This window comes from Colias croceus, chromosome 13 (assembly GCF_905220415.1).
Source record: "Colias croceus chromosome 13, ilColCroc2.1".
Taxonomy (NCBI): Eukaryota; Metazoa; Arthropoda; class Insecta; order Lepidoptera; family Pieridae; genus Colias; species Colias croceus.
The window spans coordinates 3654959-3727047 of record NC_059549.1 but is presented as its reverse complement, the minus strand read 5'-3'; the positions used below and the strand labels follow the sequence as shown (position 1 = coordinate 3727047).

The window sequence follows — 72089 nt, the reverse complement described above, 5'->3', positions numbered from 1 at the left end:
TACCTGCCGCCACATTAACTCCCGTCACTTTAACTTCCGTCACTTTACCTTCCGTCACTCTTGTCATTCATTATTTTAAACTACATTTAAAGTTTCCCTTTATTATCTCTAAGTAAATTTTCCCGAAATCGGAATAATTTATGTGCCAACATGGATGAGTAGTCTTCACTTTATCTCCTGTCACTTTAACTCCGGCCACTTTAACTCGCGTCACTATAACTCCCGTCACTTTAACTCACGTCACTTTACATCCCGTCACTTTAGCTCCCGTCACTTTACCTTCCGTCACTTTACCTCCCGCCACATTAACTTCCGTCACTTTAACTTCCGTCACTTTACCTCCCGTGACTCTTGTCATTCGTTATTTTAAACTACATTTAAAGTTTCCCTTTATTATCTATAAATAAATTTTCCCAAAATCGAAATAATTTTGACCAACTAGGGTTATTTAAAGCTTAGGGTGCCAACATGGAAGAGTCATCGGAGGCCGTCGCTTTAACTTGCTTCATTTTACCTCCCGTCACTTTACCTGCCGCCACATTAACTCTCTTGTCATTCGTTATTTTAAACTACATTTAAAGTTTTCCTTTATTATCTATCTCCTGTCACTTTAACTGCGGTCACTTTAACTCGCGTCACTATAAACATCCCGTCACTTTACCTCCCGTCACTTTACCTCGTTTCACTTTACCTCGCGTCACTTTACCTCGCGTCACTTTACCTCCCGTCACTTTAACTTCTGTCACTTTACCTTCCGTCACTTTTCCTCCCGTCACTTTACCTCACGTCACTTTACCTCGCGTCAATTTACCCTGCGTCACTTTACCTCCCGCCACATTAACTCCCGTCACTTTAAATTCCGTCACTTTACCTCCCGTCACTCTTGTCATTCGTTATTTTAAACTACATTTTAAGTTTTCCTTTATTATCTATAAGTAAATTTTCTCGAAATCGAAATAATTTACCTCTATAGATTAGGGTGCCAACATGGATGAGTCGTCGTCATTTTATCTCCTGTCACTTTAACTCCGGCCACTTTAACTCGCGTCACTATATCTCCCGTCACTTTAACTCACGTCACTTTACATCCCGTCACTTTACCTCCCGTCACTTTACCTCGCGTCACTTTAACTCCCGCCGTCACTTTACCTCCCGTCACTTTACCTCCCGTCACTTTACCTCCAGTCACTTAACCTCCCGTCACTTTACCTCCGGTCACTTAACCTCCCTTCACTTTAACTCGCGTCACTTTACCTCACGCCACTACCTCCCGTCACTTTACCTCCCGTCACTTTAACTCGCGTCACTTTACCTCCCGTCACTTTAAGTCACGTCACTATAACTCCCGCCACTTTAACTCGCGTCACTTTACCTCCCGTCACTTTACCTCCCGTCACTTTAACTTTACCCCCCGTCATCCAGGTGCATTTCAGCATGGAACGACAATGACAAGAAGGAACTGATAGATCTCTCTCGACCCGAACTATTGCAACTCGGAAGTTACACTTTGTGGTTTTGCTGTTCTCGGTTGTACGTTCCAAGATTCCCATCTATCTGTATGATAAACTTTCTTGGTTAGGTTACTCAGATTCAATTTATAGGACCAAAAACACATATTTTGTCAAATTATCTGTACCAAAACATCATACCACAGCTTTTAGAGGCAGTTTTCGTTACAGCGCAACGAAATGTTGGAACAATTTGCCACCTCCTCTGCGGGAAACAAAAACCGTCACTACTTTCCGTTTAAATTATAGGCAATTTGTTTTGAAACAACAAGTTCCACAGCTTTCGATGTGTCTGTAACGAATTAACTAGTAGTGAGTATCCATTTTGATTGTATTAATTCATATTATATATTATGTAAGTATAATATTAGAGTTATATAGTCGAAAAAAATGGATACTTATTTAAGAGGATGCTCCCTTTCTCATTTCTGGCACTGAGAGACCGGTAACGGTACTAGACGCTAATACAGCCGTAATAAAGTTGAATGTCGCGTGCGCTCTTTGATCGCGTTCGAGCTCGAAAAGTAAGTCTCGATTCTTATTTCGTCCAAGTAAATCTTTAAAAAAATATAATAATCCTTAAAAAAGGCATAATTTTTGAATAAAAAATGAATCGAGCGAAAATGTTACAATTACGTAACTGTTTTGTACATCGAAAGAAAAAGACCCAATAAATCATACATTAAAGTTCCATTTTGATTGTATGTGTGCCTGTTTCAGAATATTAATGCAAATTCACATAAAATTTTGGGAGCTTCCCCTTAATATAAATTCATATAATATAGGTATATTAAATCATGTCTTTTATTACATATTATTTCTTCATGTAAGTTTATTTATTAAAATATTAGCGTATTCATTGAAGTATTATGGTATCTTATTTGTATACTCCACGAATTATACTTTATTTATTTATTACTTTGTCCTTATTTATTATTATTATCCAGTAAAGCAGCTGACAATAAGTAAGGGGGTCACTGAAAATCAGTGCTGAGGTATTAGGTATGCCTCAGGTATCCTGAGTGGCTTCCTTTTTTAGCGCACGCAACCACACATAATATAATTATTTAAGTTTTTATAGTTCCCATTATTTATAATTTACAATGCTATTTTATATGTGTGTTGTGTGTGTTGGAATAAATGGTTTCTTTCTTTCTTTCTTAACATGCCATCTGCGGTCATTTCGTATGTAACATGTAATTTTTAACTGACACCACGAAATAGCGGAAGTTCTTTAATTGAATAACAGTTTAACCCTTTCGTTTGTAGGGTAGATCCGATATAATCGAGTAAAAAGTATTGAATAAGATATAAAATGTTTAGCACTCTAAAGTTGTATGCTTTTATCAAGATCTATAAAAAAAAAACCAAATGTTATAAATGTGAGAAATATAATGATAAATAGTTAAATTTGAAACTTGTAGAGACGTAATTTCTTTGAACATGTAGAGCTTTCTACCTGTCGTCATTATTAAACAAAAAATATGTACTTATTACGTTAAAATTAATGAATTAGGTATAAAATGGTCGCAATATACTCTATTTAGAACAAAAAATAGAATGACACTGAATAGCTCAATAAGAATGTTCGTTAGTTCTAATAATTATCACGGTGTCTCATACAACAAACTACATTCAAATTCCGCATTGTTTATTCAACTTAGTTTCAGTGAGGGAGCCTCGCCTGGAAACTTTAATTAATCAAGATTAATAGCTGACAATTTAGCACCGCCCCAAAGAATAAGGTCGCAGACTCGGCAATCACGTGTATTTTTTCACAAAAACAGCCGTTAGGGAAACATAAAGAGGGTAAACAAAGAAACTCGATTTTCTACCCTTCGAGAGCTTTAGGGGTCGTATTAAATTTGCATTAGGTGAAATTGAAATACGCCTTCCAATGAGTTCTTACAAGGGAAGAGTAATAATGTCGTCAATTCGTGAAAATCTTCAGCGTCATGCCGTGTCTGTTTGATTAATTGAATCATTTTTTATAAACCTCCTTAGTGGGATGGAATTTGTCAATGCTAATATGCCGGGGTGCATAGTTAAGTCGTGTTATAAATTTGCAAAATATGAAATTGCAATTCTTATGAAGCGTAAAGCATTATGGCTTATGAGATTATCGTTAGAGTTGAAACTTTGTTATTAAATTTAGAACAAAATTTAAAAGTTTCAATCGAAAAAGTCTACGCAATCAAACTATGAAGAGGTGATTCACATCTGTTATTTTTTGATTGAAAATAGAAATGGGTGAAAGCTTAGGTAAGGTATTTAAAGAGATTTAGTAAAATAATAGTTTTTTCGTCTCTGCCAAATATCACGGGGATATTTTTATTCTTAAACTTTACATGTTCGACTTCACGTGAACTATTTACGGAAATAATAAACATAACAATATTTTGAGCGATATTAGCTGTAATATCACGGAATTAATGATTACCTACTTATCTATTAGAAACAGCATTCATTTATTCATTCATACACCTATTTTACTATTGATTGCATTATTCGCCAGAATGAGTACGATATGCAAGCGCTATACATTTTAATCGTCTCCATATATCAGCCTAATAGAACCTAAATTCAAAGCTACTTATACGTAAGGCTACTTAACTCTCACATCATCCCATATTATGCCCATAAGCATCATCTCTAAATGTTGCTTATGGGCATAATACGGCATTCGGCTTCATATTCCTTTATCTGATTGTCTTGCTTGGTACGCATGTCACGAGGACCACGTTTTAGGCACGCGCCTGAATCGAGTTGGTTACGTCATAGAAAATTCTGGAATAAAAGCTCTGTTACACGTTATCCAGCAGACACGTGCGAGTGTTGTGTGGATTTAATACTTCTATTCATACATGTTAAATGCTTGGTTATTTATGTAGGTATGTATATCACTGTTATTTATTGGTAAAATAAATGTGATCAATATTGTATTCAACAAAGGGTAGGTAGGTATAATTAGCTATAGTACTCATACATATTTTTATTTTACGTCATTGTCGTGTTGATGAGTCATTTAAGTATATGTCGGTAAACATAAAAGAAAACTAACATACATAATATACAGAATATACTCTAATCAATTGTAGGTATATTTTTACACCTGTGTGAAAAAGCACATTAACATGGGTCAGTAAGATTGCGCAAACTACAAACCTAAAGAAAGATCGTGTGGCACAAACACAAAGTCTAGAAGAAATAAACTAGAAAAATTCGTGTCAATTTATCCAATTATAATCAAGATTAGGCAAGGTTCTCGTTACGAAGTTCTTTTTATTCTTTTAGACTAATTAAAAGTCTTTTATATCCGAATATTGCAAAGACTAAGCTCTAATTTAAATAAAGTAGAATTTCCTAATTAATTTGTAATCCCCAACTCTTTAAAATAATTAGCGATAATTGTTTCCCTTCTTGGTTTCAAATATTTTGAGCTTTAGGATTATTCGACGCTTGACAATTTTTATAAAATTGAATGAAAAATTACCTTCACAATATATCTTCTTGTATTCAACAATGCAAGTCATTCAAAAGATCATTTTATCATGACAATATTACCAACATAATAATAATAAATTATTTAAATATTGAACCAAGAACTTAATATAGAAGGGGATAACCCTTGATTCAATGGAGCTAAAAAGAGCGTCATCACATTAGTGGATGCTAATGAACTTTTGCTTTTTTTGTCCTTTCCAAAGAAGCGATGAATGAAGGCGGGCGTTTGAGTGACAAACATCGCTGTAGGTAAGGTAGGATTGCTTAAATGACGCGTTACGCGTGTAAATAACACAGCCAGCGTCTAATCTATGAAACTCTCGTACGAAGTTGTACTTCAGCAGTAGGAAGATAGGCTAATAACAATGAGATATTTTGTACTTCCATCTTTTTGTTCTGGTGGTAAGCTATTTGATCCATCGTTTTGGACACGGTTTAAAATTTTATTATTAAAATTTATTCAAGATATTTGCGCGTTATAAATTATAAAAGCTTATAAATATAATTTTACATATACACAATAGCAAATCAAACTCGATTATAAGCAACATCTATCTCAAAACAAACATTTTTATATATCTATTTCAACATGAAAACTAAATCAAAACGCCGCCCGTGTGACGTGCCATTACACGGCTGTGACATGTTGAAGCATCCCGGGATCCGACTAATGATTTATATCTTCCGGTTCCATTTCATCATATCGCTGCGATTCGCACGCGTGTGATATGATTAGCAATTACAATATCTAAACTAAAATTGATGAACTTGGGTGTTCTATGTTTTACTTACAGTAAGTAGGTATCTGTAATAGTTCAAATATGTATATAATTTAATCAAAAAGTTACAGGCGCAGTATGTATACTTTGTATTTTAATCGTATTGAACAGGTTTTCATTCATTGGTCATGAAATTTAAACAGTAACAATACAATTTTAGAGAATTATTATCGTTTGATATTAGTGTTAAAAAACACAAAATACCGTATTCAGTATTTCGGGTAAGAGTTCAGCTAATCTCATATTGTCACATTGAAATAAATGTTTTGGACAAAATTGTTTGTTAATAGAGCCTCTATCAGAATATTCCTATATTCATTGTATTTTAAAAATTTACATTCACTCGTACTAATTTATCGTAAGAAACAATAACGATAACCTCGTTGTTTTAAATACCAACCAAAACTATGCCTGGACATTCCAATACAAATACAAAGCGGACCGCACTTACAGTTACATAAATACCATATAAAAAGATAATCATAAAGCATTCATAAAGTAACTAATTTTCCGCCTATAATATTTCATTTATATGCGTTTCAACTTTTTACAACTATTTCTCAACGCCAATTAGAGAAGAATCCGATCGCTATAAAGACGTTTTGATGCTGTCTAATGGCCTATTTTTTGTTTAATTTAACAACCATCTTTTATAGTTCTACGTTATGTTTAATATTAGTGTTAATATAAAAGGATGTATTCGTCGTACCTAATTAAAGTATAATAAAACTGATATAAACTTGTTTTTTCTTTCAATATTATTGACTTAGTATTTTTATGGATTTATAAGACTCTCAATATTATTGCTCTTATCTCGTCCATTCCGTTAATTCGATAAAATATGAAATATTTAATAAGTCATTGTAAAAAATTTGTAAAAATACCAGATTACTTTTAGATCTTTGCCGCCGAAATATTTTTATTTTTCACTAATGTGCTAATATGTTATCTCTCTAAATTTAAATAAACTCGAGAAAACAAATAAAAAATAGTGATTCGTATTATATTGCCAAAAGAGAAATAGCATTGTTTACTATTATTAACTCTTTTGTTGGTAAGAAGTCTACTGGACAGTTATACGTACTAAGGAGCGGATTAAGAAAAAAAACATCATATCCAAATGCTAATTCTAATTACAAAGAAATTAAAACTAAGGACTAAGGAAGTCTCATAAGAAAAGCTGCAAAGACGTACTACTACTACTACTACTGGAGTGGCGCAGGGACCCAAAGTGAGTCTTGGCCTCCGACAATAAGAGCCTCCATTTTACTCTATCCTGCGCCATCTCTTGCCAGTTTTCGATTTGGAGGGTGCGCAGGTCTTTGGCGATTTCGTCTTTCCAGCGGTACCTAGGACGCCCAACCGGACGGCGTCCTGATGGCCGTCCCAGGTACGCTCGTTTCGCTGCTCGATCTTCCCCCATTCTTTCTACATGGCCGAGCCATCGGAGTCTTTGCGATTTAATCTCACCGATGATATTTGGCTCAGCCATTAGGTCTTCAAGTTCCAAGTTTTTCCTCCTCCTCCAAATTCCTTCTTCAGTTAGCACTGGCCCAAACATCTTTCTCAAGATCTTCCTCTCAGTGACTAGGAGCTTGCCTTCTTCCTTTTGTGTTAGTGTCCATGTCTCACAGCCGTACATTAATATAGGTCTTAATATGGTTTTATAGATTAAGATTTTTGTTCGTCTGCTGAGGATCTTCGACACCAGTATTTTATGTAAGGCTGCACTGCAGCGGAGGGTATTTTGTATTCTTATATCAATTTCCTCTTCCCTCGTGTACGTATCGGTCACAGTGCATCCCAGGTATTTAAATTTGTCCACACCTTTATAGACAGTGTCTCCTACTAACAGGTCGATCCTAGGTATCCTGCTGTTTTTGTATCGGCGCATATGCATGTATTCGCTTTTGCCGTGGTTGATTCGCAAGCCTATTTTCTTTGCTTCCCTTTCCAGGGTGAGTGCGGAACACACTATCTCTTCCTTCCTACCTCCTAGTAAAGCAAGATCATCGGCATACCCTATCACCTTATGCTGTCCATTTAATTGCACTCCGCCATCGAGTGTGAGAATGTGTCGGATGATGTGTTCAAGTGCTAAGTTGAACAGCATGGGTGACAGCGCATCTCCTTGCTTAAGTCCTGTGAGCACCTCAAATGAGTCGGTAACCTCCGAGCCTACCTTTATCACAGCCCTGCTTTCTTTGGTGGCGACCTGTATCATCTTGATTAATTTTGTAGGGATTTTAAAATTATGTAAGATTGTAATAACTGAGCTGCGGTCCACGCTGTCATACGCTTTAGCGAAATCCACAAACAGCATATGGATATCCTGCGCATACTCCCACCTTTTCTCCATGAGTTGAGTTCGGAAAGACGTAACCAAAGAAATTGATGGTGCAATTTACTGTGCCGTAATCGACCGTTGAACAGAGCAAGCGGCATGAAATTAGATCGTTACATTTTATATTTTGGACTAGTTATGCATTCGACTCCGTTTGTGTTACCTTTAGGTAAGTAAAAATGTTGGACGATATATTTTATTTGCAATAATTAATATTGCACATAAAATATTGTCAAACCTGAATATAAAAATAAATCAACTAAATTTAGAATATCCAACCCAACCCAATTATCCAAACATCAATAATAAACTTTTAGTCGATATAGAAAGTAGTTGGTATTATGTTGATTAATATAATATTATAGACTTTAATAACTAAAACTACTTACTGCCATAAAATTTCATAGACACACTACATAATTAGATTTTAATTCTAGCTTCCTAAACGTATCATTAAGGATGGCACACACACACACACACACACACACACACACACACACACTAGTAATTTTCCGTATAAATATAGCTCAAAAGATAATGTTACGAAATAGTCCTATAAAATTAACACCAATTAAAAATTAACGGGCAAAATGCAGTAAAACTATAGATTGATATAGATAAATAAAACGTGTATTTTAAGAACACAAAAAAAAAAACAAAAATAATCGAACATCAATAATGCAGATACACTAATAATGGACTAAGATTTATAATTGGAACGGACATAACGAAATAATTGATGAATTTTAAAGTTCGTGACCCCACATAAATAAGGAACAATCTGGTTGCCATCGCAACAGGAGCAAAACCATGGCCCAATTAAACTTGACACGGGAGTCTCCCCGAAGGTGTCTGAATCACTCACGCGATCTTAGCAGCTTCTTAATCGATACTATTCATTTTATTCCTTGAAATGTTTTTTTAAACTTACAGAATAAGTCGTTAGAGAAAGATCTTCCTGTTACGGTCGAATTGTTTTACTCGATCTGTTTATAAAATCAACACTGAACGATTTTTATCGTTATAATAGTGCTGAAATAATTAGGTAATATTTTTGTAAGTTTAATTTAGTAGTTGATTTCAGGTAAAAATGAGTATTAATACTGGACTATAACAATACCTAGTATATTATGAACAATCTTTTAAATATTTAAAATACCATTCCTTCGTAATTTCTACTCAATATCTTGAACCTTAAATTTTTCGGCAGTTTGAATCGTGGCAATAAAATTTAATTATAAAGAAATGAAAGGTAAACATTTTCTTATTTTAATTAAAAGAACGACTTCTAATAATTCCCCTTAATTTTTCCTTGAAACGAGAAATTATTTTTAATTCAAATTTTAACAGTTTCATCCTTTGTCCTCATAATTTGATTTTATGACAATCGTTCAGTTTAATCAAAAATTGTCTTATGACGACAAAGAAATGTAATTACTTTTTAAATAATTCGAATTTGAAGGGGTAGATTAGTTGACGAGGTGTAGGGTGCGTAATTAAAAGAGACGCCTCTGTCGTGAGGCTCAGTGTCTTATCGGCTGAGTTTTAATTTGAGGCCAGCACACGCGAGCGGCTCACGCGAACGCATGGACCCACTTCGAAAAATATACCTTTTTAATATCACTATCAGGACATCGTGCCAGCATTTTAAGCAGCGTAAATTAAACATTCCTATTTTGAATAAAGTATTGTTTCATTTCTTAAAATGCATTCATTGTATTTTTAAAATACATTGTTTCTTTCTGAACGATTATAATTAGTAGGTACTTTTATTTGATTATTACCAAAGTTAAGTCAAATTTGAGTAGCATTTTCATACTTTAAATTTTATTAACAAAGTTAAACAAAAAAAGTATACAATTGTCGTAGAATGTTTGCGCTCTACAATGAATCACCTAAATTATATCTATATATTATAAGTTTGGTTTATTATATGCTATCAATAACTAATGAACACTCTGATCAACAAATTACCGCCCGGGAGCCATTTTGTTTACTTTCTATGGACAAAGGTAAAGGAAATGAGATTTCACGTCATAGTTTTTTGTAAAACCCCTGATCGCGTGTCGGATTGTAAATAATTACAGCTCCCGTGCCTCCTGGCCCGTAAACTATTGTTTGTTTAAAAGAAATTGTTAAAATGATGTCTTCCTTCGTTATAAAATCGTTCTGTGTTTGTTGTACACAATGCAAGACTAAAACAGCTCTTTGTGTATTCAATTAGTTATGAGAACGTAAAAGAAGTAGCAAAGGACTGGTATTAGTTCACTGTGTTATTACAATATGCTCTTTTGTTTACAACGCTTGCGCAAATTTGTATTATCATCCTTAAAATTTGGTATTGTACCTTGATCGTTATGAATAAAATAAATGCACTGTGTCATTAGAAAATATACTCTTTATACCTTTGGACACAGTAGAATATTAGAATTTAAATGACATTGAATGAACAAATGTTAGATATTCCCATGCTCTGGCAAAAATACAAAGCACACGTAAAAGGAGAATATAAATAGAAAATATAGTACACAAACAAACACATCATATCAATCCCATTCTTATTATTTTAATACAGCCAATATGGGGTGAGGTTATTAGTTTACAAGTGTATCAAATACCCCCGTTTATTGACTCAACCCAATATTACTTTCCAACTCTTTCGGAAGTTTGCCGTCTTTGTTGACATCTGCCGTTCGATTATTGGAAATTCTTGATACTTTTGGTAACGATAATTTATCGTATTTTCACCCTAGTTGGATGATAACTACGGGAGTTATATATTATGGTTTGCTGCAAGGGCGAATATACCCTGTGATTTTTAGTTTATTTCAATATCGAGGTCGTTTTTACACACATTTTATTTTATTTTAACTCTTGCTGTAGGAAGCTAGAGTTTTCTCTACTATTATAATATATTTCTCATTTCTAATTGACATACATCATTTCATTTCTTACTTGAAAACGAATATACATTTTGTAGAGGTTTTCGTGTATTTAATAATGCCATTATTGTCTTAAATTTTGTCAATAAATCAGTTCAAAGAACAAGCGAATCCTAACTTGCCGCATACAAATCCAGAATACATAAGCAATAAATATAATTCTGCTACAATAAAGTACCAGCTTACATATTTATACCGACCCGGACGCTGGCCGTTCCCTCATATGATGTATGACGTCACTCGCTAACGACTATATCCACTAATCTTCTCTATTGGCTTGTTAGCGCTACAACGTTCTTTATAGAAATCATACCCCTTACTTTATACGCTTTTACAAGTAATAAAGTCGAAGAGAATATACGACCATAATCCGTCCACTAATTATAGATTGTAAACATACAATGTTATTTTACAATCTTGAATCACGTAGCGCGTAATATTTTTTACGTTCAATCAGCACCTCCATGGTAAAGTGATTAAATTGTTTTATGTTTGTTTGAGAATGTAAAATATCGGCACATAAAAGTTCAAATTAATTGCGTGCAAACAGTAGATACTCTTTTATTTTGGGATTTTCACTTTGTTTAATGTTTTATGCTTGTTGTTTGCAATATATACGTATAATTCATGATATGAGTTGAACGTTTATAGAGCATTTTTCAAAGAATTCATTCCACCTCTAGCTGTTGGCTGATCAAAATTAAAATCAAACAAATATTCCTGTAACGAATATCGTGCTATTTGCACGTTTTATAGTTACTTGAAATTATAATATGGTGCTTCTCAGAAATACATACACATAGGTTATACGAGTGGCCGAGTTGGTCTTTATAAATTTATATTTAAAAAGCATTTGAATGCCATAAAACCCTACTCTACTACCTTTCTGGAAGTAAATAATAACCAATAAATAATACCAACTACTGCACAAAATGATTCTCAGTTATAAGGTTGACACTCACTAAACACTGTACAGAGAGAGTTCTAGTATATATTTGTAACATACTTTTAGAACGCTAATGCCCTTATCATCTTTATAAAATTAAAATTAACCCATTGAGCCCCAAGCGGCCCGGTCGGTCCCAGACACAATAGATTTTCTATTGTGTCTGTGGTTCCGGGGCCTGAGTTATTTATTAAATTGATCAAAATTAAAATTAATGAAAAAAGAGTATCAATCATACACAAAGCATATGAAAACGTTGAAGGAAAGTTCAACCTGACTTCCAAAAGTAGGTTAAATCTACCAGCTACAGTCACATACGTGTATTATAGTAAGTATTACGTGACCAGGCATTACCAACGTGACCACGCATTGTAATTTACTGCCTATAAATCAGTTATGTATTTCAAATGCTTATTGGATTGGTATATCTTAATTATTGCTAGCCGTTGGCCCTTCTAATGTTATTTGTGTTATTGAAACGTATTTCACGCTAGGTTATTGAAACCAATCTGACATCGTAACTTATTATTGTTGATCTGATATACTCAAAATAATGTAGCAGAGTATATAAGCCTGAAAATGTACAAAGGTATACGACAAAGTATGTCTACTGCAAAAGAATTCCATTGATGCTTTAAATACCTACAAAAAAGTATTCAACCGCCGCGGCCGGTGTAACAATATTCACCTCTATTTTATATTTGTTTGTGTACGTACCTATTTATTTTGAATCTTCCATTAAGTGTATCTTAATAAAGACTATCATTTTATTATAACCTTAAAGAACAACAATCTACTAAAATCGCTGTAAAAATTATCTCAACATCAACCACAATGAATTCCAAATCACCCAACTTCAAAACAGTTTAACAAAATTGCGAAGTTTCACAATAAAAGTCGTAGCAATTATCTCTGCGGTGTACAACTAATCGAAGTAGGCGTCTGCTTCATCAGGCAAGGCTGGCACAATAGAAGCAATTGCTTACACCACCGCACACCGCAAGCTATGAAGCTGTTCTTTAGTCGAGCTAAGGATGCCTCCTGCTTATCGATTAAGTGCATTAAATTGTGTTTATTGGAGGAGCGACTGATTTACATACTTGTTGTCTCTATTCATGTTTCCTTATTGACTTTGAAGTGGATAGTAGATACTATAAGTTTATGAAATTATGTACAATGTTAAAATTGCCTGTATTCTAAACGTTTATATGATACAATTTACAGTACTTATTTACTTTATCTCTGTTTTGTGATTATTTTTTAGTTTCACAAAAACCTCACATAAGCGATGCATGATTTTTTCGTAATATAGTAACAATGATCAACATACTCGTCGAATCACTTGCAAGCTCTTCTTAGTTCAATGACAATTCATATAAAAGGGCTTGAAATCGAGTGTAGAGCCCGTAATCAAAGAACTTCATTAAGTGAGTCTTAACATTTAAGTCTTTAGAAGAAAATGTACAAAATTGACTGAATTTTAAACCGCCTATCAACAATTAATATGCCGAATTTGAAGAGCTTAAGATGTATGATTTTGTGGCTAGACTTAATAATTACTTTAAAATTATATGAAACGATCCTTAAATAAGGAGGCATTGTATAGTTAATAGCAAGTGTTCACACATCGCAGTTATAAAAATCTATACATAAATTTTGTCAAACATCAAGACAACAACCAGACAATAAGACCTTTTTATTCCCATTATATTACGATCATACAAGCACCAATAATCTATTAAAGTTCAATAGATAGTCTTTTACATGTAGCGTATCACTCTAATAACTTTTGTCTCCGATAAAAAAAATTAAACACTTCCTTTCAAAGTCGTCACGTATTTAATGGAGGTGTTACAAAAAATCGTTACTTCTTCGTGACGACAGTTAAAAGGATAATTTAATTGATAAGTACAAACCAACGGGGACCACCGGCCATAATTCTGATTAAAAATTGAGACAAGATGATGGAAAACGCCTTTCAACGTTTGTCGTTACGCGGTATTTAATAATCTTAAGAAATGCTGAAAGCTTTTTTGTTTTATGAATGAAAAGGCGTGGGTTTGCCGGATTTATATCCTTTCCGGATTGAGGATTACAATGCAATAAATTTCATGTACCTACAACACGACGACGAAGTGACCTGGCCATAAGATAGAGAAAATGTTTAATTAGATAGTCTATTGTAAATATTTTTCGTTGTTTTAAAGTATCTATAGTTAATATACGGTTATGACGGGTAGACCCTGTAGGTAGATAATACGAGGATTAAAATATACTAACAAATTTTACGTACCTGGTAATAAAATTAATTAATTAATTGTGTGATATAGGTACCTAATTCGATTTTGTCTTTGAAAGAGCATGGGACATTTTAGTATGAAGCCTGGTATACCTACCAATTTGCGATAAAAAAAAAAGTCATTTTGGCGGCAAGAGATGAAACATGTGCCAATCGATAGTACATCAAAATACAAATAGGAAATACTCTTTGGTAAAATGTCGTAATTGATACGGTTTCGGAATAAATAAGAGTTTAAAAAAAAATTTTTCTTTTTAGTTTTTTGAATTATTTGTTACTTCTTACACTTAAACGTTAAGACAAAGCATATACAACTTCTAATTTGTAATAAGTGACGCACCGCACGTGCGTATCCCTAGCCCAAAGTTGGTTTATTACTTTGGTTTAGATAGTAATGCAACATTTTAAAACCCTTTTTTTACAAATTAGAAGTTTTATATGCTTTGTTTTAACCTTTAAGTGTAAGAAGTAACAAATAATTCAAAAAACTGAAAAAAAAAATATTTTTTTTAACCCTTATTTATTCCGAAACCGTATCAATTACGACATTTTACCAAAGAGTATTTCCTATTTGTATTTTGATGTACTATCGATTGGCACATGTTTCATCTCTTGCCGCCAAAATGAAGTTTTTTCAAAATTTCCAACTTTAGGTATACCAGTTAGGTTCCTTGCTTTTTGGATACAAATATAAGCGACTATACTGCCATCTGTAGTCTTTTCGTAGGAAATTATAATTTAGCATGACTTTCGTTACTCATATTATGTAATAATTTGAAGTTAATAAAAACTACAGAATCAAGATAATAATATGACTCTTATTACCTTTTTTTTAGTCAAACAGTTATTTCTAACTCTAATAAGACATTATAGCCACTTAACTCATACTTAGTACACCATAGCGGAAGCGTCAATCCATAATTTTCTCGAGACGTCATCGTTAAAACTATTACTATATAGGAATCATTAAACAGGAACGACCCTAGATTGACGCTAGCTCCGGTGCCAGCCGCGAAGTAATTGCTTCGAAGGTAGTTTGCCGGCCAATTAAACACCTTTGCTTTATTAAGAAGCCGCGGGAAGCGTAAATAGCGAATCAAAAGGCTGCAATTTCAAAGTGTTCGCTTTGAAGGCTGTTTTGTAAATTTACGTTTAATGCTGCTCGTAATTATCATGCTGTTACGTCAATCTGTTATCGTGATTTTCTTTTTATGGTGTTGTTTTTCTTTAATTTTCATAAGACTGAAAAAAAAAAACAAAAATAATCGAACATCAATAATGCAGATACACTAATAATGGACTAAGATTTATAATTGGAACGGACATAACGAAATAATTGATGAATTTTAAAGTTCGTGACCCCACATAAATAAGGAACAATCTGGTTGCCATCGCAACAGGAGCAAAACCATGGCCCAATTAAACTTGACACGGGAGTCTCCCCGAAGGTGTCTGAATCACTCACGCGATCTTAGCAGCTTCTTAATCGATACTATTCATTTTATTCCTTGAAATGTTTTTTTAAACTTACAGAATAAGTCGTTAGAGAAAGATCTTCCTGTTACGGTCGAATTGTTTTACTCGATCTGTTTATAAAATCAACACTGAACGATTTTTATCGTTATAATAGTGCTGAAATAATTAGGTAATATTTTTGTAAGTTTAATTTAGTAGTTGATTTCAGGTAAAAATGAGTATTAATACTGGACTATAACAATACCTAGTATATTATGAACAATCTTTTAAATATTTAAAATACCATTCCTTCGTAATTTCTACTCAATATCTTGAACCTTAAATTTTTCGGCAGTTTGAATCGTGGCAATAAAATTTAATTATAAAGAAATGAAAGGTAAACATTTTCTTATTTTAATTAAAAGAACGACTTCTAATAATTCCCCTTAATTTTTCCTTGAAACGAGAAATTATTTTTAATTCAAATTTTAACAGTTTCATCCTTTGTCCTCATAATTTGATTTTATGACAATCGTTCAGTTTAATCAAAAATTGTCTTATGACGACAAAGAAATGTAATTACTTTTTAAATAATTCGAATTTGAAGGGGTAGATTAGTTGACGAGGTGTAGGGTGCGTAATTAAAAGAGACGCCTCTGTCGTGAGGCTCAGTGTCTTATCGGCTGAGTTTTAATTTGAGGCCAGCACACGCGAGCGGCTCACGCGAACGCATGGACCCACTTCGAAAAATATACCTTTTTAATATCACTATCAGGACATCGTGCCAGCATTTTAAGCAGCGTAAATTAAACATTCCTATTTTGAATAAAGTATTGTTTCATTTCTTAAAATGCATTCATTGTATTTTTAAAATACATTGTTTCTTTCTGAACGATTATAATTAGTAGGTACTTTTATTTGATTATTACCAAAGTTAAGTCAAATTTGAGTAGCATTTTCATACTTTAAATTTTATTAACAAAGTTAAACAAAAAAAGTATACAATTGTCGTAGAATGTTTGCGCTCTACAATGAATCACCTAAATTATATCTATATATTATAAGTTTGGTTTATTATATGCTATCAATAACTAATGAACACTCTGATCAACAAATTACCGCCCGGGAGCCATTTTGTTTACTTTCTATGGACAAAGGTAAAGGAAATGAGATTTCACGTCATAGTTTTTTGTAAAACCCCTGATCGCGTGTCGGATTGTAAATAATTACAGCTCCCGTGCCTCCTGGCCCGTAAACTATTGTTTGTTTAAAAGAAATTGTTAAAATGATGTCTTCCTTCGTTATAAAATCGTTCTGTGTTTGTTGTACACAATGCAAGACTAAAACAGCTCTTTGTGTATTCAATTAGTTATGAGAACGTAAAAGAAGTAGCAAAGGACTGGTATTAGTTCACTGTGTTATTACAATATGCTCTTTTGTTTACAACGCTTGCGCAAATTTGTATTATCATCCTTAAAATTTGGTATTGTACCTTGATCGTTATGAATAAAATAAATGCACTGTGTCATTAGAAAATATACTCTTTATACCTTTGGACACAGTAGAATATTAGAATTTAAATGACATTGAATGAACAAATGTTAGATATTCCCATGCTCTGGCAAAAATACAAAGCACACGTAAAAGGAGAATATAAATAGAAAATATAGTACACAAACAAACACATCATATCAATCCCATTCTTATTATTTTAATACAGCCAATATGGGGTGAGGTTATTAGTTTACAAGTGTATCAAATACCCCCGTTTATTGACTCAACCCAATATTACTTTCCAACTCTTTCGGAAGTTTGCCGTCTTTGTTGACATCTGCCGTTCGATTATTGGAAATTCTTGATACTTTTGGTAACGATAATTTATCGTATTTTCACCCTAGTTGGATGATAACTACGGGAGTTATATATTATGGTTTGCTGCAAGGGCGAATATACCCTGTGATTTTTAGTTTATTTCAATATCGAGGTCGTTTTTACACACATTTTATTTTATTTTAACTCTTGCTGTAGGAAGCTAGAGTTTTCTCTACTATTATAATATATTTCTCATTTCTAATTGACATACATCATTTCATTTCTTACTTGAAAACGAATATACATTTTGTAGAGGTTTTCGTGTATTTAATAATGCCATTATTGTCTTAAATTTTGTCAATAAATCAGTTCAAAGAACAAGCGAATCCTAACTTGCCGCATACAAATCCAGAATACATAAGCAATAAATATAATTCTGCTACAATAAAGTACCAGCTTACATATTTATACCGACCCGGACGCTGGCCGTTCCCTCATATGATGTATGACGTCACTCGCTAACGACTATATCCACTAATCTTCTCTATTGGCTTGTTAGCGCTACAACGTTCTTTATAGAAATCATACCCCTTACTTTATACGCTTTTACAAGTAATAAAGTCGAAGAGAATATACGACCATAATCCGTCCACTAATTATAGATTGTAAACATACAATGTTATTTTACAATCTTGAATCACGTAGCGCGTAATATTTTTTACGTTCAATCAGCACCTCCATGGTAAAGTGATTAAATTGTTTTATGTTTGTTTGAGAATGTAAAATATCGGCACATAAAAGTTCAAATTAATTGCGTGCAAACAGTAGATACTCTTTTATTTTGGGATTTTCACTTTGTTTAATGTTTTATGCTTGTTGTTTGCAATATATACGTATAATTCATGATATGAGTTGAACGTTTATAGAGCATTTTTCAAAGAATTCATTCCACCTCTAGCTGTTGGCTGATCAAAATTAAAATCAAACAAATATTCCTGTAACGAATATCGTGCTATTTGCACGTTTTATAGTTACTTGAAATTATAATATGGTGCTTCTCAGAAATACATACACATAGGTTATACGAGTGGCCGAGTTGGTCTTTATAAATTTATATTTAAAAAGCATTTGAATGCCATAAAACCCTACTCTACTACCTTTCTGGAAGTAAATAATAACCAATAAATAATACCAACTACTGCACAAAATGATTCTCAGTTATAAGGTTGACACTCACTAAACACTGTACAGAGAGAGTTCTAGTATATATTTGTAACATACTTTTAGAACGCTAATGCCCTTATCATCTTTATAAAATTAAAATTAACCCATTGAGCCCCAAGCGGCCCGGTCGGTCCCAGACACAATAGATTTTCTATTGTGTCTGTGGTTCCGGGGCCTGAGTTATTTATTAAATTGATCAAAATTAAAATTAATGAAAAAAGAGTATCAATCATACACAAAGCATATGAAAACGTTGAAGGAAAGTTCAACCTGACTTCCAAAAGTAGGTTAAATCTACCAGCTACAGTCACATACGTGTATTATAGTAAGTATTACGTGACCAGGCATTACCAACGTGACCACGCATTGTAATTTACTGCCTATAAATCAGTTATGTATTTCAAATGCTTATTGGATTGGTATATCTTAATTATTGCTAGCCGTTGGCCCTTCTAATGTTATTTGTGTTATTGAAACGTATTTCACGCTAGGTTATTGAAACCAATCTGACATCGTAACTTATTATTGTTGATCTGATATACTCAAAATAATGTAGCAGAGTATATAAGCCTGAAAATGTACAAAGGTATACGACAAAGTATGTCTACTGCAAAAGAATTCCATTGATGCTTTAAATACCTACAAAAAAGTATTCAACCGCCGCGGCCGGTGTAACAATATTCACCTCTATTTTATATTTGTTTGTGTACGTACCTATTTATTTTGAATCTTCCATTAAGTGTATCTTAATAAAGACTATCATTTTATTATAACCTTAAAGAACAACAATCTACTAAAATCGCTGTAAAAATTATCTCAACATCAACCACAATGAATTCCAAATCACCCAACTTCAAAACAGTTTAACAAAATTGCGAAGTTTCACAATAAAAGTCGTAGCAATTATCTCTGCGGTGTACAACTAATCGAAGTAGGCGTCTGCTTCATCAGGCAAGGCTGGCACAATAGAAGCAATTGCTTACACCACCGCACACCGCAAGCTATGAAGCTGTTCTTTAGTCGAGCTAAGGATGCCTCCTGCTTATCGATTAAGTGCATTAAATTGTGTTTATTGGAGGAGCGACTGATTTACATACTTGTTGTCTCTATTCATGTTTCCTTATTGACTTTGAAGTGGATAGTAGATACTATAAGTTTATGAAATTATGTACAATGTTAAAATTGCCTGTATTCTAAACGTTTATATGATACAATTTACAGTACTTATTTACTTTATCTCTGTTTTGTGATTATTTTTTAGTTTCACAAAAACCTCACATAAGCGATGCATGATTTTTTCGTAATATAGTAACAATGATCAACATACTCGTCGAATCACTTGCAAGCTCTTCTTAGTTCAATGACAATTCATATAAAAGGGCTTGAAATCGAGTGTAGAGCCCGTAATCAAAGAACTTCATTAAGTGAGTCTTAACATTTAAGTCTTTAGAAGAAAATGTACAAAATTGACTGAATTTTAAACCGCCTATCAACAATTAATATGCCGAATTTGAAGAGCTTAAGATGTATGATTTTGTGGCTAGACTTAATAATTACTTTAAAATTATATGAAACGATCCTTAAATAAGGAGGCATTGTATAGTTAATAGCAAGTGTTCACACATCGCAGTTATAAAAATCTATACATAAATTTTGTCAAACATCAAGACAACAACCAGACAATAAGACCTTTTTATTCCCATTATATTACGATCATACAAGCACCAATAATCTATTAAAGTTCAATAGATAGTCTTTTACATGTAGCGTATCACTCTAATAACTTTTGTCTCCGATAAAAAAAATTAAACACTTCCTTTCAAAGTCGTCACGTATTTAATGGAGGTGTTACAAAAAATCGTTACTTCTTCGTGACGACAGTTAAAAGGATAATTTAATTGATAAGTACAAACCAACGGGGACCACCGGCCATAATTCTGATTAAAAATTGAGACAAGATGATGGAAAACGCCTTTCAACGTTTGTCGTTACGCGGTATTTAATAATCTTAAGAAATGCTGAAAGCTTTTTTGTTTTATGAATGAAAAGGCGTGGGTTTGCCGGATTTATATCCTTTCCGGATTGAGGATTACAATGCAATAAATTTCATGTACCTACAACACGACGACGAAGTGACCTGGCCATAAGATAGAGAAAATGTTTAATTAGATAGTCTATTGTAAATATTTTTCGTTGTTTTAAAGTATCTATAGTTAATATACGGTTATGACGGGTAGACCCTGTAGGTAGATAATACGAGGATTAAAATATACTAACAAATTTTACGTACCTGGTAATAAAATTAATTAATTAATTGTGTGATATAGGTACCTAATTCGATTTTGTCTTTGAAAGAGCATGGGACATTTTAGTATGAAGCCTGGTATACCTACCAATTTGCGATAAAAAAAAAAGTCATTTTGGCGGCAAGAGATGAAACATGTGCCAATCGATAGTACATCAAAATACAAATAGGAAATACTCTTTGGTAAAATGTCGTAATTGATACGGTTTCGGAATAAATAAGAGTTTAAAAAAAAATTTTTCTTTTTAGTTTTTTGAATTATTTGTTACTTCTTACACTTAAACGTTAAGACAAAGCATATACAACTTCTAATTTGTAATAAGTGACGCACCGCACGTGCGTATCCCTAGCCCAAAGTTGGTTTATTACTTTGGTTTAGATAGTAATGCAACATTTTAAAACCCTTTTTTTACAAATTAGAAGTTTTATATGCTTTGTTTTAACCTTTAAGTGTAAGAAGTAACAAATAATTCAAAAAACTGAAAAAAAAAATATTTTTTTTAACCCTTATTTATTCCGAAACCGTATCAATTACGACATTTTACCAAAGAGTATTTCCTATTTGTATTTTGATGTACTATCGATTGGCACATGTTTCATCTCTTGCCGCCAAAATGAAGTTTTTTCAAAATTTCCAACTTTAGGTATACCAGTTAGGTTCCTTGCTTTTTGGATACAAATATAAGCGACTATACTGCCATCTGTAGTCTTTTCGTAGGAAATTATAATTTAGCATGACTTTCGTTACTCATATTATGTAATAATTTGAAGTTAATAAAAACTACAGAATCAAGATAATAATATGACTCTTATTACCTTTTTTTTAGTCAAACAGTTATTTCTAACTCTAATAAGACATTATAGCCACTTAACTCATACTTAGTACACCATAGCGGAAGCGTCAATCCATAATTTTCTCGAGACGTCATCGTTAAAACTATTACTATATAGGAATCATTAAACAGGAACGACCCTAGATTGACGCTAGCTCCGGTGCCAGCCGCGAAGTAATTGCTTCGAAGGTAGTTTGCCGGCCAATTAAACACCTTTGCTTTATTAAGAAGCCGCGGGAAGCGTAAATAGCGAATCAAAAGGCTGCAATTTCAAAGTGTTCGCTTTGAAGGCTGTTTTGTAAATTTACGTTTAATGCTGCTCGTAATTATCATGCTGTTACGTCAATCTGTTATCGTGATTTTCTTTTTATGGTGTTGTTTTTCTTTAATTTTCATAAGACTGCTCTACATTATTATAGAAATTATATATTGATAACGAGTTACGAGATATTGTTAACGATTCGTGAGTTTGGTAAAAGACTTCTTTCACTTCGATTCTATTAAATTTTGAATTAAAATTATTTTACAAGGCTACAATTACTTGAGTGAATTTTCATAATGTAGTTTTATTTCTGAGTGCCATAAAAATAATATTATCTATAATGTTTTATATGTGTCCAACAGGTTCTATTTATCTTTTACATAATACATCCTTCAAGTTCAGTATGCTCTACGTTCATCTTCTTAGAAATGCCTTGTTGTATGTATATATAATATACTGTAATCATAAGCTAGTTTAATTTGATTTGTTGTTACAATTTCTTACAAATATTATAATTTGTTGATAATGAACATGTTTCATAATACAGTGTATCCGATGGAAATTTCTAATCAAGAATGGTTTATAATTTACATTGTTTATATATTATATAAAATACATATTTAAACAGGTTACTAGGTACATAAATACATAAAAACAATACCAACCTTTGAACTTTGAAAAGCTCGTATTATTCTAAACGTTCAATCTAATTTACGTACTTATAAATGACTACAAGCCCTTTATAACTTTATAGTGTTACAAAAGAATCGTCGATCTATGTCACGAAGACGCATTCTATTCATAGAGGTCCGAAATAAAGGACTAGAGAGGTAATGAAAAGGATTATTGTTTTAGTTTTATCTTAATCTAACGATATAAACGTCGGTGTGGGATAGTATGAGACAGAGGAATGAGTGGAGTCAACTAATGTTTTAATAAATCTGTGCTCATCTGATGGCGATGGCATATTAATTATTTTTTATTCTTTAAAACAAAGAGACAAAGTTATATTATAAAGATTCCCTTATTCCTGAAATCTACAATTTATAATCTTCAGTTCCAGATTAATATCTACTTTACATACATAGACATAATTTACTCTTGGTAAAAGTTGTTCCAAATGAACAATCTGCTTGATTAAGTACACATATTCCTCCTACAATAAAATACGATAAAAATGTAATAGCCGCTCCATACCACTGTTGTTCTCATCACTCGGGCTCAAGACAGCGACATTTCGTGGTCTCAGTCATTAATTATACGTCTCTCTTTGTCCCTAAGGCTCTCGGCCCATTGTGACAATATTTGGGTTGCGCCTTTCAAAGTGGCTACAATGAACTCATCTCAATAGGAAACAGTGCAAGTTGTGAAACTATGATATTATTTAATTCATCGTGATATTAAAGCGCTTTGGACGGATTAAATGTTAATTTTAAGGCAATTTGGCTTCAAGGAATGAAATTTAATTTTATAACTATGTTAGTTGAATTAAGTGCGTACTGAGCGTCATAATGTAAAATATAATATGAAAGGATCATAATATTATTTTATCACTGCTTCCACATTACATTTTTCTTCATTTAAAATCACAAGCAACTTATTCCTACAAAGACACTGATGAAGATTAGTCCATCTATTTGAATCAAATTTAATAGATTTGTTACCAAGAATTAGTCCTTTAATAGTAACTCCACTAAGTAAAAATGGTCGTGAACACAAGTAAACGTTTGTCCATAAACTTCTTCAAACTAATCAGGGAGCTGAAGGTAAAAGCAAAACATTGTTACAAGTTCGACTTATAACGGGAACAGCAATCGCAAGTTGTTTAATAAGATGTTAGTATAAACTTGGGATACACAACATAGATTTCGTGTAACTCAAACGTAATAAATGTTTAACTTTCGGATAGTATTGACTTTCCTTAGAAGTAATAAACAAACAACTGAATTAGTGTTTGTGGATCATTATGGATGTAGGCCTTCGATCGGAGTATATGAAATACTAGCTTCCGCCCACGACTTTGTACGTGCATCCCCGTTTTTGCCCGTTCCCGCAAGAATTTCGGGAAATCCTTTCTTAGCGGATGCCTACGTCCTAATATCTACCTGCATGCCAAATTTCAGCCCAATACGTCCAGTGGTTTGGGCTGTGCGTTGATAGATCACTATATCAGTCACCTTTGAGTTTTATATACATATACTTATAGATTTGTTATGCTTTCTAACAGCACATTTCCTTGCTCTACTCCTGGATTGAGCAGCGTGCTTTGCAATTTCATATCAATACAAGGTCTATGTAAAGTACCAAATAACATCCAAAAAATCTTCGATTTATAACAATATTCGATAGATTTTTATATCTATAGCTTTATTCATAGATGTACTTGGCAACTATTGTGATGAAATTATCATTGATACATTATTATTCCTTGGTACCTACTAAACAAAATTGATATTGTTATTGAGAAGTGCAAAATGAGCTGCGAGCTGCATTGAGAATATAGGTAGGTATTTAGAATATAGGTAGGCACGGTAAGTACCCAAAAACCAAAAATGTTAAACCATTCATCGTATGTGCAAAACGAATCTACAACTGATCAATGGAACTTTATAAGCCCTTTATAACCATGGCTATCATTACGGCCATATTGAATCCTCAATTTGTACATCGATATGAACTATGCACTGGAGACCTCCACGGGTCTACATGTTTATCAGATTGCACGCGATTAGCATATCTATCGCTTGAGATTAAAGTCCAAATCTGTTTAGCAGGGGTTTTACGTTGGTAATGTTAGCGGTAAAGTCATGCAAACATTTTGATCCGGTCAATTAGGCGGAGCATATCGGAGTATGTTAGATGATTTTGTCAACATAGCTCGAATATTAGCTTTGTACTCAATTACGTCAAATTCAAATTGAGTTGTGTGGACATCGTGTTTCTTGGCTTGTTTGAGATGCTCTAAAGATTTTGTTGGTGAGGAAAGTTATAGCTAACTAATTTATATAACTATAGTTTGTACTGGGATCTTTGCTTAACTAAACAAGCAAGTTTACGGTCACGTGGATAGACATTGTAAATTCTATTTCACCAATAATATCGATTATTATCAGTGTTTATTTTATGAACATTATAGGTATATATTAAACTAAATTATAAAGAAAACGAGTGAGTTTTAGTAAAAAAATTTAACGAGCATATTAATTGCACATACATCGGTACCAAGGAAAATTCTCGTCTAATTTTCTCTGAACATATGAAATCGAAGGCGACTTGTTGTATTTCTAGTAAAATACATACTCAATTAATATGCTACGTTATATGTGTGTCCGTGCAGTACAATTGTGCTCTCTAATGAACCAGCCAGACGCGACACCAATTAATTGTCAAACGTGCCTCGGATATAAACTCGACCAGCGTAATTAGATCTCTGAGGACAGTCTTAACGAATAGAAAAACGTAAACAATATCGATGGATTTCTTTTATTATTTTTATTTGTCGATATTAAAAATTGTCGATATTTTGCAAAGGAAGCAAATGTCGCTTCGTTAGATAATTTTGTTTTAATTGTACAGGAAGGCTTCTTGTCTTACTATTTTTCTTCCCTTCAGTCACTATTTTCTATGTAACAAATTAATTAAAATTGAAATTTAACGAGTTAGATGAAGTTTTAAACATATTGTTGTCGCTCGCCAAGATAATCATGATGCATCTTTGTAAAAGAATACCCGATCTAAAATATTGATCTTTTTTGCAAGAAAGATAGGGAATATCATATCTGTTAAAATATGCCACAATAAGTGCCCTTACGCACTAGCGGTTAACCGTGGGGGCGGCTAACCGCGCGGTTAGCCGCCCCCGCGGTTAACCGCTAGTGCGTAAGGGCACTAACGTACTTTACATATAAAAAACAGAATACTTATACGTTCCGAGCAGTAATTTTCGTATATTTCTATGGATTCAATGAACAAACCAATAACTTGATTGGCAATCAATTACAGTGATAGTTGGTTATTTTACGTGTTTATTTTGTTTCATTTACATAACCATTTTATATTTTTATGATTTATTGGGGAATGTACAACATGCAAATATACAACATATCTACGAAACTCAATTCAAACATTGCAAACAAATATACGGATGGTTGGTTATTTTATTTATACTTTTATATTTTTTGGATATTTTTAATGGCAGCTCTTGTACAGATAAACAGAAATCACTACTAGGTACCTACTAGCCAGTGGGAAGTTATGGAAGTCAAGTTTACCTTTTTTAAAAGCGTATTTAATTTGAATATGATATTTCCTATGTCAAAATAAAATTCTTCACCTTCATTGGCGAATCTCGAGCCCAACACAAGATTTACTGACATACCTAGGTTTTTTTCATTATGAAACATAGTTAAACCCTCAACCTTCATCATACTTATCATTGCCAAAAAGCACAATACATATGGGCTGAAATCTCCAAATATCTAATCACATCCCCAAATAAAATCCTTGCAGATTTAAGACAAATCCCTGTCCCCAAAATTGAACAAGCGATTGAACGAAGTCCAAACAACGCTCACAAAGCAGCGACAATTCGTGCGAAATTGTTTTCAGCAGATTAAAGGACTGTCTTAGTTGCCACAATAGGCCCCAGGGACTGTTTATACACTGTCACTCGCATGGCAATACTCACAATGAATTGCTTTTGAAGCAAAAATTGTTTGTTTAATAACAATAGCGTCTTAGGATGAACAGCCGCGGACTTAAGTCGTTGTTTACTCAATGTTATGTCTCTGTCGTATATTGTTGCAATATTGCAAGTATTTATCTTTTACGTTTCAAATAAAATACATTTTTTAATAATCGAACAGTAAAACTGTAGCGTTAAACTTAAGTTTGAACTTTTAAATCCACTTTTAATTGAATAAAACAACTATAATCGTAAACAAAAGCGTATAGAAAGAATGTTAAGAAAGTAACCTAAAAATGCTCAACTGCGGTTACATCTATTTCAAAGGCATTCTAAGGACACCGTGTAATGACTTCGTGACATTCATGTTATGGAATTTTATATCGTTCACTAAGTTTTCGGTGCATTATCATTTCGATCAGTGATGTGTACCACACACAGTGTCCTTATGAGCAATTAACACGGCTATATTCTTAGAAATTTAAAATGTTCTAGTAGAACTAGTTTAGTTGTAAAACATTAAGGATTTCGTGTGGTATGAATCATGATTTCTTTGAATCGTGTGAGATTAACAGTCGAATGTAGTTCCCTTAAGACATAAAATATTATATGGTTTGACAACTATGAAATTGTTATCTGTTGTAACCATCTTGCTTTTAGGTAATCACATACAAGAATATTTTATTTTTTATTTTTGATGCCTATTGTACGTTTTAATATAAATTGTTCTTAATGTTTTTTTTTTTTTATTAATGTAATGTAGAAAATAAATATCTAGAGCTAGTCTCTAGATATTTATTAAATAGTTATTGTTATTTTGAAAGAAAGAAACAAATAACATTCACTTAATACGATCCAATTTATAAATATAAAATTAATGTGGATATTGCATTTGCTTGGTACTAGGTACTTATTATTTAAATCATTTAAAAATGGTAGATACATATTATCGAAATGACAACGCCTGAATCGTTATTTGAGCAATAATGTTGTTATGTAGAATGCGATATTATGTATAAAGCATATTAAATTATACAACATTCCCTACAACTTATTATAATATATTCATATTTCTTATCTTGTAATTCGAATATTTATTCCTCTGTTTCTTTGTTTTTTGCTCTATCCAAAACAAGTTCAAAAGCAACTTAGTATACAAAAAGTTAACGACCATATTACTTTAATGTGAATAAAAGACAGAACATAGTCTTATAAAACACATAATTTATTTATTGAAGTGAAACTTCTATAGGAGCATTGAGAGTAACATTTCAAGGTCGCGTCATGGCAATACCGCCACGTAATGGGGAAATGCGACGATTTTCGTATCTTTGAATCTTGCCAAAGAAGTTTCACGTCTGAATCGTGTGCTCGGCACACACGTTCCTTTTCATTTTGACTACCTTACAGACATGCTAAATGTTTGTTATTGTCACCATAGTTGCAACTGATAACATCTAACCTCCATAAAGCTCCTACAATATTGCTAACCGTGAACTTCATAGGACATTGCAAGTTGCAACCTCAGATGTCACCGCCGAGATACCATCAGTGCAAGCAATTGGCTACAAAAACCGCCTGCGAAATATAATCACTAGTCAAAACACGTGCTGCACAACACCGCACAGATCAGAGATAAATTCAACAAAAAACATTTTTCTGCCTTAAAAGTGACTTTATCCGCTTCAATCTGGAATCTGTTCGGCACACATTTGTAAGCCTTTGTAGCTCTTATCGACCGGATTAATCACTGTAGAAAAGCTTTGGGTCCCAACCGCGATTTTTTCAACTACAGCCCTTAAATAAACTTCCTTTTAATGTTTGTTCAAGTAAAATGGTTTGCAAAAAGTAAATACAATTGCTTACAAATTCGTTTGTCAACGAAATTTGGATAGATTACTTACTCCACAATGGGTTTACGTAACCGCCTTCACATACATTCATGGAAATTAATTTAATTCGTCCAAAATGGTTGTCGTTAGTTTGGGTATATTTTACCAAGATTTTACCTTTATTTTTATACTAGATTTCCGCCCGCGGCTTCGCCCGCGTTTGCAAAGGAAAACCCGCATAGTTCCCGTTCCCGTGAGATTTTCGGGATAAAAACTATCCTATGTGTTAATCCAAGTTACCCTCTATATATGTGCTAGATTTCATTGTAATCGGTTCAGTAGTTTTTACGTGAAAGAGTAACAAACAAACATATTAAGATGTTGACTGCGACATGTTGACTTCAAAAAGACTTCAAAGATGTCATACGCATTTTCATAAATAAAATAAACGAATACCTGAAAGTTTTTGAAAGCCACAAAGAACCAATTAAACACGTGTACCTACATAATTACAAGTTATTAAACCACAAGAAAAGTGTTATGCATAAAAACAGAAAATGCACAGCAATATACAACAATACGTTACGCCAAGCTATTCTGAATGCGGATAGTATTTGTTCAAACAATCAACTGTTTACAAATACTATCAACAAAATCAAATGTTGGCAAAGCGATCGACAGTTGAATCCGGAACAATATAGTTTGAAATGGGCGTGTTTTATTTATAGCGTTCACACAATCGGGGTGAAAAATGTTTCGTGAGATTTTGCCCACGTTGGACAAATTGGACGTTTCGTTTGTTGTAACGCCTTGAGGTTGGCTATAATTTTATTGTATAAAATAGGCAATGATATATTGTTTAAAATTTAAATATCAATAAAAATCTTTGATATAATAAATGCGATGCTTGTTTGTCTTTCTCTTGTGTCGCAATAGGGCGATTTTAAAGTATGATTTTTGTTGGTGAAGATAGTGAGGATAAGGAGGCTAGACAGTACTTTAGTGAAACATCTCATTCCGATGAGAACTTCTTTTAACCACGCTGGTGAAGCCGCCCGCTAACCTTGTGAACCTAACTATAACTATTATTCAAATTCACAATTATTTATAGCGATAAATAAATGTTATTTACAATGCCTTACAATTTACCAATCAAACAAATAAGAACAACCTACTATTACAAAACATCTCACCCATAATTTCAGCTTTCTAAGCTACAAGGATTAGAGCTATAAACATCGAGTGAACCTAAATTAAATTTGCACCATGCTCTTACAATTTACCGGAATATCGTCGATAAACGGCGACATAACCACAAAATATACGCAGGGGCGATAATAGCGCAGTCAATAAACGCCTGCAGAGGTCTATCATATTAATAGAGGCTGCAGTGTTAATAATAATGGCTATTTGCCATGCTTTTGTCAATGTGGGCTTGAATGGCGGACCGTGGGCGCGTCATTATTCTATCAGGGAATCGATGCGTTACGTTTTAGACAGCAGTAGTGATGTAACAAGAGTGGCCGGTTGTCGATAAAATTTCTTATAGTTGTTTTTCGTGTTCATATTCTTACAGAATTTTCAATATCAGGTATTTAGAATGGGACACAGAAAATATGTTTTACAACAGAGTCTTATGTCTTCGATTAACGCTTGAGATATTTTCGTTTATTTCGTTTAAATAATAAATAAATAAATAAATCCTGGTCACATTTTCACCCTTATTACTACCCTACAGTATATTCATACAGAAATATACACCTATTTTATCACCTACTTATGCTATTGTCTTTTCCGTATTATGTTAATTATTTATCGATAATAATTTCTAACATCACTATCCAAACTGCATATTTCCCACATTTTTTGTTCCCAACAAGGGATTACCAAACAATATGCGCAAGCGCAGGCCACACATCATCTCGCAACTAGACCTTTTTGCACGCTTAATAGGATCCAACAAAATTGTGATATTCTTTGTAAAATATAAATAACTTTAATTTTATACGCACCACTCCTGTTTTGAATGAATTTCATTTCAATTGAGTTTGCTGTTTACTGATGCAAGGATAAATCAAAATTTTCGGTAAATTAAAAATTATGGAAGTAAGTATGGAAGTACATGCTCTTTAAACAATTAATATTGTAATGTGCGAATTTTAAATACTATGCATTAATATATGTATATATGTATACTTACAAATAAATAAATTGAAGGTGATATTGAGAATAAACAAAGAAAGTGTTGTCCATTTCTTTAGATATTATTACAAATATTTTTTTTTAAACGTTACATTTACAGATATTATAATTCTTATTATAAGCCAAAATCACACTAATAAGGTCATCGAACAATTTAGTAACTCAAATATAGGTATAAATTACTACTATACATAATACTCATTTAACATAAACGCACAAGAAGAATCGTTTTATAATACACATGAAATTCATCATAGATATTAAGTAAAGCCCTTGTTAAGCCTAAGTAATTCTTATGTACTAAGAACATATTTTTAAGCCGTAGGTAAAATGTTTGGTTCATGGTAAAATTCCAACCGAAGTTTATATTAAAAACCTCTTATTACATCTTATTCAATGTCTATGGAATAGAAATTTATACAATAATACAACAATGAATCTAATAAGAAATTATCTCAATACTTATTTGACCATCAAATTCAGCAAAGCCTTCGAGATGAGGCGTTATAATAGTTCTGTAAAATTTGAATAGATGGCGCTGATACATTTGATTTGCAAACATATGCAAAAACAAGTTCAACAAACGAAGTTTTAAACAATATAATATCATAACAATATCAGAGTATTATATCGGTACAATTAATCAAAATAATTATTTACAAATGTATGTTTCCACATTCGTAATATGTATTTCAAATTTAAAGATACATTTTTAAAATATATATAGGTACGTTTTATCTAATTACAATTGTACCTATATCATCAAATATTCTCACGTTTCAATGTAATATTTATGTTTTAACTTAAGAAACCCTTATAACCCGATATTTATTATTTTACCCAAAGTTCATTGTTTTTATTGTTCCCTCTTATTTAAAGTTGAGCTGGTGAATCTGAATATTAACAACTAGCTATGCCCTGCGAGTTCACCTGCGGAAAAAGCTATTGACTAAAACACTTTCATCTTCTATGACAAAGGAAGTGGTCATCCATGCACTATTGAAAAAAAAATAGCATAAGTATTATTCTGATCCTTCTTATATGTACAATTCTAAATGGAATCCATATCTGTGCTGTAGTTTAGACGTAAAAGCGTAACAAACAGACATTAAAACTTCTGCATTTGTAATATTCGTTTGGATGTCCAAATAAACTAAATAAGAGGTCGTCAAATGTTTTTAGGACACTTTGAAATCTAGAAAGATTATGTTCTTTTTATTTAATTTTATATATTTTACTCAAATAAATTAAATGTATGTATTTAGATTTCAAACCTTTGTTAGGTATAGTTTTTTTGTGTTTTTAATGTAACGATAAGAATAATATAAATTATAGTTAGTACCTACCTACTATAATTAAATGAACATTTATTGTAGGTACTAAGTATAAATTAACCTTATGCTAAATTGTATTTTAAATGATAGTGATAAGTAATAAACATAGAACTTTTGCAATAAGGTAAAAAGTTACTTATACAAAAATTGTACACGATTTAAAACATTGCATATATTGAACTTCCAGACACGTTTTTTGGCTAATAAGCTAAAACCAGTCTTCTAAATTTAATATTTTATAAGCCTAGTTTTTATCAGTATTTCCTCAACATTAAACACAGATAAAAAATAGTTTTTGGAATAATAATTTATTTTGAAGAGGTAAATAAAGTCGTAAAATTTAGCTAGCTAGCGCGCAACTTCCTATAGAGTTGATGGGAGAGACAAAATAGTTGCGGAGACAAAAGTTGCTCTTGCGCGCTAGCCCTTAAATAATTTTCATGTATACTTTGTTTTGTCCACAACTAGGAATTGAACACAATACCTCACCCCGACACCGGCGCTCAAAGAAACTTAACTGGAAAAACAAATTTAAAACAAAATCACCAGTAGGTACACCTTATTATATGCGCTACATCATCCGATTTTTAATCTACTATAACAAATTATTCTAATTCACAATTCAATTACCCACAAAGCTTAGCTATCGAATAATGAAATCAATCGCATAATTTAACTGATAATGCCAAATTTCAGGAACAAAAATACCCCGTCAAAATTCTTTATCGCACCAAAAGTTTCCCTCAATATCCATTTACGGAGGCGTGGCGGAATAAAAAAAGTCAATTTAATTAAAATCTCACATAAAGACTAAAGTTTGGGTGATAACGTCCCTCGCCGTATACTCAAACAAATCTAAAATGAGAAATTCTCCATTCATTTTGTTGAAAGTTTTATCTTGAAGACGCAACGCCTATTTGTATACGTTCATTACTTGGCAACTTTGTTTTTCTACTCAATGTATTAGGCAAGGATAGGTAGATGTAGATAGCGCCTTTTGAATACGAATCCTTAAGGAATCAGTTTATATTTGTTAGGTAGAGAAATTCCATGTATGGACCTTTGCTAAGAAGGGTTGCCTTGTGTATCCAAGAAAACCACAATAGAATTCTTGTTTTGTGTTTATTATATCCCATGAGCCCTTCACGTATCTAGAACCCCCCACCTTATAAAAATACTTAATTATCACTACATAGTATAAAACAAAGTCACTTTCTCTGTCCCTATATCGCTTTGTATGCTTATATCTTAAAACTACGCAACGGATTATGATGCGGTTTTTTTTTTAATAGATAGTGATTCTCAAGGAAGGTTTTAGTATATCATTTATTGGGATTAGGCAAAGCGGGTGAAACCGCGAGCGGGTCGCTGGTATAATAACGTCTTTTTGGTCTCATCGCTCATTATATCCTAAGACTTTTCTCCAGTCCTCGCCATTGTATCGCTTATTAATTCAATAGCTTTAATTTGAATAAACAAGCTATTAGGTACTTCTTAGTAACTTAACTACAATTATGTGCATTACAAGATTACACGTGCAAATCTCTGGACATATTCGGCGTTTTACCTTTACTATTAATTTTATTAAAATTAGGTGTCTTATTTTATATATCTAGTAACATATTAAGTAAGATACTTTTATAATGAAATTATTCATATTTTTTGCGCTTACATACTGGTATTAGTTAATATTGAGTTAAAATGCATGTTTACTTTGTGAACAATAAACTTTATTTTTCATTTTTTAAATGCAATAAATGACAAATAATTCAAATTTAATTTGCTAGTACTGATGTAGCCATTTAATAAATATGTATTATAATTGTAGGAATGTAAATAAAAATAAAAATAAACTTTCATATAAAAAAAACAACAGACAGCGAATGTAGCTAAAGCGGTTTTCAAGATTCTTAAAATAAATATTATAATGATATTTATTAACAACTTTAGTTGAATAATTGATGTATTCAACTGAAGTAAAATAAAGTAAAGATATTATTATCAATTAATCAACGATTTGTTAATTTGAAAATAAAACTTCCTCTTATCATAAAATTATCATAGAAAAACTATAGCTGCCCAAGTGTGGGATGGCAAATCTATACTAATATTATAAATCTGAACAGTTTGTTTGTTTGAACGCGCTAATCTCAAGAACTGTTCTAATTTGAAAAATTATTTACGTGTTAGATCACTTCCATTTGTCGAGGAAGGCTTATAGGCTACCTATACAATGTATACCAATAGTGTCCCACTATTGGTAGGTATAGATACTGAGCGAGAAGGCACTTGTAGTTTTGCATACACTGATCGCGTAAAAAATACTTAAACAACAAAATTACAAAAAATTTTTGCTAAATTTTTCCTGAAAATCCATGTTTTCTTCTCTAGCTTCGGGCAGCCGGCATATACCGTTTCGCTAATGGGAGCATTTTGTCTATGGAAACATAATCTTAAACGAGCTGGTAACAAAACTGGTTGCTTGTTATGGTGTGAAAAAGAACTGCTGTCTGCTACTGGAATTTTATAAGTATTTTTTACGTACTCAGCGTATGCAAAACTATAACCTCCTATGAGCTTAGTATACCAACAGTAGGACACCCTGTATATCATTACGCTAAGACGGAGCACTGCGGGTAAAGCCGCGGGTTGCAGATAGTGTCCTTTATTTCAAATACAAATACAAAAATGATTGTGTCTTCCTTTATACACAATATTTTAATGTCTTGTCTTATTTTATTTTTATTTAAACATTCGATAATGTTCGATAAATTCACCTTTTATCCTCTTAATTGTTTCTGCAAATGACAAAACAATAAATAGAGATTTTAATAATTATTGTAACTATTATAATATTTTCACAATTATTTAAATCACTATTATTAGTAGGTATAGGTAGTATAATGAGCTAATTTTCTTAATTACGTTTATGTAAGTGTAGTAAAGATACAATAATAAGAATGACTGTCTTTTTCTACATCTATCTTAAATATTTGACAATATTAAAAAAAAATTAAGCTAGGATTAGATGGTTTTCCTAATGGTAATTCATTTTACCTATGTAAAACATTTTTTCTGACATAACACAAATTAACAGTAAACTTAATTGAAATAAAAAATTTTCCTACAAATGCATTCTAAAAAAAATATGGTAGATAAGCCGTACCTTATTTTTCTTCAAAGTATAATTTTTGACAACAACTTTACATTATGCTCTATATTTTTATAAGTACCTAATGCGAAAGTCGAAATATTATCTTATATATATTATGAATAACCACTGAATAACATTTGCTTACAAAGTATTAATAATTTAAATATAATACATTTACTATATTTTTATTTACTACCTATACTTTGAAACCTGTCCGGGTAAGTACTTCATAAGCTATAAACATAACCACAACAAACAGAAAGATATAATCTAAATGATGTTAAGTATATGTTCAGTACATAAAGACATGAATAGTATAGTATATAAAACCTTTATAAGACTTATATGTCGATTCTCTTATTCATAAAGATTTTTGAAACGACCGAGGTCGGGTCTCGCTGCAAATATGGGATCGATTTTAAATCTAGTAGTTTTTTCTGTAGTCCTAATAAATAGTGCATACTCTAGTAAGTATTTATAGGGTTTTATATTTGATTTAATAATAATTATTTTATTTTAAAAAGAGGCACAATATACAAAATCCTCCGAAACGGTTGGACCGATTCTCATGACATTTTATGTGCATATCGGGTAGGTCTTAGTTGCGAACTACATCTATTTTTCGTTCCCCTAAGTGAAAAGACTAAGGCAGAACAACGGTTTATTTATGATAAGTATTTTTTTCTTTAAAATAACTTAAAACCTAATCGTATTATTTGCATTATACGTCATAATTATACAATACTTTATATTTTGTTGATAGATTAATTAAATAAATTATCGATACACATGTTAACAAAGTTGACCTCATCATTAATTCTGAACCAAAAATAAACTTACGACTGGTTTGTTTTAAATGTTTTAGCAACCTTGTTTATTAACTTTAAAGAAGGTAATATTTACTAAAAATTGCAGTAAATCTTGCATCTATAAATAAATAATGCACCTCATTTTAAAATAATAATTATATTGGTCTAAAAGAGTCGTTTACAAAAAAACATGCAGTTTACCATAATATCGTGACAAATGGAAAGCTTTTATTTTATTTAATTTCAATAGTAATTATTAATTACGTAGTAGGTATAATCTATTTGTATTAGGTATGGTAATTATCACTTACAGCTCCAAAGATATAATGTGATGTTACTTTTTATAGATACCTACTCAAATATTGCGTCAAAAAAAATTTGGAGACAAAATTTTCTTATAAAAATTACTTTTACACCTCCCGAATGTCTTCTGCAATATACATTGTACAAATGTATACCTAAGTCATATTGTGTACACAATGTTTTAAATATTGTTTATAATTTTTAGAATCCGTACTGTCACCATGCAAAAAGGATGATTCGGAATGTATAGAAAACTCAATAAATGCGGCATTCCCGACGCTTCTCTCCGCGAATCCCGAACTTGGGATTGAGTCATCGGATCCTCTTCATGTAGAATTTATAGAAGGAGATCTCTCCATTATAAAATACAAGTTCAAAAACGCCATTTTAGAGGGATATAAACAATGCGCCGTTTCCAATGTGAAGTAAGTTTAATGTACAAAAAATTACAAACTAAGGATAATTTTACATTATTGTGCCGTATAAAGTGTAAATTATACGCAATCTTATTACTATAATAGGTACGTCATGTCATTTAAACTTCATATTAATATTTAAAAAAAATTGGAATTCTATGATAATTCAATGACTTTTTACGAATTTATGTTTGCGTGTCCCTAAAAAAATTTGGCTCTCCTGAATAATGTTCATGAAAAAAATTATCATTATCGGTTCAGTATTTCCAAAGATAAACCTTACTAATTTACAAACTTTATTTTTCAGAATATTAATGCACTTTACCTACCTATATATTCCAGAACCGACATCAACGCATTGAAATTCCACTTAGAACTGAACTGTCCGAAGTTCCACCTTTCTGGTGACTACACGATATCTGGACGTCTCATCATTCTACCAGTTGAGGGAACGGGCACCTTTGATATGGCATCCAGTAAGTATAAATATAACGTACATTCTAAATGGAAGACACAGGCTCTAAAAAAACAGTTCTTACTGTCTTAGGAGCCTGGGTCACTTTTTTTTTGTAATATTTTTATGAAAATAAATGATTTATTTATTTATTCTTGCTTAATGTACCTATATGTTTTTTTACTTATAATATATAGTATATACTAACAGCCGTTTTGACCGTATTGCTTCGCTCCTGTTGGTCTTATCCTGATGATATATAGCCTATAGCTTTCCTCGATAAATGGGTTATCTAACACCGAAATAATGTTTCAAATCGGAAAAGTAGTTCTTGAGATTAGTGTGTTCACAAACAAACTCTTCAGCTTCATAATATTAGTATACTAGCTTACCGCCCGCGGCTTCGCTTTGTCTATAACCTAATAAATTATATACTAAAACCTTCCTCTTGAATCACTCTATCTATTTAAAAAAACTGCATTAAAATCCGTTGTGTAGTTTCAAAGATTTAAGCATACAAAGGGACATAGGGACAGAGAAAGCGACTTTGTTTTATACTATGTACTGATTATCTACTGTACCCAGGACAGTATCATTTTTAAACTTTGTCTTAATACATAAAAATATACATATCATGAACATGGATTATGCATTTCCCGTAAAAAAACACGATACAATCATGGCCAACACGTGGTCATTGTTTTTTATTTAGCTGCGTCAGATATTCATTTACAAAATAGTACATTATATTTAATGAACAATGTTTCCCATACTATCTTACCAGCAATCTTCTTCGTAAGTTTTTTGTGATACTAATGAGTACGTTATAAAATAATAAAAAATGAATACATACTAACTAAGTAACTAATAATTAATTTTCAGCCACATACAAGACTATTGTGGATGGTGAATTGAAGAAAACGCAAGGAAAAGATGGCAAAGATTATATAACAATTAAAAACTTTAAACTAGAGAACGAAGCGCTCGGTCCCATTTTATTTGACTTCAAAAACCTATTCAATGGGCAAAAAGACTTATGTGAGTAAACATTATTTTCTTACTAGCTGTGCACCGCGGTTTTACACGCATTGCTCTGCTCCTATTGGTCTTAGCGTTATGATATATAACATTAGTTATAATATTAGTTATATATCATGACTAGCCCTTTTATCGAGAATGGCTATAAAGCCTTCTTCGATAAAAGGAGTTGTTTAGCACTGAAAGAATTTTTCAAATCGAACCAGTAGTTCCTGAGATTAGCGCGTTCAAACAAACAAGTATAGGTACTCTTCAGCTATATAATATTACTCGTAGTATAGACTAGCCGTGCACCGCCGTTTTACACGCATTGCTCCGCTCCTATTTGTATTTGCGTCATGATATAACATTACTTAAGCCTTTTTCAATAAATGAGCTAGCTGACACTAATATTATTTTGAAAATCAAAACCATAGTTTTTTACGCGTTCAAAAAATACAGACTCATTATAATAATATTAGTATAGATAGCTTCTCATAATTTTTTAATGCGTCTGCAAACAAAGCGTGCCTACTAACAAAAATCGAATATTGCATTTATGAATATAAATTTAAAAATGTCCTTCATGCACTTAAATCAGAGTAGTTAAGAAAAAAATAAACATACACATGAATAATTAATTATATAGCATAAGGCAAAATCGTGAATTATAAGAGGTTTTTTAAGAAACTGAACGGCCTCACTCAACCTAGAACAGCAAGTACATATTATATATTTTAAGACTGGCTTCATCCAGTAACATTTAAAAAAGCTGACTCTTATTTTTTCCCACTGCAATAATTAAGATAAAATTTATATTTTGCAGATAAATTTAAATTTGGCTTTACAATGGTGTTAATAAATCGTCCATTGACTTAAAAGAATACCAGTTTTATTGCATTTATAACCAAATTATATATTAGCGGTCCGCCCCAGCTTCGCCCGTGGTACATATTTTGCAAAAAAGGTAGCCTATGTTCTTTCTCAGGGTCTAAAGATTGTCTGTGCCAAATTTCATCAAAATCGGTCGTGTAGTTTATGCCGGAAAACCACACATACATACAAACTTTTCCTCTTTATAATATTAGTATAGATTATAGCTTAAGGAAGACATAATATTACAGATTTTATAGCCTTACAGAATAGAAAGTCGAACGCGTAAACTACATGATGCTAAGATTTTTTAACAAAAACTATAAAATTAACTGACTGTTACGGGCAATTAAACAAATATATAAATTATGAATGCACGATATAACCAAAACTAAAACTCCTGCCATGATTCCCTTATTAGTTGTTCCAAATAAATTCTGGAGAAAGTTAATAAAATAAATAGACATGCATTTGGTGCATTTGGTGGCTGCCAAACCGCACTTGGCCATCGTAGTGCATTATGGCCTGTACCTTCATAGGTGGCCCATGTCCCAGCAGTGGGAACGTATATGGGCTGATGATGATGATGGTGATGCTATAGTCTATAATTAATTTGTTTGTATGTTTCAGCTGACGCCGTCCACAAGTTCGCTAACGAAAATTGGAAAGAAGTAGCCGATCTAGTCCAAGACCCTGTATTTTACACAACCATCAAGAAAATCGTGTCCAATGTGAACAAATACTTGAAAACCGTCCCTCTAGAAGACTTGATGTTACAATAACTGAAAAAGAAAATAAATATAACGTGTATGATGTAACCAAAAATTAAATACAGATATGGGTATGGTCCTTTTATTGCCAAAACTGGCCGATACTACTTCCTTAACATATTTTTAGAGAACCATTTAAAACATTCTGAAATAATAATACATTATAATTCGTTTTTGTCTTAAAAATGGACTTAAATCCTTATAAAAGTAAAATGGTTATGCATAATATATATAGGTGCTACATATTTTAAAAATAATAATTAATAAGTGATATCTCACTACTTGTATAATATTAACTAAATATTGAAGAAAAATGCATCATTAGGTACCTATATGTATAATTTACCAATGATCAATTATTTAATTGATAAAGATATGGGTATCATATAACATGATAGAGTAGTACAGAATTATAATTAGAAGCCCCCAATATTTATAAAATGTCAATAAATAAATATAATAATTTTCAGTAAGAACCTCCAAACTATTTTTTAGAAGAATTTCAGGTCTTCTATCTTTCGACGGAACACAGTGGGGTTTTAGTCGGTAAGAACCCGACATAACCCACGGCTCCTTCCCCGGGGGCCGTGGGTATATTTGCAAGATTTCCCCACTATAAAAATATCTTCATTCTTCATTCTTGTACGATTGCTACGTATTACCATTTACTTAACCAAGACGTATCACAATAGAGCCCCTGAAACTCACTCTAGTACTGCAACTAAATTAATGCAGGAGTATCATTATCTAGTTACTACTAATTACTCGTACAATACCAAATCACACTTTGTATATATTCCAGTATACAGTTAAGGCAAGCATTTATCCCATATTACACATAACAGATTTAAACTATTCAACAGAAGGTTCACTATTCGTAGACGAGTACAGTCTGTCTAGGAATGTACAATCTAACTCCACATAATGCCACAAATGGGTCAACAAAGCCCAATAGTTTAGATGAAACTTTGAATAGTTACCGCCTAGACCCATTATTAACTTAGAGAGTTTCACATGCACTAAGTGAAGGAGGAACTTGAGTTCCGATTAATTTACTTGGAACGATATATTTGCCTATTAAGAGTACATTACAACTAGCATTACGTTTCGGAATATTTCATGTCAGATTTTTAGATTTACTAAAGTTTTAGTGAGTTTTCTCGTAACTAGTGTATAAACTAGAAATACTTTTTGCGGTGAAATACGAAGTAGGAAATATATGAAATACCATGAAATGCGATATTTGTTCGAGTTCCACCGAAATAGTGTTTAAAAAACTTCAAAGCGCACACTTACTATCGTACTATTTATCTATAGATTAACAAAGTGTTCATTAATTCCTCTGCAGTTTTTAAGCGATATACATTGTATAACTCATTTCACAAAGATCTTCACATACTTTCTGAATAAAATTCACGTTAAATTTGTAGCGCCTTGCATATTAATTCACACAATAATCTCCTCAAGTCGTTTATTATTAAAATAAATAATATTATATGTTAATCTTTTTCAGAATACGAAAGCACTGAGCAGATGCTTAAGCTTAAATTAATAGATATTATTATTGAAAGCATTTATTTATTCCAGTTTTACCTGTGACCCAAAAAGTAGAGCTGTATGATATACAGCATGCAGTAGAGATACAGCTCTACTTTTTGGGTCAAAATCTAAGATTAAAATAGGATGCCCCTCTGGGCATAATCTCAGATTTATTTCTTTACCACCATGTCGAAAAAACTCGGCACGGGCGTACCATCCTTTACTTGAAGCAATTCAGGCCATTTTCGTTGTTGCTAAAATTACAAATTTAAATTTTATATTATTCTCTGAGATGTTTTAGATTTAGAGACAACTAAAATACGTAAATGGAAAGAATTGCCAAGAGCAAACACTGTTTTTTTTTTTTTTACTTCGTAAGTTGGAACCAATAATTTATTAAAAATTGCTTTAATGTTGTTAATTTATCGCAATAATTTAACCATATAAATAAAGTATTTTGGTGTAATGTGACCACTCTTATAATGTCATTGTTTTTAGTATAGTGCATATAAAATGTAATTATCGATTTGAATTGGTGCATTCCAATTAAAATCTGATCGAAAATTAATGATTCCTATTATAAACTAACTGTGCCCCGCGGTTTTCTCTCGAATTTCTGTACTCCTATTGGTCTTAGTGTGATGATAGCCTAACGATTATAGCTCGAAAAATGGACTAGGCACTAGCAGTGGAATAATTTTTCAAATCGGACGAGAAGTTCATGAGATTAGCGCGTTCAAACAAACAAACGAAAATGATTGTCATAAAGATTTTGCAGGAACATTCCTAATCTAGAATGCTCGATTATTTTGGCGGCCTTCCGCTATCTTAGCATAGAATCAATATCTCACAGGAATTTTCCTATATCTATTAATTTGTTTATACATTCAATTTTCTAGTAAACTCCATTAAAATAGTCTGACGACAAATTCTAATTGCTGTAACACGAAATTAAACTCAATAGGAGGATAATTATAGTCTTATAAAGATGCAAAGTGATATAATTATACCCACATTATACCAATTACAGAGCTGTATATAATCAGTCATATATAGATTCGCTGCCGCACGCGAATGCGTCGGTGTACTAACGGCGTTATTATTGTCATTTTACTGTATATTACTTTCAATATCAGTTTAAAGTTTTTTGATATCTGTAATAGTTTCGTAATAATCACCTGTGCACACTTAACGATTACACCCTGTACCCTCTTAGAAAAAAATTGTACCTATAAAAAAGAAAATCTTTGAAAAATAGAGCTAGACACGTTAAAGCGCGCGTTATGCGAAAAGCTTCTGTATTCGAAATTATTTACATAATGCTGTTACTTTTTACCTCACATTATATTATTCTGTCTGTTTTCTGAATATTTTCTCTAATTTAATATTATAGGAAAATATTATTTGTCTACTTTGATGATAAAATAGACGTAGTCAAAGCTACTTTTTTTTTGATTGAATGACTGGAAAGTCGCTTACAGGAAAGTCAAAACTGTACATTAAATATTTTACTTATAACTAGCTTTCCGCCTGCGGCCTCGCCCGCGTTTTCAAAGAAAAACCCGCATAGTTCCCGATCCGTGTGATTTCCAGGATAAAACCTAGCCTAGGTTGCTCACTGCTCAGTGAAGATGCAGCTTTCTAATGGTGAAAGAATTTTTGTAATGGGTCCAGTAGCTTAAGCATGAAAACCATACATACATACATTTAGAGCATCAGCGAATCATTCGAACCTACATCTTTATTAAAGATGAGCAACATTTTTTTTTTATTCTAAAAATAATTAAAAGTATTTTAATGCTATTCAGTTATAATTGAAAATAAAATAATTTGTTTACCGTATATGTTTTAACCATGTACATAATAAAAAAATCTTAGCATCAAGGTTGAATTTGATTGACAGTTGTTTTGTTGAACAGAAATTTCTTAGCGGCTGGATTTTCCGTGAAGATTTGACATAGGAATAAAAAAATAAACTAGTTATATTTTTTTGCTTTACTTCAGTGTAATCCACTTGCTAGTTATGTTTTTATGATGGACCTGTTCTACACTTTAACGTTCTATAAAGAAGTTTGTTTCTTTTCTAGGGTAAAATCTATTAGTTCTGTGTTTTTAATTTTACCAGCATTTCCTGAGATTAACGCGTTCAAGCAAATATACAAACGAACTTTTCTGCTTTATATATTATATTTGTACAGATATAATATATCAAACGAAAGGAGCCATTTATATAAAAATTTCAGTCAGTTATAGTACAACTTATATACTCCGACGAACAATGGTTATAATAAAAAATACCGTCGTAGGTACTAATGAATGAAATTCTGTATCATTGTTTAGTGCCAATTATTGTAACTGCAGAAACGACACAATTAGTATCCTAATGATGATAGATGAGTACTATCCCTGTCAAATGAAAAGGTTTCTAGGTCTTTTTTGTGGACTGTTACGAAAACGATTCTTGTTATTTTTATCTATACTTCTATACTATTATAATATATAATTTTTATAATATTTGATTGAACGCGCTAATCTCAGGAACTACTGGTCAGATTTGAAAAAATTCGGTGTTAGATAGCCCATTCATTGAGGAAGGCTATAGGCTATACATATATCATCACGCTAAGACCATCAGGAGCGATGCCACACGGGTGAAACCGCGGGGCGCAGCTAGTAATAGATAACTGACAAGCTCGCGCTAGTTCCGCCCGGGTAGAGGTTTTCTGTAGTCATATAAACATTAAACAGGGAAAAATACAAAAACCAAAAATACTTGAAATGAATACTAAAACAACAAAAAGGTACTTAGGAAGGTACTTACTATATGAATCCGTGAAAATACACAATGCAAAATAATTTAACCCCTACAAAATTATTGTTTATCCGTAAGATCCTCACAATTTTCGCAATAATATTCGATTTCTATATAACTTAAGTTATTAATTATTTATGACCTAATAGATTATTTATTTGAGTTTCGATGACACGGCTTAGTGACGCAGGAAAATTGTTATCTGAATTATTATTAGTAATAAATTAAGTGGTATGGTAAATAAATACTTTAAAAATACGCCACCAAATATTTGAAGGAGTTATAAAAGCAATAATTGATTATTGTTTTTCTAATTTACGTACCTAATATCTATATTCTGCAGTCATTTATCTTCTAGAATCAAAACACGATTCAATATTTGATATAAGTATAGTCGTTTTTTTGTAACATTTATACAGAATTAATTAGATTTCTTGCAAGGATTGTTGAGGATTATGTTTTATAAAATATCTTTATAATAATATCCTACTAATATTATAAATGAGAAAGTTTGTGAGGATGTGTGTGTGTGTGTGTTTGTTACTTTTTCACGCAAATTCTACTGAACCGATTACAGTGAAATTTAGCACACATATAGAGGGTAACTTGGATTAACACATAGGATAGGTTTTATACCGAAAATCCCACGGAAACGGGAACTATGAGGGTTTTCCTTTGAAAACGCGGGCGAAGCCGCGGGCGGAAATCTAGTATAATATAACATCTTTTTTTTTTATTTATAGTTTTAAAATAATTTAAAACCTGCATTGTTTTTTTTTTTTCGAAGTCATTGAACACGGTACTACGACATAAAGAAAATTCTATGTTTAACTCTCTTAATATACACGATACGTGACCTTTTCTTACCTATAACATTAATTTTGACGCAAAGGAAATAACAATAGATATTTTAGGTACATAATATTTGAAGTTTATTAACCTTCGCTATTTTTAATACATCTACCCAAACAAACATGCGTTCTTGTTCCTATTATTAATATTCTCTAATTATTATTATTAATTTATGTTAATTTTTCTTGTAGTCATAGACATGTTATGGACCGTCGGAATTTAGCTTCAAAATGTTTATCTTCTTTTTTTTTAAATCAGAAAATATTTTTGACTCTCTTTCTTATATAACAGAAGAAAAAAGGAAATGGTATCCGCATATTTTCAGGTTTCGATATTACCTATGGAGTTTCTAAATCTGAGCAATAGCTAACTTACTATGAAGTAGGAATATTTTTATGATCAAATACATATTATATTATTTTATAGGTTTTGCTGAAGCCGGTTTTAGCAATTATTAATAATTTTATTATTAATTGAAGATACGACGTATTTTATATTGATTGCGTTCGGAGAATTCCGACTAGCAATGGAAATTTTTAATTGTTATAAAACGTAATCATTTTTAAGCTATTTATTGATATAAAGATGAAAAAATATAAAGCACCTAAATCTTTATTCATGCGATAATTTGACTTTTTTAGTTAATGATTTTAAAACTGAACTTTCAAAATCTCTGCTTATTGTTGGTTCCTTCTAATACGTAATCACATCTATTTCAGAACAATATTATTTTTTCTTTTATCTTGTTTTCCTGCGAATCTACAATATTAGGAGGTAGAAACAATATTTCATCGCGACTCATACAGCGAAAGCAGGTCGTTGGTATATATTTTTTATTTATTTATTTATTTTCCTCAAAAACTTACAATTCTACCAGTTACAAAGTATTAGATAGTATAAATTGGAGAGGACTGGTGTCTGCGATAGGCAAAAGCCTGTAATGCAGATCGCCAGGCACTCACCCAGTCGAACCGCTTAATATTTCGGTTTAAAGAACTTTATTAATCTCATAAACAAGAACAATACAATATGATCTTTTACAAATATGAGAAATAACAATTTTGCAGTTAGTATAACACAATCAGCTATCGAAATTAGTTAAGTATGTCTTTAATTTATTTTTAAAAATATTAATTGATGAGGATTCTTTAATTGCTTTAGGCAAGCTATTGTACAATTGTGCTCCCTCAAATCTTAAGTTTCTCTTACCGTATAAAGTTCTTATAAATGGTAATTCAAGGTTATATTTGCTTAGTCAAAAAAGACTGTATCTAGAAATCTTAGATTTTTAATAGAATTTAGGTGATGTGATCAACAGATGCTCTACCTAATTTTATATCGACAGTATTTTAAAGTCTGAAAGTAGTGAGGTTGATACAGGTTTTTTCATCTAGAAGGAAACAATTAAATTAATTAAAATATAATACGGAGTGGAGAAAAAATTATTAAAACAATAATTGTAAAATTGCTTATCAACATCTATAAAAACTCGTCCGAGTTCCATTTAAACTGAGTTACGTTCCTATTAGTTCAGTACATTATATTATTATGCGTTAAAAAAACAAAAAAAAAACATCATCACGAAGAAATTTCGACAATATACGATATTTAAATTATATAAGAATTGTCATTTTTAAGTTCAAAATATTAAAAAAAACATAAACGATAAGTATAATATGTGGTATAATGCAGCAAATTTATAATAATTTAAATAAAAATATAGTTTTGAAAAAAAATAGGAGCATATTTTGGTGGATTCGTCAAAGCTTTACGTGCTAGAGGTTAGAGCTATTAATAAAAATGATCCCACTGTAATAATAATGCGCTTCCAAAAAACATCACAAACTGAACAAAAAACATAATATTTAACCAAACAACACTTACTGACTACGTTGGCTTGGTTGGTAGTGGCCCTGCCTTCCAAGGCAGAGGTCGTAGATTCGATTCCCACCCGGGGCAAATATTTGTGTGATAAACATAGATGTTTGCTCTGTGTCTGGGTGTTAAATTATCTATATAAGTATTTATTTAAAGATTATATATGTATGTTTATCAGCCATCTGGTTTCTATAACACAAGCGAAAGCTTAGTATGGGATCATATTGTGCCGTGTGTGAAAATTGTCCTGAAATATTTATTTATTTTATTAATAATAAAATCAGAGAGGACAATTCAAAAAGGATCTATATACATAAATTGAAACGTTTGTCAGATTATAAGCGTGATTTATTTCCTTTAACTTCATACCATTTACCATACCCATGGGAAGTTCACCTGTGTCTTTGGAAAGTGTAATGAACTTAGAAATCGTTACTGTAATGTAGAAAAGTATATTAAATTCGTAAATATTTTCTGTTTCTCTTAGTAAATCTAATCCACAAAAAATATCAGTATCTTGAGTATACAAAATATTATTATCATAGATTTTATCGAGAAATAAGTCATTATTTTTAATATTTAAAACTTATGCCAAATAAAATGTACGGAGCAAAATATAATTGCTCAAAAAACCGATTACAAGAGGATTGAAGATGATTTTTTATGAACTATTTTATGTTACTGACACTGTGTTAAATACTGTCATAATTTTAAATGACAAGATATCATAATTTTAATTTAATAATCATAGGTTCTATTCAGAAATATTATGAAGTAATAATTATTGCATTTCATTGTATCAGCCTGTTAGTTTGACTATTGAATGCAACCCATGCATTGAGAAATCAAACTGATACTAGCCACCAATCTAATTAAAATTATTTGAATTTAAACATCAATTAAAAATTATTTAATAAAAAAACACAAAAAAATTCGACAAACGCATTAATTATATATTATTGGTTATCAGACATCCCGAAGGGTATGTGAAAGAATGAAAAAAAAATAAAACACATCAATGAAAAACGTCAGATTCTAATATCTACAGCCACACATCCTGAATAGACCAATTAGCCATTCTACAAAATGTCAGTTTCTACCAATTATCTGTAATATTATATTCATAATAGACTAGTGTCACGTGGACCTAGTCTTGTTTATAAAGCCTTCTTGGTTGTTATCGAAACAAACAACATCAGGCATCGGCCGTGAACATACGTGTTAAGTAATTTATCAAAAATGATGGAAATTAAATATTTAGTGCTTCTTCTGGCGTGTTCTACTTGCACTTATGGAGGTAATTATTTTTCTTTTTATAATTGTTATCGGTTAATATATTACGGTTAATTTTGTTCATTTAAGTTTTATATATTACTAGTGGTCCGCCCCGGCTTCGCCCGTGGTACATATTTCGCAATAAAAGGTAACCTATGTCATTTTCGGGTATCAAAATATCTCCATACCAAATTTCATGCAAATTGGTTCAGTAGTTTAGGCGTGATTGAGTAACAGACAGACAGTAGTTACTTTCGCATTTATAATATTAGTATGGATTACCTATATCAAAATAATTCTGATCATTTAAAATTTTAATTGAATTTCAATCTTAGCATGTACGCGAAAAGTCCAATGCGACATAATATACTCTTACTAACATAATACACACGAAAGCTTTATAATGTTGAACAAGACGTGATAACTGCGTTAAAAACAACCGACTTCAAACTTGCACTTGCAAAATTTACAAATACCTACAGACAAAAATGCTCATAAAATAAAAACTACTGGGCCTATCCGAATAAAATTTTTATGGGACCAATTCGACACCATCCCGCATCGAACAAAAAAAGAATCACGTAAATCGGTTCAGAAACCTCGGAGTAATCGGTGTACATACATAAAAAAAAAAAAAAAAAATATACCGGCCGAATTGATAAAAATCCGAAGTCGGTTAAAAAATGCATGAATTTCATACTTAAGAATGTATGTTTGTCACTCATATGAAAATCATTGAACATATTTTTGTGATTAGGCAGTAATAATAATACTATATATTATAATGTAAAAGCTTTAAAAATTAAAACTATTGCTCGCGGGTTTATCCGCAAATAGTAGTTAAATATATTTAACTAGCGGTCCGCCCGGCTTCGTCCGTTGTACATATTATATTGTTTATAACATTCGAAGATCAAACACATATATCCTAAATTTTGAATTTTTGAAATCGGTTAGCTTTGTCCAATACTAAAGGTTCTTACTTAGAAATTCTGATCAAAACTATATAAGCGACTAATCTATAATATAAAAATGAATCCCAAAATGTGTTGGTAAGTGAGAACGGCTGAACCGATTTCGTTAATTCTCTTTTTATTATATTCCTTGAAGTACGAGGATGGTTCTTATGTAGAGAAAACGTAAATAAGTACCACGGGCGAAGCCGGGGCGGACTGCTAGTTTAAAATAAAGGAGGAAAAAGTTTATTATAATCACTATTATATTGAATAATATAATATAATTACATTAAATAAACTTATTTTTTACTAAATCATGATAAGTCAGCGTTTCTTCGAATGTTTAATTGTTGTAAAGCAGTTTTCCTACACTCTCATGCGATTACAGATCTTTTCACATATTTTATTAAAAATGATTTACAATATTAGCCACTTTTCTAAACATTATATTTTAAGAGGCTCAATTGAATAGTTCCAGATAAAGCATAGTTTAATAGCTCAATACTTTAATTACTAGAAATCCTAAAATAGCCTTTAATTTCCTAGATACACTTAACATAGCAAGAATTTTTGGATTTCATTTCCAATAAAGACAGATCAGTTGACAGACTGAGTGATTTTATCAAAAAACTACCATTCCACCCCCGGCTTCGCTCGCTTTATCTATCACCTAATAAATTATGTACTAAAACCTGCCTCTTCAATCACTCTATCTATTAAATAAACCTTCATCAAAATTCGTTGCATAGTTTTAAATTACATAAATATTCTTTCTTCACCTTCGTCGATAAATAGGCTATCTAACAACGAAATAATTTTTCAAATCGGATCAGTAGTTCCCGAGATTAGCGCGTTCAAACAAACAAACTCTTCAGCTTTGTAATATAAAGTATTGATAAGTATCTTTATCTTTATCAAAATCGTGATCGTATTATACAAATATAATAAAAGTAATGGAAATACAACATAATATAAGAAATACCGAACTAAGATTGAACAACCATAAATCCTTGATATGTACTGACTCAATGATATATGTAAACGACTTTTTAACCTTATGGAATATATTTTCATGAGGTCAGTATATTTACTTCCGATATCATAACAACGTTAAAGTATTTTGTTTACAAAGTAAACAGTTACTAGGTCATTTGGTAGCATTACTCATAAGTTTTATATGAATACTGACTGATTCACGCATCTTAATAGCTCATAAAAAGTTTTTCCCTACTTCTTGCAATATTTTCCATTAATTTGATGCTGGGCTCCTTTTCCTTTGATAAACTATTCAGATTGCATTTTTTTCCAAAATAATGATAGGCATTGTGGAAGTTTTATATTCAAAATCTATATATATAAAACTCAAAGGTGACTGATATAGTGATCTATCAACGCACAGCCCAAACCACTGGACGTATCGGGCTGAAATTTGGCATGCAGGTAGATGTTAGGACGTAGGCATTCGCTAAGAAAGGATTTCCCGAAATTCTTGCGGGAACGGGGAAAAACGGGGATGCACGTACAAAGTCGTGGGCGGTCGCTAGTCGTGAAATAATATTTCTCCATTCGATAGTTAAAAGATTATAAATTAAAACCAAAACGCAATTCTTGAATGAATGTGACAATGCTAAAATGTAAAATTAAAGAAAAACTTTCCTCGTGCTTTATGATAATTTCAATTCTACGGTAAAATTAATTATAGTAGACGATGCTATGGTAACAAGCAATCAAAGAGACAATTTGCCGGCTTCCTGTTACAAAAAAAATGTACACATTAAATCATTAAACCATACACAGTAGAACAATGCTAATAAACCAGTAATTGCAATCAATTAATTATTTCTCAGAGGGACTATTTAACGACATGCAATATTTCCTTTGAGAGGACGAAGATGAACACATGCAAACAAATTTACATTTAAACGGTCACGAAAACGTCTGGTGTTCGTTGTTCTGCCCCATTACCCCTATATCGTGCTTTTTCTCCATAAGCACCTTCCTTATGCCTAAGCAATCCGTTAAAAAACTTTGCCCAATTTTTCGAGCCGTTCTCGAGTCCTTACGCTTTATACATTTGGTGATTCATTATTATTGTATAGATTAGCAGTCTACCTTGATAAAGCTTAGTCTTGAAAAAATAGCACAGAAAAATAAATCAATGATTTGATCAAGTTCAATTACATTGTGATGACGCTAAATGATTCATTTACATAATACGATAATAATTATCAATATTATATACGAATTACAATTCGGAGAGCCATTAAATAGAGAGAGGCATGACTAACTTAATTGTTTTTTATATATGTATGTAAAACTCTATATTTCCAGTAGTAAAATTGATTCCCCAATTTTTATGCGCAATATGTATAATAACAGAACATAACAGGGGTGTGTTATCCAAATCTATCTGAATACTTTCATTTTAATATTTAAAAGTATTATATATTAATAATATTTTTTTATTAAATTACCTCAAAATTATAAGAAAGTTGGCATCCGTGCACCTCAATTTAAGAACAGGAAATTTTTATTTAAAACTTTTTTTAAAATCCAATATTTTATGCATCGTGTTGAATTTATCTAAAAGAAAAAAACAAAACATTCATTCACACAACAAAATCATTTATTCTACACATTATAAGGAAAATTATACAAAGTACTAATGCAATAAAAAGTAGAGCAATATTTTAAACAGAATTTAATTATCATTTACGCTTGCATTAAAACAGCATAAGTTCAAGTGTAAAAAAAATTGTAAATTCGATCATGATGCCGCATCGATTTTTTATATTGTTCAAAACTAAGGTTCAAAACTTTACAAATGCTTGTATTATCGATACTTAATATTATAAATATAAAAGCGTAAGTAACTCTGTCTGTCTGTGTGTTACTCAATCACGCCTAAACTATTATTATATATTATATATTTCATGAAATTTGGTATGGAGATATTTTGATACCCGAGAAAGGACATAGGCTACTTTTTATCCCGGGAAAATGATGCAATCCCGGAAGTCCCGGGAACGGGACCTATTTTTCTTTGGATGCGCGGGCGAAGCCGCGGGCGGAAACCTAGTACGCTATAAAACTTAAAACAATCGTACAACAAACTTGACACCTAAATATATGACTATATACATAGTAGTTAAATAAATGATTTAAATGCAAAGTGAATAGAATAACATTTGCATTTATCGTGCAGTATTAATTTATTTATCCCTATAATTTCTAAAAACCGTCCATAATAAACTACCGTTCTGATCCAACCTTTTGATAAATATTTACCTGTATTCTTTTGATTCCAGCCTCTTTCATAACAAAATGTAAGGGGGGTGATTCAAAATGTATGAAGGATTCTGCTCAAGCTGCCATCCCTATGTTCGCTGGTGGACTACCAGAGTACGGAGTCAAGTCCCTGGACCCCCTCCTCATCAAGAAGACTGATGCCAGCTCGCCCAACCTGAAGCTTGTTATTACAGACTATACCGTTACTGGGTTGAGGAACTGCGTAATGAAGAAAGTCAAGTAAGTAATTTTTGAAGTAATTTTCTAAAATATTGTATACTAAGGGTTAAAAATCCTCACTTACTTAATATTATACTGTAATTGTATTTAATACGAAAGTAATAATGTCTGTATGTCTGCCTTTTAAACCACTAAACAGACTTGGATGAAATTTACAAATATACTCCGAAACCTATGAACTTCGCAGGCGAAGCTACTGGCGGAGGACTGGTACAGAAATATAATTCTCAGTACAACCGGAATAGTATCTTTGAAACATAATGGTTATAAATTTTCAAATGATTTTTTATTGAATTTAAGTAAAAAGTTCAATCAGATTAGATCACGGTAGTATTCATGAGCACACATCTCAATTATTTGTTACGCATTTAAAATGCATGCATAATTAACACGGAAACGTTTTTTATTTACTCCAAGTTCTAACCTTTGTACCTATACAAAGAGGAGTTTACTTAAACATTTTTTTAAGATATGAATAATAAGGCCTTTGATATTCTAGAAGAAATTATAATATTTCTTTGAAAAACATTGACTCTGAATTATTAATAATTTCCAGATATGACAAGCCTAAGTCGAAAATGTTTTTGAAGCTTTTATGCACTGGTCAGCTTGAAGGGACCTATGAAATGAACGGACAACTGCTGATCCTCTCGATTCAAGGAAATGGACCGATCCACGTCGCACTTCGTGAGTATTTATTTTGGAAGCAGGTGGCGCTAGTGCCATACGTAACATCAGCTCTCGAGTTTTTTACAATTTAAAATTATTAAAAGTACAAAAGTTAATAAAAAAGTGTGTTCAAATTAACAAGTAATCAATAAATAAGTGCGATTAATGTTATCTTCGTCAATAACCTGCGATTTACGTGGAAATACGGAATTCAAAAAACCATCACATACAACGACCGTTACGTCAAATTTGGAACAAAGAAAGTTGGAGACAGTAACTATATTTAAACCTAATAAGTAGTAAGTAAAGTATCGGAAACAAAACGTAAGTAAAGTATCGGAAACAAAACGTAAGTAAAACACAATTATTACAGATTTTAACTTATAAAATTGACATTTAGGTGTCATTAAACAAAGAACAGCTGACCAACAATTATAATATTTAGTCACACATTAAGTACCTATGTAACGGTTTAAATATACATTGTACGACTTTATTTGAACTTATAAAATGGATAATATAACTATCAGAAAGAAAACACTCCCTAAACAAAGGTCTGAATCAAATCTACAAGAAATATTAAATGATTCTTTTTTAAGTTTATCCAGTTCAAGTTACACGGATTTATCTACAAAGACAAGTCAACATATATCTACTCCAAATACCTCAATAGTGTTCAATGAGAATCAAGAAATAAGCAAATTACAAACCGAATTAATATCCGCACAAGAATCTATCTATAACCTAACAAAACAATGTTATAATCTTAGACAAACATTACACAAAAGTGAGAAAAAAGTACAGAATTTGATAAGTATAATTTTAAATACTAAATCGGATAAAACATTAACAGGTATCTCGAATAAAACGCCTATAAAACAGACAATAATGAATATAAGTTTTAAAACACCACGGCACTCACCTTTAAAATACTACAACGAAAATATATTTATTCACAACACTTATCCTAAAATCAAGCAAAAAACATTAATTAACTTACAACAAAAACACAATTCTCATAGCTTCACTACTGATATGGGTTTGGATAAAAATACTTTAAACTATAACATAACTAAGCCACTAATATTAAATAAGGAATGTGACGGTACCGACAAAAATAAAATTACCAATTGTCAACAAACCATAACAGATGTCAGCACAAAGGTAATAAAACGTAAAATTATAATTATGGGTGATGAACGCGTTAGAAATTTGTCTATAAGTATGCTGGAAAAACGGAAAAATAAGTGGAACGACTGTTATGAAATATTTGGCTTGACAAAACCGCATGCTTCTTCAAGTGAAATTTTAAACAGCTGTGAAAGTTTGATACAATCTGTAAATAATGAAGATATATTAATATTGGGCTTAGGTTCCAATGACAAAAATCCATATATTCTAATTTCAAATTTACTAAAATTATTGGGAAAATTAAAAAATAATAAAATATTTATATTAAATGTAAAATATAACCGTTACTTGAATGAGAAATTTCTTAATACAAAAATGAAACTTTTTTTAAGAGGACATACAAATTGTACATATATTGATATTGATGAAGATTATACATTTTATAATTCCAGACTTAATTATATTGAAAATTTAACAAATAAATTAAATATGGAAATTGACAGCTTAGAATATGCAAATACATTTTTAAATCCCAAAAATATTAAAAAAAGGCTTGCTTCTGCAAAAAAATGCAATACATTCCAAAATAATCAAAACAATTCCTATCCAGTAAAAAAAGGAACTATTCCCTATTATTTTAAGAGGTCAAAAAATGTTTTACATACTCTAAAACCGAACCAGTTAAATGAGGACATACCAAATAGTAATTTAATATTGAAAAATAAAAATACTCCATCAAATTCAAAATTTTTTCGTATCTAAAACACAATTTTTGACAATTTTACATCAAAATATAGCCGGAGCTATTAATAAGTCAGAAGAACTATATTTGGCAATATCACAACTAGATAAATCACACAACATTGACGTAATATGTTTATGTGAAACGTTTATTAAAAAAGGAAATGAACAGTTACTTAAATTACCAGGATATAAATTAATATCATCATTTTCTCGTAAACAAAGAAGAGGTGGAACATGTATTTTGGTTAAGCATGACATTCCATGCACCAATCTAGACTTCATAAGGGATTATGGTTGCAATTTATTATTTGAATGTTGTGGTATAGAATTAAAGCACTTAAATACAGTGATAATTTGTATATATAGAATCCCTAGTCAAAACATAAATATTTTTATAGGAAATCTTCAGGATATATTACAAAGGATTGGATTTAAAAATAAAAAAATAATATTATGTGGAGATTGGAATATTGATATTCTTAAAAAGACTAAGTTTTCAGATGAACTCATTACTTTACTACAGAACTTTAATATTGAATGCTTAATAAAAACACCTACTAGGAAAAATGCATGCATAGACCAAATAGCAACAAATATAAAAAGAAATGTGAACACAGAAGTACTACACTTCGGTTTGTCAGACCATGAAACGGCACAGATATTAAAAGTTAGTATGACAAAGCGCAAAACAAACGTATCCTGGTTTGAGACAAAAAGAGACTACTGTAATGAGAATATTCGTAAATTTTGTGAATGTATGTCATCATTAAGCTTCTCCGAAACACATGAATTTAATAATTTAAATGAATGCTTTAATGCTTTTTATGAGTTATTCAAACTGTTTTATGATCTCTGTTTTCCTATTATTAAGATAAAGAGAAGTACAGGAAAATCTAATCTTAACTGGATAACAAAAGGATTGAAGAAATGTTGTATAAGAAAGCGACAACTTTATCTTAAAAATATATATATTAAAAAAATGTATACTCATAGTTGGAATCATTATGTGAAATATAAAAATATACTAAAAAGGTGCATTCTTAAGTCAAAACAAATTCAAAGTGAAAAATTTATTAAATTGGCAAAAAATAAGAACAAAGCTTTATGGCAAATGATATCTAATAATATTAATGACGAAACTAATATTACAGAAATTGAAGAGATTGTAGTTAATAATAAAATATACAACTCAATGAATGAAATTTGCGAACAGTTTAATAATTTTTTTATTGACATCACAAATCAAACGAAATTTAATTTTGATGTAAATGCCATAAAAAAGACTTTGACTACAGAAAGTTGCAATACTATTTTCTTAACACCTACAAACAGTATCGAAATTTGTAAAATAATAAAATCACTTAATAACACTAATTCAGTAGGAACAGATGGAATAAGTACAAAAATATTAAAATCCTGCAGTAACCATATTTGCGAACCGTTGTCTTTTCTTGTAAATTTATCGATGGAACAGGGAACTTTTCCACACGCGCTAAAAACATCAGTGATAAAACCATTATTTAAAAAAGACGATCCAAAAGATATTAAAAATTACAGACCGATAGCGTTAATACCAGTGATATCTAAAATATTTGAAAAAGTAATCTTAGAAAGAATTAGAAATTATATTGATAGAAACAAGATCTTATGTAAAGAACAGTTTGGATTTAGGAAAAATAGTTCCACTTCATTAGCATGCTTTGATATGGTGAAAGAAATAATTCAAGCCTTCATCGAAAAAAAACCCGTAAGCGCTATATTTTTAGATATGAGCAAGGCATTTGATTTTGTAGACCATGAATTACTCTTGCTTAAGTTAGATAAATATGGTATAAGAGGAATTGCCAAAGAATGGATTGCTAGTTATTTAAAGGATAGAGATCAGTATGTGGAAGTACAACAAATAGTAAATCAATCAAGAAACGTATATAGATCAGTAAAAAAAACTAATAGATCAGGTGTACCACAAGGAAGTGTGCTCGGCCCGTTTTTATTTCTCTTGTATATTAATGACCTACCGAAATCAGTGAAACACAAATCAGTTTTATTCGCAGACGACACTACCCTAATTGTTAAATGTACTGAAAAGGAAACGTACGAGAGAGATATAAATGAAGCAGTTAAAAATATTGTAAAATGGTTAGAAGACAACAATCTTAAAATTAACTTATTAAAAACAAAAATAATTCAATTTTATACTAAGAATTGCTCCAAAATAAACCTAAATATAAAGTGTGATAACCAAGTAATAGAACAAGTAGATCATCATAAATTCTTGGGTGTTTTGTTGGATGAAGGTCTAAAATGGAACAAACACATTGATTACGTTTGTGACAGAATTAATCGTTTCGTTTACGTATTACGGCGTCTAAGAGATACTGTTTCTATGAATGCAGCAATAAATGCTTATCATGCCTACGTTTCCTCTGTACTTTCATATGGAATCATTCTTTGGGGACAATCTTGTGATGTGCGGAAGGTATTTGTCTCACAAAAAAAATGTATCAGAGCTCTGTGCGGTTTGAACCAAAGAGACAGTTGTAGACCTCTGTTTAGTAAATTACGGATCCTTACTTTAACTTGCATGTACATAAGAGAAGTATGTTTATTTGTAAAATATCACCCGGAATACTTTAAGAAGAAAGGAGAAGTAAATTCGCATATGTTGACAAGATACCAAAACAAATTACATTTCCCAACGTGTAGAATCAACAAAGCTAAAAACAGTGTAACATTTATGGCTATTAAAATATATAATAAAATACCGGACAATTTCAAGGAACTACCAGTAAATCTTTTCAAAAATAAACTGACGAACTGGTTAATGGTAAAACAATTTTATGACATTGAAGAATTTATGACTTTGAAGTAGTGTAAACTGAATTGTGTGTGATAAGTGAAGTGTGTAGTGATATAATCGTGTAAATCGTAGTGCGTTCGCGTAATTGTGAAAATTGAATTGTGTGTACATTTAAATAATTAAACTAATCAACTTTCTTTTTTAATATTTGCACACCCAATAAATGGGTAGAATGTATTAGCCACATAATATTGTAATGAAAACATCTATAATTTGTAACTACATTCTTGCAAATAAATATAATTTGAATTTGAATTTGAATTTGAATTTGAATTTATTACCTGTAATACGAAAGGTTACGACTTTTTTACATATTTTAAAGAATGTTATAATAGAATTGAATTTTGATTCTAACTGCCTAAAGAAGGTAATGACTAGACATACAATAGCACAAACAGGCAGTCCTTGCTATAATTACAATGTGTACCTAGTAATGTTTTATAGAAATTGTTTCCTCAAATGACTCCAAAAAAAGTTTTCTACAAATTGAGAAACTGCGTCGTCGCAATCTTCGATTTTTGGATATCGTATGGATATGGACCCGTGAGCTTGACATTCAAAAATATTTTAACATTAGTTAATTATAAGTTAAAAATGGATTAATTCATCAAAATATAAGAGTTCATTTCAAAACAGATATTTTCATAAAATTGAAGGAAAGTAACTTGCAAATAGGATAACTTTAAACGTGTTATAAACCTTATGTTTAATATTATTATCACAACAATTTCAGGTAAAGCTGAGATAAGTGTGGAACTTGATATGGCTGAAATCGAGAAAAACGGAGCCATGCACTGGGACATCAAGAACTGGAAACACAGCTATGAACTAAAGGACCGATCTGATGTCGTGTTTGATAACCTTCTCAGTGGAAGTGATGTACTCGGTAAGTCTATAATAATTTTGTTCCTCATCCTTCCCAATTCTTTTATTATTCCTACCCATTTAGAATTTAAAACTCATTTGGAGAGGTTCTACTTCTGCAAATGTTTTGCTTCTTTTAATTCTCCTAATCATTCCTTCCTTCATTCCTAACCCTTTAAAAGTAGCGATAGCGAGCTTACCTTCAGATGATCTTATCACTCGGTTATCTGGTCTACCATAAAAATCTTAAATAGGAGTTATAAATAATATGTCTATAGAAAAAGTATAATTTTGCAGATTTGCCTGTTCATAAAAATTGGCAAAATTAGACGGAGCTTATTTGCATGCAATTGAAATATTTGTAGGCGATTAAGTTTAAAAGAAACAGAAACACATCCTACTAATATTATAAATGCGAAAGTTTGTATGGATGTATGGATGTATGGATGTTTGTTACTCTTTCACGTAAAAACTACTGAACCGATTACAATGAAATTTAGCACACATATAGAGGGTAACTTGGATTAACACATAGGATAGTTTTTATCCCGGAAATCCCACGAGAACGGGAACTATGCGGGTTTTCCTTTGCAAACGCGGGCGAAGCCGCGGGCGGAAATCTAGTATCCAATATATTTTATAGTCTCATTTATTTAATGTTATTTTATCTATCAATTAATACTTGATATTATTTTTAAAAATATATCGTTCTAAGCAGGGCTCTAAAAACTTTACTGAACAATATGAAAACGCGATTTTTTTAACTGGTACTTTTTATTCATTGAGATGAATTTGCAGCAGTCTTAAACGGGTTGTAATACGACCTTTTGTATAAGCATACTACCTCTGTAAAGTGAAGTCCCGTGTCCCCGTAGTGGGGTAAGGGGCAGATGCATACATCTGTTTCACTGACCGATTTTCTTTAGGGACAAGTAGGTGATCAACCTTCTGTGTCCTGCCAGACCGAGACATTTTTGTTTCTTCGTCTACACCGGGAATCGAACCCAGGACCCCTCGGTTCGACGCTCACACGTCAACCACTGTACCAAGGAGGCGGTCAAGCATACTTTACCTAAGCATACTATAACAAACAATAAACCAAATTGTTTTCCCATTCCAGCGCAAGCAGCCAACGACGTTATCAAAGAAAGTGGAAACGAAATTATCCTCGAAGTCGGATCTCCAGTCATTAGAGATGTCGTCAAAGCTGTGGTTGAGAATATCAACGAATTCTTCCACCATGTACCCCTTAGTGAACTGACCTTGGACTAAATTAAATTATTGGATAGCTATTAAACTAAATTAATTGGTACATATTCTTTTATTTCAATGTTACGTCTCATTCCAATATTTTAGATATCCATAGATAGATATTAATAATTATAATATTATAGTTTCTGTGTGTTTAATATTGTTTTGTCATAAAAAGTGAAAATTCGAACCTAAGCATATTTATTTAATTGGCTATTTACAAATTAAACACTTAAAGCAATCATAACCCCACGCTGAAAGAAGATTTTACTAGGAATATACATATATACATAACTATAATATTATAAAGCTGAAAAGTTTGTTTGTTTAAACACTCTTATCTCAGGAACTAATGGTCTACCGTCTAGGGGACTAATTGGAAAAAATTCTTTCGGTGTTAGATAGCCCATTTACGGAGGAAGACTATATATCATTACGCTAAGACACAGGAGCAGAGCCACATTGGTAAAACCGCGAAGCGCAGCTAGTGTCAAATGAAAATATTTCCTCTGAAGAAATTTCCAAATCCATATACAAAAAGTTGATTCTGGTACACTAGGCACTGTTTTGGTTACTCAGCTTGTGCAGTAGTTGAATATTATAACACAACTACTAACACAAATTAAATGTTCAATGCGTCATGGCTTTGCTTCATTGCTTCAAATCGTCGTCGAAAAGAATAGCAGCCATGACACGGACTTCACTATGCAGTCTTTCAATAATTTTTTGAAGTTTCAACGAATAGTTAATGAGTGTTTTCTACAGTATAACAGCCATCGAATTTCACGTTGTGGCTCTTTTACTACACGATTCGTTGTAATCTATTTTACCGAATGAGCGTTTTTGATCATCATATTAAAAAAATTAACATAAGTATTGATTAAGTTTATTGCTAGAGTCTTAATAATATCTGCCTTAAAAAATATGTTTTTGCAAAACTATGTAAATTTTGGTAGTTAGTACGAAAAACTTTTAATGTAAGTTCCTTCGCAAACTGAAAATTTTACTTGATAACTGGCTACAGGGACTTTCTTACGCAGAGACTGAGACCTTTTTAGACTCATTTATCTAATTCGTTCAAATTAAGATTTCAGATGTTTACCACACGCACTCAAACTCACTCACACTTACTCGCACTACACACTCACTCACTCGTCACAATCACTCACACGTCAGCCGGGTAGATTTTTGCATGTTTTATTTAAGTTTTTTTTTTGTATCATTTTATTTTATATTTTTTGCTAATGTAACTAAAGTAATTTAATTTTTGAGCTACATAGTTTCTTTCTTTGGCTTAATAATTATAATGTTCTATTCATCCAAGCGGTGGAGACCTGGTGACCTGTATTACAGGTTTACACCTACCACGGGCACCAGCTTTCCACACCTTGTATATGTTGCCTGTATATATAATATTATGTATTGTAAAAGGAAGAAATAAATGAATTATGAATTCTAAAAATCCTTAAAAAATAATAGAAATAAAATACAACTATATCTTTACAATCTTTAGTTAGTTAGTAGTTAATTGTTATCTGTATACCACTAAGTAAACAGATAACAATTAAGGTAGGTAGATATACAGTAGTATAATAAACAAAATTATGCGATTATAAAAAATATTATTTTAATATGAAAATGGAAAAATGTTAGCAGTTCCAAGTATGTACTTTATTTATAAAAACTTTTAACCGCATAATAATTTGAATCTTATACACAAAAAACATTATTTTATAACTATGTATAATATTTTATTAAAACCGGTTCATAAGGCCAATTAGTTTCCATTGTAAAACATTTTCTGAATTTTATGGGAAATAGACAAAAATAATAGGACCGAAGAATCTGAATGACTTATACGGATTTCTTAATAAGAAAAAAAAATATTGTTGTTAAAATGATAACATGTGCTTATTTTCAAAGTTTATATTATGGAATGATCCACGGAAAGACGTTGAGTAAAGGGCCCCCTAGTGTACTAGGGGAGAATTGGGATTTTTCGATATTAGACCACATCTCAGCTTAACATCAGGCGAGATTGTGGTCAAGCTCTTCCCTATCGTCAATAAAAAAAAAATTGGGATGTATCTTATATGGAATTTTCATACTATATAACTCCCTATACGATGATTGCACATTATCTTAGCTTGTTTCAGATTGAATTTATTTCATCTAGAATAAAAAATACTATATTCAACATAAATTATACGTAATATATAGCAAACTTACATTTAACTTTTAGTTTTTGTAAGCTTTGTTCTATTTAATCTAATCAAAATCAAAACAGAAAGATTCACAGAGGAAAGCTTTACGAACAAACATATAAAAAACCAGGTATATAATATCTTTGGAACTACTATATAAACATTAAACAATTTTCCTTTAAAGCTTTGTCTTAGAACGTTATGTTACCGACAATTGCCTAATTTTTGTATGCTTTGTTTTATTTAATCTAATCAAAATCAAAATAAACAGGAACATACATAGAGGAAAACTTTACGAACAAACATATAAAAAACAATCATTTTATATCTATGTAAACACTATAAACATTAAACAATTTTCCTCTAAAGCTTTGTCTTAGAACGTTATGTTACCGGCGAATGCCTAGGTAATTTTATTCATACAATTATTATTAAAAACCGATCTTATAAATTTTTAACAAAAGATGACAACTTATGACTTTTTTTATGAGTGACTAGCAGTCCGCCCCGGATACGCCCGTGGTACATGTTTACGGAACCATCGTCGTGCTTCGAGGTATATTATAAAAAGAGAATTAACGAAATCGGTTCAGCCGTTCTCGAGGTATGCGCGCTTACCCAACACATTTTCCGATTCATTTTTGTATTATAAATAGTTAAATCTAATGCACGATCAAACCCAATAGATACTAAACTTCGACATTATACATTGAGACACTAATTGATATAGATACTAATTTGTTATAGTAAGTGCATTATTTTATTTACGTGAATAACATGTCAAAACAAATACAAAATCTATCCACAAAATTACAATAAATTGCATACATTTTTTTCATACCTTACAAAATTAATTGGGCAATATTTCAAACAAGCTAAAAGACGCTTATTTTATCATCTCGCTGACCTTTGTGTTAGAATCTCCTTTGACTGTCCTTACTGTGGTCCTTATAACAACATTGATGTATTTACAAGCTATTTTGAATACACTATATTTAATTTTATGTACTTAATTTTAGTATTTTTAATTGCGCCACGGCTAATCCTTGAAATTAATGCCATCAATCTCATAGACAAACAGAGAAAAATTGCAATTTTAATTTGAGCGATTTAGTTCTGTATTGATTAATTGTTACCCCAAGAATAGGCATTTACCTTCCTTGTATAAATATTTACGATTAGTTACAGTTTTAATATAGGTAATACTCGTATGTATAGATATATTTCACTAAAACTTTGCTTAGCGATCATACATTTTTTGTCCTTGTGTCTAATGAAAAGGTTTCGATACATAATACATTATTATATTGTAAACAAAAAAAACGGTAAGTTTTTTGGGCGGCAAAATTATAATATCGGGGTCAATGTATCGTGAATCAAGGGTATAGACTATAGAGAATTATAAGAGGTATTGATTATATAAATTATTCATTTTTCTTTTGTTTTATTTCTCGATGAATAATAATTGCTACAAATTTAAAGGAAAGGAAAAATAATACATTAAATTGCATTTATACGTGCTTTTCCTGATAGATAGAATATGATTTTCCTCAACATTTTTATAATACCTAACAAATAAAATTAATAAGGTATTTTTTTATTTACCGGGTTAAGTTTCTCTCGTTTTAGGGTTACGTAGCGAAAGGTAAAAAATCTAAATTTAGTATATTTTTTTTATTGTGAATAGATAGGGAAGCGCTTGACCACAATCTCGCCTGATGATGATTCCAAATGATATTGATTTATGTTATTTAAGTTCATATAAAATACGATAGAGGGAAGTTATTATTAGAATAAAACAAAATGTATTTTAAAATATTACTAATACCATAATAATACGACCAAAAGGGATCATTAAAAAAAAATTAACTTATTTATACGGAATGTATAATATGTGTGTCTATATTCATCTGATGTGTATAATCATGTGATGAAGAAGTATTTTGAATTAATATATTTTGTGATAATCTATACTAATATTATAAAGCTGAAGAGTTTGTTTGTTTGTTTGAACGCGCTAATCTCGGGAACTACTGGTCCGATTTGAAAAATTATTTTGGTGTTAGATAGCTCATTTATCGAAGAAGGTTATAGGCAGGTTATCATCACGCTACAACCAACATGTGTGGAGCCACGGGGGTGAAACCGCGCGGAGCAGTTAGTATTTTATAATTTTATTTGACATGTTCTCGACTTGCGGTCATTTGCGTTCAAAACACGAGTTAAACAAAAAACTTTAGGTGATATCATTAAAATTTTAATATACTTTTGAACCGGTCTTGATCCACATAAAACAAGCTTTACCAAAACATTTTACCATTACATAATAAGAAAATAGTTATGATGTATTACAATGTCGATCCTTTACGAGTAGGTATACAGGTCGAAATCAGTTTTTTAAATATGAATAAATTAGCAGTTTTTTTATAGTTAACTATATTATAATAATTATATTTATAAGCAAAAGGATACGTCATCGTGCCTTTAGTTTTTTACCTACGCGTTCGTCCATTTATATGAGGGAATTTTTCAAAACGCCTAACAGATAAGAGTCTCACCTGGTGCATATCACTTGTCTGAAAAACAGCAAATAACTCAAAATGCAGTCGTATTTACTTTTGTTATTAGTGTCTTTGTGTTGTGTGTGTGCTGACCCTGGTAAGTGGTTTTTGTGCTTTTTATTTAATAATAAAATATTTAATATGATGTTTGGATAGATTATTAGACATAAATTATTGTAATCTTTTGTTATTGGTTTGTTCACAAAAATAAAACAATTATCCTAATTTTGATAATATGATTGTCGTTTCTATTAAATTTAATAGCTAGGGGATAAATTGTAAATTATGTCATGATGCTTCAAAGGTGCTTTTAGAAGAAGTGTGATTGAATAAATAAATGTTTGAGAATAAGTTGAATTATGTTAGAAAAATAAAATCCCTTTTATCTACAGTTCCCGTGGTATCAAAATGCAATGCGTCTGATGGGAAATGCTTGAAGTCAGTCACTCAAGAAGCAATAGGAAAATTCGCAGGAGGCCTTCCAGATATCGGCATCGAGCCTTTGGACCCTGTTGTTCTGGATAAAGTGGACGCCAGCTCGCCCAACCTGAAACTAATACTAACTGATATTAAAGTTGAGGGCTTGAAGGATTGTATTGCTAAGAAAATTGAGTACGTATATTTTTATGTTTATAATACACTAGCTTCCGCCCACGACTTTGTACGTGCATCCCCGTTTTTCCCCGTTCCCGCAAGAATTTCGGGAAATCCTTTCTTAGCGGACTATGTCCTAACATCTACCTGCATGCAAAATTTCAGCCCGATACGTCCAGTGGTTTGGGCTGTGCGTTGATAGATCACTATATCAGTCACCTTTGAGTTTTATATATATAGATATATTTTATTATATGTACCTAGTGAACACACATGCTGAACAAAAAACTACTTCCATAACAACATGACCAAAATTGTTGAGATTTTGAATATTTAAATGATGAAGATGTAAATAGAGACCTTTTGATTTTCAAATTGACACATGCATTATAGATTTATTTTGAGTAAAATTTATTGTCATTGATAAAATTATTATTCATTTTATAATTCAAAACTAGTTTATTCATTTAATTCGATTCTAAAAGTAGGTGGAATGGAAATTTTTTTGTTTGTCTTTCTTTCACGTCGTAACAGGGAAAGTTGTTTAAGTTTTGATTTTATTTTGTGGAGATAATAAGGAGGCCGGATGGCGACCGAGGAAACGGCAGCCCACGTCATCATGGAATGTAAGGGGGTTGCGGAGTACAGGGCATGACACCTGGGGTCTCCCGGGTCCCTCCCCGAAGCCATTGGCAGCCCTCACAAGCTGCTTGGCTTCATGGAGGAGCTCGGGTGGTTTCAGTTTTAGCTGGTTTCCCCCACCTCCCTCTCTCACGCAAAATAGGCGCGTCGAGTTGCAGAGAAATGCCCGTATTATTATTAAGGAGGCCGTGTCATGGACTACCTTTTACCGTAACGAAAAATCTCTTTCACATGTGAATTTCCTTTGATTACGCGGACGAAGCCTCGGGCGGAGAGTTAGTATGTTAAATTATTTTTATATTCTAAAGGAATAGATATTCTTTCCCTTACATATACAAATGAAGGTAGCCTTTACCGTATCGCTAAAACTTGTTTTAATGATGATTGCATATAACTTTATTTGTATTTCGTCTTCATTTTTGTTATTGCTTACGTAAAAACTAACGTAAAAACAAATGCACGAATGATTTTGAAAGCAAATATTTGCAGCAGTTCATTTACTAAGCATATAATATAACATTATACCTATCTATTATTGACGTATTTCTTAATATTTCTAAAATAATTGCTGAGGATTTTAAATACGCACGTTACTCTATGTTTATGCAGAAAATAAATACAACAATTTAGGTGTAATTAGGTACTTATTATACATTGTGATTGACAAGAATATAAATATAACAGTTATTATGTTATTACAATAAATTTGTACCAATTACATACAGCGTGTTAAAATTAAAATTAAATTATTTCAATTAAGATCAATTTAAATATTAATTATAATAATATGACGAGAAAAATAATTAAGTAGAAGGAAAATATCAGTTTAATAATTTTTCTATTATATTACCTTCGCCTGATTGATTGATTGTTCTAACTAGAACATATATATTTTTAATTTTACTTACAAACAGTTCAAATGGAAACTTTCCATTTAACGTAGGATCTATGTAGGAACTATTGTACATTTAATATCATAATTAACACATAGAGCAAATTGTATTTAATGAATCTCTTTAAATTAACTTTTTCTTACTTTCAGGCGTGATGTAGAACATAAGAAACTGATGGTCACATTGCAATGCTCGATAGATTTGAATGGACACTACGATATGAATGGGAATCTCTTGTTCCTTCCTATTGAAGGCAACGGCAAACTTACTGTGAAACTGGGTAAGTATATTATTGGATTAGAGTTTTTTTTTTTTTAAATCCTAGCTGATATAATCAATGCAAAAATGTATTTGTTTGTCTGTCTTTGCAATGCAATATTTCATTATACGGTTTTATTTTATACTAGCTTTCCACCCGCGGCATCGCCCGCGCAGTCAAAGAAAAACCCGCATAGTTCCCTTTCCCGTGGGATTTCCGGGATAAACCTATCCTATGTCCTTTCTCGGGTATCAGAATATCTCTATACCCAATTTCATGCAAATTGTTTCAGTAGTTAAGGCGTGATTGAGTAACAGACAGACAGACAGACAGAGTTACTTTCGCATTTATAATATTAGTATGGATTGTAGAGCATAATTTATTTATTTTATAGCAAAGCTCACCGCTGTAAAATATTACAAAGCTAGTCATTAATCAAAAAAAATACTTTTCTAATTTTATATTGTGAAATAAATATTTGCCACTCAAAATCAAGATGAAAAATAAGGTCGGAATACATCGATGTATTAACTTTAGCCTGATTTTTTATTAAATTAAGATCTTATTGTTTCTTCAGATAAGGCGATATTCAAGGTGGAAGGTGAGTTGTCAGACATCACCAAGGACGGCAAAGTCTACTGGAATATCAAGACCTGGGACCACGCATACAAACTTCAAGAGAAATCCTCTGTGGTTTTTGAAAATCTGTTCAATGGAAACGCAGCTTTGTGTAAGTAATAAAAATAATTTTAAGCTATTGCATAGCTTCTATCGCGGGCCTTGAGCGCGGGGACCGAATCCAGAAATTGCGTAACGAAAAACCTCACGCTCCCCACTCCGACAAGCAATTAAATAGAAAAGTAGAAAAAAACAAATTTTGATAATAATTCATAAAGCGTTTCATAGGAAGAACAACAAAACGCATTCTTATATTCCTAACTAGAATAAAGCCCAATAAGAAAACAAAACCCATAGTTATCAGAGCCCTTATCAGCGTGTTTTCTAACACCAGCTTATCAGATACTTAACTTAACATAATTATAATAACTTAACATATCCATTATTATTGACACTCTATATAACTAAGAAAACTAATCAACTACAACAACGAGTGCTCTAACACTAGCCTATTTGTTCATACATTTTCCACAATTTTGACCTTAAAAAACTCAACATAGAATACCGTATACTCTAGGTGTAAGACTTAAAACTAATCATATTATCTATTCTTTTTTTTCAGCACAAGCAGCAGAACAAGTGATCAAAGACAATGGTAACGAAATTATCGACGAAGTTGGTAAGCCTGTGATCAAGGCAATCCTCACCAAGGTCGTTGATGCTGTGCAGCAATTCTTCCACTCTGTACCCAAAGAACATTTGGCTGATGAATAAACTGACTGTTAAAATGATGTTTTAGCCATGATGAGAAATTGATTAAAGTGCTCTCTTTTCGAATTTACGTTTCATTTATTTTTATTGTATTTAAGATAGCAAACGATATTTTTTTTATTATAATGTAAACGTAATAAATGATTGTTCGCTTCTAAATTTTAAACTATCATAAATCGATAAGTAATTACGTACAAATGGTAAATTGAAGTATTAAGTTCATCTGTAACATACTGATATATTTGACTCTTGATACATGTACCTAAGTCTTGAGCACGAACCCGACAATCTCTATAACTACGCCATTTGTAAATAGCAACGACTTGACTTTTCCTTATTGTTCAAAACAAACACGTTAATTAAATTTGCAGTCTCCGACATCAACTTTATAATATATTATATATTATGTAGTCCACAGTAAACAGATGCATATATTTACCGCCTCAACACAGACACGATCTATCTATTCTTAAATCATACAAATCACGATGATTTATCGTTCATTTCAATTCTCACATTTGATATCTACGAGCGCAGTAAATAACATTAGCACATGAAACTGTCAGCGATGTAAAACGCGCGTTGGCATCATGTAGGCCCATAAAAGAACAATTATTTCGGTTCTTCACACGGAGACGAGCGTAAATGTGTCAACGAGAACTGAATATTCCAACCATATGGCAATAGGCGTTGAGATTTCATTTGGATTTAACATGTCTGTATTTTAACAGATTTTTTATGACATATTCTTAAAAATTATGATTCCATATTCCACTCGTTTTGACTATCAGAGCAATAATTACAAGATAAGTTTGTTTTACAAATTTTAACAAATAAGCAATGATTAATTATAGTTATCATGAAAAAACCTTATTTGATACTAAATTTACTACTGCTATGTAAGTATGTAGTAAACATTACCTACTAAAAGCATTAAATAAAAACTAACGAAGAACTGGAACCCTACTACATATTATAACAATCGTGAAAAACACTTGTCTATTTTGACAAATAGACAATTAGAGATTTAATCTCCAGCACACGATACGAGAAGTAATAAAGCCGATGACTCGGCGAATTCTGCGGTCATCTTATCTGAATCTCTGCTCCCTTGCATCTTTGGAATTCCTTTAAATTCTTACTATGCACTTTTGGCTGTTTGTTAAGCGAAGAAAAAATGGGGCAAGTATTTAGTGAAATTAATTTGATAGACTCGTTATTAAAACGGTATTAATGACATAAATCATATAATTAAAGTACAGTGCAGTAAATACTTGTACAAACAAAGAAAAAAAGAGCAGTAAAAAAGTCAAAATGTAATAAAAAATTACATTCATCATTGTATTAATGCAACATCTATATTTACATAAAATTGTAAATCTTTAAAACACTTAATAACTTTCTAATAAAGCGTTACACATAATTCTTTTCAGCTAATTTTATTTAAATTTAGAATTTCTCAAAATTCCTCAACCTTCTATAAAAATCACTCCATTATTCATTGTTTAAAAAGTCACAACAGTTTAACATATTCTGTGATATCGGCTTGCTATCGACGGCTATTAAACATGGCTATAAGGGGCAACACCCCAGTTAGCGAACTGGCAATCAATAACAAACTCATTTATCTATCAAGGGACTTGACAGGACTAAGCACTTGATAAGCACGCTCCTAGGAAAATTGCATGGGATCTGTATGTATAAATTTTCATTAATAGAATGTGTTTGTGGAAACATTTTCGGATTAAACGTTAAAGGGCATGGTACACACTTTTAATCTTATTTTTGATTGTACTTAGGAAAGTAGAGTCACTTTTGAGATATCTTTATTATGCGTACAGCATATTATCCCCAAGATTATTACGAATAAGACAGATTTTAGATATCGCAATCCTTCATAACAACAGCTCTTCGTTGCTGTTTCTGTATCAACCCAAGTTGTATTGAGTCGCATAAAACATTCCGTACATACACTCAAAACAACATTATTTCATGAACATACTTGAACTGTATCAAACACAAAAAGCACCCCGATTTTACGGTCAAAATTCTTTACAATACAACTTTGCGGAGTTCAAAGCGATGAATCTTTAGAAGAATTTTAATGGGGGACCCCAAAAACGTATCGTGGAATGTCAGAGATTCCTAATGGTCTAAGTATAAGCGCGATTTGTAAATCGTAGAAGGTTGTTAGACCGATGGGCGGAAGGCACGTGCCGTGGCCGTTTGCATGTGCAAGGATTTTCTGCTAACGATATATGTGGTTTATTCGAAGGGATATTTGAGGGTGGCAAAGAATGCTTCCAATATGGAAGTGCGCTAAGTTAAGCGCATTAGTTCCACTTTAAACGATGGGTTGTTAATTTTATACCTATTCATTGTATTCATGCAGCAGTTGTTGTATGTTGAAAATCTTTTTTCGTTGTCATAATATTTTAATACTCATTAAAGTGTGCGTTGACATTTTTGTTCTATTAAATTTTCATAAACAATGACAATTTATTTGTCACTAGCTTTCCGCCCGCGGCTTCGCCCGCGTTTTCAAGGAAAAATCCGTTCCCGTAGGATTTCCGGGATAAAACCTATCCTATGTCCTTTCTCGGGTATCAAAATATCACTATACCAAATTTCATGCAAATTGGTTCAGTAGTTAAGGCGTGATTGAGTAACAGACAGACAGACAGAGTTACTTTCGCATTTATAATATTAGTATGGATTATATCTGATTCTTAGTGTGTATGTGAAAGTCATTTATTTAAACGTACTTAAATATGCATACCAAGTGACTTTAGGCTGGTTGCAGAGCTTGACCGACCGTCAGTGCATACCGTCGGTCCTGACAATACGCATCAACAATTGTATGACTATGACACTAATGCGCATGACAATACGCGTGCGTATGGTCGGTCTAGCTATGAACGGTTTTATGAATTTCCATACATATGACAAGCGCGACTGACGTACGCACTGATGGTCGGTCAAGCTCTGCAACCAGCCTAAGATCTTTAAATAACTATGAACATATCAAAACAAACAACGCTATTTAACCCAGACAGTTGCATTCAACCTCCACGACGTTTCAACTAAAGATGTCTACTGCAGTGTAAATATCCAATACTCTTGAAAA

The 72089-nt window shown here is 31.7% G+C and overlaps 3 protein-coding genes across 3 annotated transcripts; all 3 read left to right on the top strand.

Annotated features, from left to right (window-relative positions):
* Positions 1–35759: 35759 nt before the first annotated feature.
* LOC123696735 (protein takeout-like) lies at positions 35760–40133 on the top strand. The gene is made up of 5 exons (XM_045643095.1): positions 35760–35886; positions 36737–36956; positions 37290–37423; positions 38284–38439; positions 39922–40133. Exons 1-5 carry the CDS (start codon positions 35826–35828, stop codon positions 40071–40073), a joined length of 723 nt encoding a protein of 240 aa, XP_045499051.1. The 5' UTR covers positions 35760–35825; the 3' UTR covers positions 40074–40133.
* Positions 40134–48303: 8170 nt separating this feature from the next.
* On the top strand, positions 48304–60481 carry LOC123696712. The gene is made up of 5 exons (XM_045643068.1): positions 48304–48439; positions 52682–52901; positions 53458–53588; positions 59039–59191; positions 60290–60481. The coding sequence occupies exons 1-5, from the start codon at positions 48382–48384 to the stop codon at positions 60439–60441; spliced, it is 714 nt and encodes a 237-aa protein (XP_045499024.1). The 5' UTR covers positions 48304–48381; the 3' UTR covers positions 60442–60481.
* A 4650-nt stretch (positions 60482–65131) lies between these two features.
* On the top strand, positions 65132–69028 carry LOC123696713 (circadian clock-controlled protein daywake-like). Its single transcript, XM_045643069.1, has 5 exons — positions 65132–65282; positions 65578–65797; positions 67464–67594; positions 68151–68303; positions 68814–69028. The coding sequence occupies exons 1-5, from the start codon at positions 65225–65227 to the stop codon at positions 68963–68965; spliced, it is 714 nt and encodes a 237-aa protein (XP_045499025.1). The 5' UTR covers positions 65132–65224; the 3' UTR covers positions 68966–69028.
* Positions 69029–72089: the final 3061 nt, after the last annotated feature.

Bases quoted from the DNA above. Each gene is read 5' to 3' on its own strand.
- LOC123696735 (XM_045643095.1), top strand. From the start codon at position 35,826: ATGGGATCGATTTTAAATCTAGTAGTTTTTTCTGTAGTCCTAATAAAT. The intron at 37,424-38,283 runs GTAAGTATAAAT...ATTAATTTTCAG, and splicing joins CACCTTTGATATGGCATCCA to CCACATACAAGACTATTGTG. The intron at 38,440-39,921 runs GTGAGTAAACAT...TGTATGTTTCAG, and splicing joins CAATGGGCAAAAAGACTTAT to CTGACGCCGTCCACAAGTTC.
- LOC123696713 (XM_045643069.1), top strand. From the start codon at position 65,225: ATGCAGTCGTATTTACTTTTGTTATTAGTGTCTTTGTGTTGTGTGTGT. The intron at 65,798-67,463 runs GTACGTATATTT...TCTTACTTTCAG, and splicing joins TGTATTGCTAAGAAAATTGA to GCGTGATGTAGAACATAAGA. The intron at 67,595-68,150 runs GTAAGTATATTA...TTGTTTCTTCAG, and splicing joins CAAACTTACTGTGAAACTGG to ATAAGGCGATATTCAAGGTG.
- LOC123696712 (XM_045643068.1), top strand. From the start codon at position 48,382: ATGATGGAAATTAAATATTTAGTGCTTCTTCTGGCGTGTTCTACTTGC. The intron at 53,589-59,038 runs GTGAGTATTTAT...CAACAATTTCAG, and splicing joins ACCGATCCACGTCGCACTTC to GTAAAGCTGAGATAAGTGTG. The intron at 59,192-60,289 runs GTAAGTCTATAA...TTCCCATTCCAG, and splicing joins CAGTGGAAGTGATGTACTCG to CGCAAGCAGCCAACGACGTT.